Source organism: Python bivittatus, unplaced genomic scaffold, assembly GCF_059951505.1.
Source record: "Python bivittatus isolate LINGU-HERP-01145 unplaced genomic scaffold, Pbiv_v1 ctg000200_np1212, whole genome shotgun sequence".
NCBI lineage: Eukaryota > Metazoa > Chordata > Lepidosauria > Squamata > Pythonidae > Python > Python bivittatus.
The window spans coordinates 10,901,988-10,974,076 of NW_028277040.1; the positions used below are offsets into that span (position 1 = coordinate 10,901,988).

Genomic DNA, 72,089 nt, shown 5'->3' on the forward strand with positions numbered 1-72,089 from the left:
TACCTGTGAAAATAGCACAAAATAATCAAAGATCTCTCCTGAAAACTAGCAAGAAGGATGACTATACTCTGGAGGAATAAATTATTACCACAGCTTTGGCCTTTAATTTGCCTGTAACTAGTCTTACCTTGTAAGGGGCAGAATTGTTGATCAGAAGAGCAAAGCTGGTTTTTTGGGGGGGAGAGGTTGATGTAGATATAGGCATTTTTTAATATGGAAATAAAACTCTCATTTTAAGTATTTAATAATATCTTCAGGCAATAAGGAAGGATTGCACGATAATGGCAATAGTTACCTGACCTGCAAGGACAGCATATTGCAGAATTTTAAGAGGTCTTAACATGGTGACTGTAACATGTAAATTAGCCCAAAGAGGAACATTTACCAAATAGTAAAAAATGTTACCAGCTGCTCTCCAGCCTGGGAGGACTTCCTTGCTCTTCTATGTTCCAAATATGACAAAAACAATCCAAACTCAGTTATGATAAACTCCATTCAGACAGAAAAGGTTCCACTCCTGCTGTCAGTAGCACGATGAGACTCGGCATTACAGTGACTCCCTGATGTTTGGGTTGTAAGCGTCTCTAAGGTTTAAAAATCCTATTCTTGTGTTTGCAGTGTTTGAAAGCAGTCCAGTTCTGATCAGAAGCCAAAGAGACTAGGCCTCGCATCCAACTTATATTTTAACCTGGCAAATAAAACATTTCCCTTCATTTTATACAATTCTTTTTGTCTTTTCTTTGAGCTCAAATCAGCCATCTCACAATGGCAGGGATGGGATCTTAATGCAACACTTGAGGATAATTTATTCTACTATCCTTTCCAATGAGTGAGCTTCATGGTCAACCATAGCATAGCTTTCCCAGATTTTCTCTGTTTTGATATTCATGAGGTTAGATAGCATTCTCATCCTGCTGGGACAAATGGATCCATGACATCTTCTTGGGATACATTCAAGGCTAGCTGCATATCTTTCCAGTTATTATTATCTTGCATCTCAAAGGGGCAAAGTTTTTTGCAATGCAGTACATTCCAGGTGACCTTGTTTGTCTCCACAAAGCAGTAACCATAATTTCTTTTGCACATAAGCTGCAGTAAAGAGACAGACTTAGAATGGTGGTGGTTTATTTATTAAAATATAGCCCTCAGTATTTGTCCCAGCAGCAACTTAATGCTGTCTGAGTCTCATAAATATCAACAGGAATTGTGGGGTCCAATTATTATCTAGGAGGCACCAGATAGCAACCACTAGTATAGAATATGTGAATTCTAAGATAATAAAATCAATAGCTTTAGATATTTCATAACAGGAGAAACGATATGACAATTCAACAGTTTGTTTATTGTGTTTAAAATCTAAAATAATTCAGAGATGAAGTAACTTGGGTTTTTCCAGAGAAAACTTTTGTTTGTCTTTGGAATAATCTTCACAATATTCTAGCTGCAGCACAAGGATGCCCAGGAATAATTTTCAAATGGCATGTCCTGATGACACTGTCTTCATCTCATTGCCAGGCCGCAGTAGATACAGTTTAAAGTCATCTCTAGCTGTTCTGGTTTTAAAGTAGTGTTTTCCCTTTCCTCCCCATTTCCCCCCCCCTGTGGAAACAGTGTAGGATACTTCATCAATTTTGTGTTTGAGGATGCAGTCAGGTCTTCCCACTTCAGTTGGGCACAAGGCTGTGGTGGGCATATACCCTCAACCATCTGATTGCTGGGCACTGCCCTCCATAGTCATTTTGGGTTGGGTTGCAGTCGAGACTGGACTGTGGCTTCTGCAGATGCACTTGCCCATGTAAAGATTCACCTGTGCTTTGTCAAGCGTTAGCAGTGCTCTTTCAAAAGAGTGCTGGGTGTGTTTTCTGAACCTGGGCCTAACACTCTCCTGAGAGAAAGCTAGTTCTGTGCTGTGCCAAAGATTGACCTGGAAAAGAGTCCACACTTCTCCAGCTGTACATTCCTAGCTCGGTCCCCAGTGAATGAGTTACACATTTTCTGACAAGTTTTTACTGGGGGCTGGGGTGGAGTTCTGGCCTATGCCATGGGCTACCTTCAGGCGCTGCCCATCACCGCTCACTGGCAACACTGGCCAGTGGCCACTGGCAACTACCTTGCAGCAGTAGTTGACATTGAGCTTGCTGACTATTGCTCCCTCTTGCTTGACCTTGAACCCCTGCTCCACACCTGTACGCCTGGCAGGTTGCAGGTACGGAGGAGGGCTGGAGAGGGAGACAGGCAGGAGTGCCCCCAGGCTCCTCACAACCCATCGTCTATGCCTCAGTCTATTTCTAAACAAGGGTCTAGCACTAAAGAGCTAGCACTAAACTTATATCCAACAATTGCCTGGATGGCTGGGAGGCCAGAACTCTTCCATGCCTGCAACCTGTTATTTGAGCAACTTCACAGATTCCTAAATCTGCATCTCAAAGCGCCCACCTACACCAGTCCAGCTGTGCCCCACAACACATTAAAGAGGGTGATTGGGGTTATCTTTCTCACCAGCAAGTGATGCTCAGAGAGGGAGGAAATTAAGCCAGGAGAATACATCAAACACTTTGCTTAACTTGTCCCACACTAGAACTGTAAAGGCAGTTACTGAGGGCTTGTCTATCAGGGCAGGGTGCTGTAGGCTGAAGATATTGCCAGCTCAGGAATTGGAAGAATGCACATTAATGTGGCCGTGAGTCTCTAAGTCATACAGGGCTATGTTAAAAATGACATTAGCTGAAATAAGATCCTGAAATAAATACTCAAAATGTTAGCTGATTGCAGGGAGATAAAATTTGAAGCGGGGTTTATAATGGCTGTTGCTATGGGAAACCACATCACAGCCATATTTTCAGAGTAATTCTCTTCTGTTCTCTTGGGGGAAAGTTCTTGTGATAGAAATAGGAGAATAAAATAAGAAGTAGTCAAAGTTGCCCTGGCGGGGAGTGGGGAGGGAGGTTGCAAAACAGTAGTCAAAATCTGTGTAGTTTCTGAATAATAAATCTGTGTTGAGTCCAGTTTTCTTGAAGGGGCTTCAGAGACCTCCATTTCTGATTTTCTTAGAAGATGGCAAAGAAGTTTCCTGTGCCTGAACTATGTGTTTATAGCTCCCAGCACAGCCTAGAGATGCAAAGGGAAGCTTCTGTGTTAATCTATGCCAGTCTTGTGGGCCTTCATCCATAAATCTATTCTTTCCCATCTCAACATTAAACTACAATTAGATTGTAGATTAGAGCCCAGAGTCACCTGTTGGTGGAAGATCGGCGGCATACAAATTCAATAATAAGTGAATGAATGAATGAATAAAATTAGAAAAAAACTGGCCCCAAAGTATATTTATAGTCACGAACCATTTATTATTGTTGTGATTTCAAACTTGCAACAGTTGTTGAAAAGGCTGAAAATACTGGGAGCAAAAAGCAAGAGTTGGGTATAGATATCATGAGCCTTGCTTCCTTTACATGTTTAGCTTTTCTTTTAAATGCTGAGCAAAACAAAGAAACAATCCAAAGTACGCCCAGAAGAAATCTTGGGAAAACATTCCTTGGGGTTATGGCTGAAAATATTGTTCCGAACCCGTTCAAACTATAAACCCTGAAAGAAATACAGAACTGCAAATTCAGGGGCTTAATCCATGGGTCTGTTCATAGTTCTTAACCATGATTAAGTGACTATCAGGAAGAAAGCCCAGATTTGATATTGGGAAGTATTAATATTCATGTTGGTTCGTCCTCTGATTCTTCATATCCTCTAGGGTTTTTTTCCCCCTCTTTTTTCTGTTTTTTTCCTCTCCTTTTCTTTCTATCGACTTAGAGATCCATGTTTATCATCATAACAAAACACCAAACCATAATTAAAGTGGTACAAACCCAAGGATGTAAACAATAACATATTTTAGCCTGTTAGCATAATTCTTAGGGAAGAAAGAGGAATCTGCTGCAGCTTCTAATTTGCTATTGTACTATTGTTTTAAGAGCTTTGGCTAACCAGCCCTTTCTGTTTACATAAGTGCTGTTGTGGCCTTTTTAAAAAAATAACATTAAAAAATGCTAGTCAGACTGAAGTCATTTCTAAACTGCTGCTCATATTTTCACCTTCATTCTTAAATTCATCTGACTGTGCCACAGCAGGAGTGTATATAAGTAGTAATTCAGTGCTAAACCAACAATAAATTGTGCTCCAAATACCCACAAATATGAAAAGAGGTTCCTGCTTCTGGCATAAATTAGCTCCCAGAAAACTGAGTAAAATATAGGTAGGAAGGTAAGTAGGTAGATATTACAAGATAGGACATAATTCAGATTTAGATTCCCTATTTTCTTATGTATCAATCATTTATCCAAGTTAGTTCATTGTTCTGATCCACATTTCTTCTAATATTTAAATATTTCTTCTCAAGGAAGATTTTTCTCCATCATCAATGCCTAAATGTTATCTATCCAGTCAGATCCTTCCAGCTCTGTCTCTTTTCCATTTTTCTTCTTGTCTCTCCTAACTCCTTTTCATTTCGTTTTCCCTTTCTCATTTAATATCTATCTTTATTACCACTATTTAATTCCTCCACATATCTCCATAATCCTATTTCTTGCCAACTTTTACTCATCTCCATTGGCTCTATCCCTTTTCTCCATCACTGTCTCCTTCCTTTGGCTCCTTTCAAATATTCAAATATGTTACAATCCCCTTATTCTCAAAGCACCATCTTTGACCCTCTTCTCCTCTCCAAATGCTGTCTAATGTATTTTCTTCCCTTGCTGCTATTTGGTTCTGGTATCATTTTTCTCTCCTCTCATTCTGTTTTTCATCCTCCCTCCAATCTGTCTTTTACCTGATGGCTCTTCACTAAAATTAGACTCATGACAATTATCTTTGAATTCTATTCAGTCTAAGGAATGTTCTCTGCCTTGATCTTTCTGTCACTTTTGATATAGTTGATCATTCTGTTCTGCTTGGTTTCTTTTAGTTGCCATTTTCTGTGATTTTGCTATCAGTTAATTCTTCTTACGAGTGTGCAGAGACTACATAATCCATTTGCTTCACAAATGACTTGATCAATGCCCAGATGCACAGCAAGATAGGAAAAGAAGAAACTTCATGATCCTCTACAAGAACACAGAAATTGTAGTACCTTTTGTTTGCTTTGTGGAAAAATGGGATTAAAACCTGCAGCTTTAATAGAGATTAAGGAGGAAATGAAGTACCCCTTGCTTCATAGGAAGTGATGTAGAAACTGAAACAATGGACCTTCACAACTGAAGTAGTTTTTTTTTAAAGAAACTTAGTGGTTTGGGATACAGTGTGATGAAATTTACAGTGCTTGGAGCCAATAAGCTAGAGAACAATCATGTCAGATTTCCAACAGTTATGTTGAGATGTGGGTTTATGGAAAGTGAAGAGATATATGTAAAAAAGGAAGTGACCTCTTCTTGAATGTAATGGAACTCACCAATCTCCTCCTTTTTCATTACCTACTGCTGTTGAATGTGGTACTGTGAAAACAATGGAGGCTGTCTACGTACAGCAATATATATATATATATAAAAATAAAAATAAATAAATTGTTGGGTCATTTGGCTAATTCAGCTAAAAAAAAAAACACTTTCACACAACTGCTCAGGATAAGAGACAGGTGACAATGAAAGAGACACATGAAGCAATTAAAAAAAAAAAAACCTTAAGGAGTTCTCAAACTATAAGATCTTCTTACTTTCCAAGGCATTGTAAATGGTTCCCTAACTGCTAAAAATTATTCTAATCGGAGGGCAGATCTGTGGGTAACTGAAATCCAGTACTTCTGCTTCCTTTCCTCAACATAATGTTTTACAAATTTTCCCCATGATGCTACTTTTTCAAATACCTAAAACCTCTGCCAAAACAGGTTATGTCTGGAGACTCATTGAATCTTAGAAATGGAAAAGAACAGGTTCAGATTTATCCACTCTGCCTTGGAGGAATTAAAATATGGTCTGAGTCATTCTACTTCATCTTGAGATCCAGAGTTGGTAGAATCCAATATGTAGCCTTTTCACCTCTCTAATCACTCTTTAGATGGTCCTGTAGCCATTTTTATTTTCATCCCTTTTCACTTACTTTACTGGTGGTCCCTCAGGGCTCTGTAATAGCCCAACAACATTATTTCTATATATATTATCCCTTGTAGCCTTATCCATTATCATTATGGATTTCAGAATTTACTCTGTACTGGTGAGACCTAACTCTGCATCTCTACCTAAGACCTATCTTTTTCTTCACAATATCAACTAGCCTCTGATATTTCTTCTTGATACTTCACCATGACCTACAACTCAGTATGTACAAGAATGAGCCTCTTTTTGTTAAAACACTGATTTCTTGTTCACTCTCTTCATCCATTGTCATCACCAGGCACCAAGCTGTGGTTTTATTTTTAGCTCCCCCCTTCTTTCTCCTTAAATTCAGTTAATTACCAAATCTTAAGGCCCCAAAGGGGGTACCCATGGATGTTTTAAGCTGTCCAGCAGACTTTCTGCTTCATCTGATTTTTTTTACATTCAAAAGTATTTTTATTTTAAGTAAACAGGAAGTTTGGATGCTGGAAAGAAAGGTGCCTGCCTCCAGCATTATCAGTATTCCAAGAATAACAAATGATCCCCCCATTTAAATATATAGGTAGTGTTTCAGGTTCAACGCTGTTGTGCAGATCATCTGTGGGCATGCAGGTGGCTCTGTAGTCCCAGTCTAGATGTGCAGAATCTAGCACAAGGGGGGCACTGGAAGTCCATTGTTGTAAAAACTGTGGGTATTATTCTGTTATGCCACTCATGGTTTTCTATCAATTTTGGCAGTTCCTGTCATTAAAGCCAGTGGAGGCATCATAACACAGGGCTCCTTAGTGGGTTCTGTCAGCAGCCACAACTTCTAGTTCCCTTGGCTGGATGTCACAGTGGTGTAGGGTTTCCTTCACAGCATCTTGCGTGGACAACCTTGAAGTTTCTTCTCACTCTCCAGTACATCAAAGAGCAACTGGTAAGGTGTACAGTGGTTGTCCATTCTGATGACGTGTCCCACCCACTGCATCTGGTCTCTGATAATCAGGGACTTAATGCTGGTGGAGTCCATGTGATCCAAGACCTTCAGGTTGGAGACACGGTCTTGCCAATGAATGCCAAAGATAGAGCAGAGAGCATGTATGTGAAATTTCTCTAGTTATTTGATGTGTCGTCAGTACAGAGTCCAGGACTTACATCCATATAGGAGAGAAGGGATAACCACAGCTCTGTAGACTTTCAGCTTTGTGGTGATACAGGCATTGTGTTTTTTGAGCACTCTATTACCCAGCCGCCACACAGCTTGTCTGGCCTTGCTGATCCTGGAGTCAGTTTCTTTGCCCAAAGACCCATCGCTCAAGATGATGCTTCCCAAGCATTTGAAGCTGTTTACCTTTGTCAGCTGGGTGTCATCAACAGTGATTTTTGGTTCTATGCAGTTGGCATTTGGCATGGCTGGTAAAGTACTTCAGTCTTGTTCAGGATGATAGTCAGGCCAAAGACCTTAGCAGCATCTAAGAATTTGTTCAGCATCAGTGTCTTTGTGTGCCAAGAGTGCACAGTCATCAGCAAAGAGGTTTCCTTGAATGACTGTATGGAGGTACTTCATCCCAGCATTCAAGTGGCAGAGGTCAAAGAGAGAGCCATCCAATCAGTACCTGATGTATACTCCCTTCTTCAGACCCTGGACAGCATGTGACAACATGCAAGCAAAAAATAGTTTGAACAGGACTGGGGCTAGCACACAACCCTGCTTCACCCCATTGGAAATGGCAAATGCAGCTGACATATCACCATTGTAAGGGACCTGTCCTGTCATTCCACCATGGAGTAGCTGAATTAACTTCACAAATTTCCTCAGGCATCCATAATGTCTCAGAATGATTCAGAGAACCTCCCTGTTTACAATGTCAAATGGCTTTGACAGGTCAATGAAGACAGAGTAGAGAGGCTTGTTCTGCTTGATGCACTTCTGGACTTGCCTCACGGCAAATATCATGTCTGCTATACTCCCTTCTGGCCAAAAGCCACACTGTGCCTCTTGGAGATTCCTTTCTGAGACAGTGACAAGTCTGTTCAGGAGAATAAGGGCAAAGATCTTGCCTGCAACGAACAGCAGTGAGATACCCCTGTAGTTTCTGCAGTCTGATTTGCTTCTCTTATTTTTATAGAGAGCTATGATGAGGGCATCACGGAAGTCATCAGGCATCTCCTCTGTGAACCATATGTCTTCTAAGATATCTTGGAATGCCTGTAAGGCATTTGGGTCTAGTGCTGTGATGGAATGGTGTTATGAAGCCCATGCTCAGGGAGATAAGCGTGTTCTTAGCCCCCAACAGGAGCGTGGGAAGTTCAAGAAGATGAGGCTGGCACCTCCCTAAGGAATTCACGGTGTTGTGGCTGGCTGGCTTGGGAACATGGGTTCAGGTTGGTGAGATTCTGTCTTGAGGTGGAAGCTAATAAACGCAACAGAACTGTATTTGCATTGTCTAGTGGAGTCCTTTGGGCTGAACCTGACAAGTGGTTTGTAAATCTCAGCAGGAATGCCATCCTGCCCTGTTGCTTTATTTGAGTTCATCTGTGAGATTGCTTTCTTGATTTCATCAGTAGAGGGAGGCAGGTCTAGGGTATCCAAGACTGACAGCTGAGGAATCTGCTATAAGATATCTGAATCAACCGTGGATAGCCTATTGAGTAGGTTGGAAAAGTGTTCAACCCAGCGGTTTTTCAGTCCTTCCTGATCTTTGATCAGGCTCGAGCCATCAGGTGACAGCAAGGGGGAGCATTCTGATTTAGAAGGACCATAAACTGACTTTATGGTGCTGAAGAACTCTCTGGTGGCATGCATGTCTGCATAGCGTTCCACCGCTCAGCCTTTCTCTGCTGCCATTCGTTCTGCATTTCTTGCAGTTCCACCTGTACTTTGGACTGGATGTGTTTAAACTTGCCTTTCTTTGAGACAGATGATGGATCGTTCTGCCAGTCTGCATAGGCCTTGTTCTTGGCCTGGAGGGCTGCTGAAATGGTCTCATGGTTTTCATCAAACTTTCAGTCTCAGTACAGTTGTTGCAGTCTGCATGATGACATTCTTAAGCTGTGCCTACTTTTCAAAACAGGTTCCTACAAGTGGTAAATTGCCAGAGAGATTTTCATTAAGTACAGTCTGCTGATGTTGAATGACATTCTGACAGTTCTTGGTTGCTTATGATGTAAAGGGGGTATGTGCAGGTTGAGGACTGACTGGACCAGCTTGTGATCTATCCAGCACTCAGCAACTTGCATGGTCTGGATGATGGTGATGTTTTTAAGGTTGCACTGATGTACTATGACATAGTCAAGTAGGTGCCAGTGTTTGGACCAGGGATGTATCCCAGTTGTTTTGTACTTGTTTGCACATCTGAACATCATGTTAGTGATGTATAGGTTGTATTTGGCACACTTGCTCAGAAGCAGCAGGCCATTACTGTTGACTTTTCCCACCCCATGCCTCCCAAGGACTCTGTCCCAGTTGTCGCTGTCTGTCCCCACCCGAGCATTGAAGTTGCACAGAATGATGAGTTTGTCCCTGGTGGGGGTTCTTGAAATAATCTGGTCCAGGTCCTTATAGAAAGCTTCCTTGTCTTTGTCTGGACTTGTGAGAGTTGATGCGTAGATGCTGACAATAGTGATGTACCAGGACTTGCTGAGAAGAAAGTGGAACTGTATAATACATTCATTTATTCTAGTGAGTAGAGTAGAGATGTTCTTCAGCAGAGCAGTTTTGATTGCCAAACCTACTCTGTGAGTCCTATTGTCAGTCTGTGGTTTCCCTTTCCAAAAGAACATATATCCACTCACTGCTTCCTGTAATGAACCCTCATCTGTAAGCCTGATCTCACTGAGTGCAGTGATATCAAAGCTATAACTGTGAAGTTCGGCTGCTATGAGTGCTGTTCGTCTTTCAGGTCTTGACACCCTTTCTCTATCCTGCAAGGTGTGGACATCCCAGGCTCCAAAAACGAGTTTTCTTTGATTTGTTTTTCTTGATACTCGACTGCTTAGGAGATGATCTGCCAGCCAGGGTTAGCTAGCCAGATGTTGTGGGGCAGGCAATGTTTAGGGTACCTTTTCTAACCCCCTCCCTCATGTGAGGGTGGGCAGTGCTATCCTAGAAAGGACTGCCCAGTTGCTGTGGATGCTGCCAGACTTCTCTGCTGCCCTGGGTACTGAGATGAACAACCACGGGTCCAAGGGCTGGCCACGTGCAGGTTTGTGACTCCAACTTCCGGTGGTGATCTCAACCCATTGTTTCACCCCTCGTCCATCGCCAGGTGAATTGTAGGTGCATTGTAGATGAAGATGAATTGTACAACAGAAACCTGTGTGTGATGGAGTTTTAAGTGGAGCAGCTGTTGCACAGGGGCAGTCCCACTCTCTTGGCAGAAGAGGCCTTAAATTCAGTGGCATGGAGAACCATTATGACCGGAGTCCTCTCCTACTGCAGTGGATGACCAGGACATCTAAGTGTCTTGTTGTACTCTTAGCACTCCACAGCACCTGCTGGGTCTGCCTTTTGGACCATTGGACCATTGATCAGTCTCCTCTGCAAAATCTACCAAGGCCAGACTTCACATACTGTGATAGATAAATCTCCTATCTCACCAAGGGTCGAAGACCCATTGGCTGCCCCACCTGGTTTGCCTTGTCTGCTGAGACAGTTTATCAGGGTATGGCCACTGCGCGTGTTACAGGTACTTGGAGCCACAGATGAGAGCTGAGTGCCAGGTGGGGACCAAAAGTGAATGAGCAACCCTAAAAAAGCACCGCAGGCCCCTCCACCAGAGGTGCTACACCTCCTGGGCACCCCATACATCCCTCCCCACTATTTACCTCACAACGTAATCACTGGGCTTTGTGATTGTGTTATATCTTTGCACCAGTATGGTTTTACAGTTCAGCAAGGAAATATTGTTTCAGTCTAATGAATGTTGTTTCAGAAATGGCAACAAGATCTTCAAAGGACAGTCTGTGCTCCCATTACAAGCAATTCTTGCCTTTCCCTACCTCTCAGGTTCCCATCAGGGGATTGGACTGGAATGTTGGTTTATTGTCTTACACATGGGAAACTGTGGAGGATTTTTAATACATTTGATCATTCATTCATTCATTTTTAACAATTAAAGTCCACTCATATGGCTTTATTTTCCATGCTCATAATATCTCAATACCTTAATAGCCTGAACAGCCCAGGTCACTAAGGCACGGGCTAAGAAGGATTGGGAGATGAGAAAGTTGGCCATTGGAGAGTCTCCAAACTGAACTGAAGGAGTGGAAGAAATAAGACTGAGCAGGGGTATCTTCCCACGGAGGAACTTTATCTAGATTAACAGCAATCTAGTTCTGCTTGTAGAAAGCTAGCAAATATAAGGCTTCGAAAGAGAACATTCTGAAAGAAGAAGATTGTGATACAGCCAGCTATGGCTGTAATGGATCCAAAGCTCATCATTACTCAGTGAGATTCTCGGATTCAACATCTCAGTAAATTCTCTCATTGCTTTTAACTGGAAAACTGAAGTATTCGCTACTTTGAAAAGACCAGAGATGCCCCTTGGACATATACTTCTTCTGCTAGGGCTAGCAGATTTTGAAATGAAAAGAGAGGTCCATCACTTTTCTTGTATCTGGCCCCATTTCAGATTGTGCTATAAAATGGAATATATAATTAGGAACTTCAGTTACAAAACATACAGAATCAGTATATCTCAAACATTTGCTCTTTTGATAACATATATAATAATATTCCAGCCTTGGAAAATGAAGTCAAATGTGAATTTAAATATAATGTATTGTGCACATAACATGAATAACTTTCCTGTACTATTCTCAAGGAGCTGTCAAAGTAAATTCCTCTGCTTATTAAAAAATACATAAAGTCATTAATATCTGCAAGTGATTTTGCTTGACCTATTATCGGTATGTATGTATGTATGTAGCTAGGTGTGTCTCAAGAAACAGGCTCATTTGATCTGTTTTCAAATGAGTCCTGATGGACTACTCTAACAATCTGGCTGCAAAGCAAAAGAATATGAACCTCTGAAGAAATATGTGTTTCCTTCCACGTAACTGGGACGTTTCCAGTAGAGGTTGTTTATTTTGACCATGAACAAAATGTTTAATATACAGGTTTCAATCTTTTATTTTCTCAGTTTACACTTTGGGGACAAATTCAGCTTTCCTAAACCAAAACAGAATTATGGTAACAAGGAGGATGGAGATCTGCCCTGGTCTCTTGGAGGAAATCATGCTTGTTGCTTAATTTTGAAGGCCATTTCTGTGTGCTTAAATGACCAGACCAGATGGAGCTCCTGCTAAGAGGCAGCCTTTCTGTTGCTATGCTCAGTCATGCTGCATGGCTGAGGCTCACGGGCACAGTTTTCAGCCACCAAGAATAGCCTACATTCCTGGCAGTAAAGGCAGTACCAGCAGCCACTGCCAGGAAGAATTCCTGAGGAGCTGATCAGATGCTATTCCTGCTACAAGTTCCAGGGGGTCAAGATCAAATATAAATGGAATGGACAGAACTTGGCTGTAATGCAGAAAATGCTTTCTCTCCCCTGCGCCTGATGTGCCATATAAACCACCCCAGGTCCGTAGTTTCATGCTGGAATGAACTGCCTGACTTTCCATATTTAAACAAGAGCTTTCCTCCTGTTAGTGGCCTTACATTTTCCCCTCACGTTGCAGTTACTTGCAGGAAGTCTCATTCCCCCATCAGTGGCTGTGTAAGAGAGTAGGATCCTGCTCAGCTCATTTCTGAGCCAAAGCTGTATTCAGCCTCAAGTCATCTAGGTAGTCTTTGGGTGATGACAGCAGTTGGGACCGGGATTGTCATTGCTAAGCGATGCAGTTGTAAAGTGTGACACCACATGACTGCATCGTTTAGCACTGACAAATCCTGCAGTCATGGTTGCCGTCAAAACCCCAAGACACGTGGGTCATTAAGTGGGAGATGGTGGGAATCCCAGGTAAGGAGCATGGAAGCACAGGAAGGTTGGGGGATGGATGGCATGGCACGGTGTGAGCACAGGAAGGCTAGAGGGATTTACCAGAGTGACTTGTGACCTTCCCTGCCAGCTTCCTTATTAACTTTACTTGTGGGAAGCTGGCAGGGAAAGTTGAAAATGGTGATCCCATGACCATGGGACGCTGCAACCGTCGTAAGTGTGAGCTGGTTGCCAAGCACCTGAATCATGGTCACATGACCACAGGGGCGCTGTAATGGCCAGAACTGTTGTAACTTCAAATGGTTGCTGAATGAGTGGTCTGTAAGCTAGGACTACCTATATAACTAAAGAAGGCAATGCTGTGTTGTAAAAGTTTTCTGAGTTGGATTTTGGAGATATAAACATTTCATTACCATACTAGATAAAGTGGTGAAGTTCTCCTCCTCCTCCTCCTCCTCACCATTATCATAATTAAAGAAGGCAATGCTAGGATTGTTTTTCCTCAATGTTATTAGAAGAAACCTGCCCTTTATTGGACAGTTTTTGGTGTACCACTGTATCTCAGTTTATCAGAAGAGGAGAAATTCTATTAAATACAAGATGGAAATATCAACTCCATCCCTAACATTAATTTGTGGGATGGCATAGCAGATAGTGAAAAAGGAAGGTGAAATGCCAGTTCTCTTTTGGTGGGCCTACTGTGAATGAATTTGAATTTTTCCCTGTTAAATGATACGCAGTAGTCTGCCCCCAAAAAACAGAAGTAAAAAAAGAATTGAATGACACTGTTGCTGTAAGGGGGATCAAATAAGTGGAACTCTAGGGAAGAATTTGACAGAGATCATTTCATAAGCATTTCATAACATCATTTCTCCTAAGCACAGAGAAATGTGTGTGTGTGTGTGTGTGTGTCGGTATGTGTATAATTATTAACTGGGTGCAATTCATTATTTGATTTTGTATAGCAAATACACACACACACACAGAGTCAAATAATGAATTGCACCCAGTTAATAATTACATTGTACAATAATTACTGAATCCAGGAAACTGGAATGTACATAATGATTAAAAAGAAATTTTAACCCTAGTTGCTAAGTTTGGTTTTGCTATTCTTTGGGGAGGATTGAAAGAGTTTTGTTTAATGTTTACCAGCTACCCTCCACAAAAGTGGAACACACCTGCCTTGTATAAAAATAGTTATTGTACTTAAGACTTGGTATAGAGATTCTGGAATCGTTGGTGCAATCTGCTTCAGATGTCTGCTAGAGTTGTTGAGTCTGGCTTAATTTTTTGTTAATGTGACTATGTTGCAAAATAAAGGGAAAACAATCATCTGATTTGAAATACTCAGCTTAGAAATATGAAGGCTTAATGCAATCTGAATACTAAATTGACTAGATATATTCACGGTTATTAGTCCCACTGAGGGTCTAACATATGCTAACATATACAATCAAACATTGTAACAGAGGCATATTGTATAGTTAAGAGTATACGTTCAGCATAGCAGCTATGGGTCAGAGAGGACGTTATTTTAAATGTATGGCTGCTGCTAAAAATACCAATTGAAAACATACGATCCTGCTTACTATCGTTTGATATAACATACCAATATCCCAGTATGAAAATGTTTTGCATTTCCCCTCCCACCTCCATTCCATAAAACTGGCTGCAGCTAGTAGGTGAGAAGGAAAGGAGACTTTGAATACGTGTTAAGTCAATGCAGTGGCTTGGATCTTCACTTCTAGGCAAAAGCTCCTCTTCTGGAATGGGGGATTCTCACCTCCTGCTTCTTCTTGCATTCCCACATACCCTCCTGTCAGCCCCATTAGATAGACCAGACCCAGAATCAACTCCATAGGAAGGCTAATACTACTTTTAATTGAGAGTGGCTATAATAACAGAATCTCGCAAGTCTGATTGTGCCGTGCCACCTCTGATATCCATGTGAATTAGGGAGGTGTTTGAGCCACTTGCACACACCTTCTGCTTGTTTTGAACTTAAGACATGATTTTTTCCTCATTGCTTTGGCAATGTATCTGGCCTGTCTCTGTCAAGGTCATCTTCATTACTCTTTACATCTCTTCCAAAATCTTTAGAATGTTCAAGTACCATCTGGAATGATATTGACTGGAGAGCTGTAGAAGGTAGCAAAGGTTGGATGAGGGCAACTCCCTTTCTTTTTCAATCTGAGCCAGCCAGTAGGTTGTTTCAGGAATGGGGAGAGGAGAAAGACAATGGAGACAAGCATATCTGGCTTATCATAGCCCTACCTATCAACCATCATTGTTTCCAGTTTAAAATCAGGGAGACTTCAGGTAATGCACAGTTCAGTTCCACTAATTTAGCATGCATTCAAGGTTTACAACAATTGCCCCTAAGGTACCAGCAAGGAAACAGCTCCAGAAAGAATTGGTTTTCATTGCCAACAAAAAGCAGACTTTAGTCAATCACTGCTAGCAATGTTGGTGTTGAGTTAGCCTTGTTTACTCAGGCCTGGACTCGGGCTTACAGCCAACCCACTTGTCGGCCAGTTGCAAATCGAGCAGCTTGGCATCAGGTTTGCACCTCAGGAAGTTTATTCTACCTAATTTAGCAGCTGATCTTTTAATGTGCCACATTTTTACAATAAAACCCAAGCCGAGAGTTCCAGCCGAGAGGGGCTTGCATTTCATTTCCAAATCCCTGCTGGGCAATCTTAGTATCTTGTTCCTTTTTTGATTAACAGGGGGTAGATAGCTCTTGGGAATACCTGAACCTAAAATGAACTGAAAAATGTATTAACATCTTTTCCACTTGCCAAGCTATAGAGGAGGAATTCACACCAATCCCATCTTTCTCAACAGCTGTTGCTACAAGGTGATGTTGCAAAGGCATCTCAAAATAGAATAAGGCATATACTTGCTCTGCATGGTTCTCAGGGTGTTTTGGTGATCTCCAGCTGGAATCTAATTGTGTTTTAAATGGAACGTTAGAAGGATAGAAATGTTTTTGCTAGCATCCTCTTTTTCGTTGTTTTTTAATGGAGCGTGCTTAAATTAAATAATAAAACATGATGTACGGAATCTGGATCTCATGCAAGGAAATCCTTATGTTAATTTGTCAATCCAATTTTGGTCGAAGTTAGATCCTAATTGAAATCATATGGATTAAATAAGTAATGACTAACTGGTCCCATGCAATTAAATTTAATTGGTTTAGAACCTCAAAAAAGTTTTTCAATAAGAGATTAAAGAGGAGTGAATTCAGTTGTCCTTGGGACTTGGGGATTTTTTCTTTCAAACTAGAGGAGACCTTGCTAATGTTGACTTCATTAGCAGAAGTCCTAGACCTGTACTAAATAATGAGTGTGCTGGTGTCCATTCACATTCCAAGGCTGTCACCAAACTTCTAGAAATCACTGCCCAATCAATCTAGTAATTTTAACAGAGAACTGTTAAAATGCCTTTTAGGGAATTTTCTTTTCTTTTCGCTTAATTAGCGTAGACCATAGAAGCAGGTCAAAAATGTAAACAACAACAACAACAACAACAATAATATATAATTATTATTATAATTATATAAAATATAATAATAATTATTATTATAATGCCCCCAAAAAGGGAAGGCTGTGGATTTTATCATTTTATACATAGAACCCGCTTCAGCCTAACTTAATATAATCTGTACCATTGATTTTAATAGGCAAATAAGGCCATTTTGCACATTACATAGAGGCACACCTAGGTTTGCCACTGGGTGACAGCCTATCATTGCTTATTGTCAGGCATATTTGTTTGATGTATATGGATACATACTTCTGACTGTATATTTAAGCTTTGCATTTTGAAGTATACTTTTTTACATACTTAAAATTATAATGTGATCTTTAAGCAAGTGATTTGCTGTCTTCACTGATAAGCCATAAAGAAGTTATAACAGGCTGGTTTATATATATATTAGCCTGGTTTGAATGTAATATTAAGCTATAATAGGTGGGATCATCCTTCATGTTAAACCACAAATAAACTGCATTATGACATAGCATAGTGTGTGAACTCAGTCATACTTGGCTCCAGCTATAATACATCTGCCCTGAGAATTATGACTGTAGCTATTTACTTACTTATTTATTTACTTACTATTGATATTTCTATGCCAGTCCACTCCAGGTGGCTCTGAGTGATGTTAAACAAACTGGAGGGTGTATATCTTTTGGTAGCATCTCATCAAGATCTCATACAGGAACTTTTCCAAACCCTGCATTTGGAAATTATTTTAAATGAATTTTAAATGCAAAAATAGATATTATTTAAATGCAAAATAGATATTCTTTCATTGGGTGCAACTCCTGATCATGAATAAATGACTATTATTATTATTATTATTATTATTATTATTATTATTATTATTATTATATTTCTATCCCAACTTTTTTCTTTCTTTCTTTTTTTATATTTGGTCAACTCAAGGCAGCAAACACACCTAATACTCCTGCCTCCTATTTTTCCAACAACAATAACCTGTGAGGTGGGCTGGGCTGAGAGAGAGAGACTGGCCCAAAGTCACCCAGCTGGCTTTCATACCCGAGGGAGGCCTAGAACTTACAGTCTCCTGGTTTCTAGGTCAGCACTTCACCACTACACCGAACTGGCTCACCTGGTCTCCTGGTACTTTACATTCCACAAACTTCTTTCTGGGCTTCTTGAATACTAGCATGGAGAGAGGAAAACAGCAGAACATGGTGACTCCATGTTGCAAGTAAGTTGAACTGGAGAGCACTCAGTTCCCTTTTTCAACCGCAGCCAGTCCTAGAACATAATATCTCATTTGGCCCTTTGTTAGCACAGTCATTGAATGATGACTCATCCCATCCAACTTTGTTATTCTATGATATGACCGATGAAGGTAAAGATGTAGAAGATAAGGAAGAACCATTCATATCCATTCTAAGACCTTGTGTGTGTGTGTGTATGTGTGCGTCTGTGTGTCATTGCTTCAAGTCATTGTTGACTCCTGGCAACTGCCTGAAGTAGTCCCTGCAGTTTTCTCGGCAAGATTTTGGAAGTGGCTTGCCATTGCTTGCTTCCTAGGGCTGAGAGGGTGTGACTGGCCCAGGGTCACCCAGCTGGCTTCGTGCCTCAGGTGGGACTAGAACTCATGGTCTCCTGGTTTCTAGCCCAGTGCCTTAACCACTATACCAAACTGGCTCTCTCTTGGGCATATTAGTGCCTTTTAATGCCCCATTGTACTTCATATTTCACAGGGATAGCCAATCATGGATGTCTGTGGGCCTGGCAAGGGGAGTCAAATAACAAAATGTCTGTCATGCTCTTGAAACAAAAATGTTCCTTTTGCATTTGCAGATACAAGTACATAAATGGTGCAGCTTACATTGTGATATCAAGATCCACCTTTCATCATTTTGACAAAATCTCGGCTTGCTGCTGACATACCTCTATCCAAGATAGTTATGTTAAGTGCAAAACTGATTTAGGTTTGTTTGGCAGCCACCCATGATTTTCCTCATAGCAGTGTTATTTTGTCAGCTTGAGGATGTATGTTGACATCAACAGAAGGAGAAAGACAGAAATGAGAAAGGATGTTTCTTTTCCCTAAAAGCTTTTTACTCTTTCTCAAACCTCATTACAACAGGCAGATCTTTTCACTGCTCATAAGGTTGTTGAAACTGAAGATGCTAGCCTCTAGGTGGAACAGCTTTATACTTAGCTAATAGACTAATGGAGTGTTTTCTTGTTTGGCATTCATAGAACTTGGTAGACAATCGCACAGCTATCTAAAGTTAGAGTTAGCTCTGCAAATGCAAAGGCTTATCTGAAAGTTTTGTAGCACTGAGGCAAAGTAGGCTGGCTTTATTCCTGAGCATCCTTTCTTCCCCAGTGATGTTATGCTCAGAGAAGGAAGCCTAGATAACAGTATTCCAAAATATTAGACTATTAAATATAAATATAAAATCTCTTTGCTTTTGATTTCTGATGGTTTCAGTTTGCTGAGTTGTCTTCTATATGCGATGGGTTAGTCCATTAAGCATATTACAATGAGCATTTGATTCTTAGTCTTCCAGCTTGTCATAAAGAGGGCATCTTAGAAGACTGTGTGCCATAGATTCTCCTCTTTCTCCACATGGGCAGACTTTCAGAATAAGGGATCTTGTGGTATTTGCCCTCTGTTACTGCCGAAGGAAACAAATTAGTGTGTGCCCTAGAGAAAGCCCATCTGTATTTGTAGAAGATTAAATTATATAGGTATTTAACAGAAGCTTGGGATGGTGGGGTGGTGGTGGTTCTTTTAACAGGCAATTTGGGGATTTTGACAGATCTTTCTGGATTTTTATATCAGCTATCTTTGATTTAACTATATTCACAGCAACCTCAGAGTCCATATGATTTAGGATTTTGAGTAAGAGTTCATATAAATTATTTTTTTTTTTCCTCACAGGTTAATTGCCAAATGTCTTTGTACTTGTCCAGTAGTAGTAGTAGTAGTAGTAAATCACTGGGGTTTAATAAGACAGGTTAGCAGTACTCTGGACCAGGCTCACAGCTTGATGCTTGACATTCCTGTTTCTGGCCTCAGGGTTGTATTGGCCATGCATTTTAGGGCATCTATAACGGCCCCAAGGAAATTTGACTGGACTGTCCATAGATTGCAAAATCAGAGGGTGGACCTGAATCCCATACATCAATTATACTGTTGCTTTGTCTTGAAAAAGCTTAACTGCAGCCGGGGCAAATATACCTCCTCATATTCTGTGGAAACTTAAGATGGCCTTGGCACCCTTTTGTACTTTTGAAGTAACTAGTTTGGGCTGTAATTTTCCTATTATTTTGAAAGACAACCCCTAGATATTTCTTTTAGTTAATTGTGATATTATTAATTGACCATGTATATTTCTGTCTCTTATTTGACAGAAACAAACAAACAAACAACCCCCCCCAAGGTTTTAGTTTTGTCCTAATAAACAGTGAAGAACTCATCTTTACAATACTTCGCCAGACTTTTCAGTGTATGCCTCATGCTAACTTGTGTTTGGGAAAAGATTATTGCATCACCTACATACATCAGAATTGGGATTTCTCTATCAGCTAGTTGAGTGGCATGAATATCTGTTGGATGAAGTGCTTTAATTAAGGAATTTAAATAAATTGGATAGCAATGGGACTAATATACAGCCCGGCTTCACACCTCTGAATGTCTTGATATAATTAGAAAGCTCCCTCTGCTGACTGCATCTTATTCTTAGGCCTGTCTTCTCATATAGTTGATAGATCAGGAGCAGGAGTTGTTTATCTATTTAGGATTGCCCGTAGCCTGTGTCTTGAGACCAAATCAAAAGCAGCTCCGAAATCAACAAACACCACATAGAGTTTTGTTTGTAGAGACTTGGTTATTTATCAACAAGAAATTGTAGCTCCAGGCAGTGGTCTGTTGTTGATCTGCCTACCTGAAAACCTGCTTGTTCAGGATCAATGATGTTCTCTTCTGTGACCCACATAGTTAATTTAATAAATAGTTATTTTGCTTATAGGGAAACCTACAGAATCCTAATCTCCATTTTCTACTGAAGGATAGTTCTGATGTTACAGCTCAGGTGGCAAGATTTTGCTCAGAGGTTATCCAAAAGTATAAGAACTTTATAGACAATAAATAGTAGTAGGTTTAGATAGCTAAAATGTTTGTATTTACTGTTCTTAAGTGGAATTGCTTATTTTAACTCTGTTAATTAATTAATTAATTAATTAATTCATTATTAAACTTGTATGCTGCCCATCTCCCCCAATGGGTGACTCTGGGCAGCTCACAATAACAAAAAAGAAAAAAAAACCACACCAATCCCTCCAACAGTGGCTAAAATCCATAAATAATTAAAATACAAACATACATTAAAATACAAACATACATACATTTTAGATTAGCTCTAGGTTTTATATCCAATCCCTCCAACAGTGGCTAAAATCCATAAATAATTAAAATACAAACATACATTAAAATACAAACATACATACATTTTAGATTAGCTCTAGGTTTTATATTAACTTTATAACTTTATATGTTATATGCTACCTATGTTGGTTCTAGCGTTTTATAATATTTTATGATATTTATGTATTGTACTGGTCAATGACCAAAATAACAACAACAATAATTTGATTCTATTTTTATTTAATGCTTCACACATCCTCTTACTCTTCAATGTCCTGATTGGTGTAGCTTCAGTGTCTGTAGCTTCAGTAACATCAGCGCTACATATTCATTATTCATTGATTTTTACAATGTGTTCTATTTTTAGTAAATTGAATTGTACCCTCCCACCTACCCATTGTAGGTTTTCAGCCACATGTAAATATAATTATGTCACCATCCACATCTGTGGTGAAGTTGCCCTCTGTATGATGCAGAACAGGTTACCCAGCCATAGTATTGCAAAAATTATCAACAGGCAAAATGAATAACAGAGTAAAAAGATTGGGCTCCACAAGATTCAGTGACAGAAAAGGGAGGTAAGACTTTATCATGGGTAGTGATGATTGATTGATTGATTGATTGACTGACTGATTGATTGCATGCCATTAAGTTGTTGTCAACACTTAGTGACCACATAGATAGATTTTCTCCATGACAATATATCCCTAACCTGGTCTTTCAGGACTTCTAATGGCGCCCCCATCACCACTGTAACTGAGTCCATCCATCTTGCTGCTGGTCATCCTCTTCTCTTTCCTTCCACCTTTCCCAGCATTATAGACTTCTCCAGAGAGCTAGGTCTTTGCATAATGGATGAAACTTCATAAAGGACAGGGGGATGGAATTTCGTGCATCAGTTTTATATTTAAATTTGCTTCTGGTACTCAGAAGAAGAGGACAAGTCAGTTATGCCACTATTACCACAAATAAATTATGCTGAATTTTTGAAAACCAGTAGCAATTAATTAATTAATTCTTTTTAAGAGAAGGCAATGTGCCACTGCAGCAGCAATATGCTTCAGGGTTTAGATGCATAGTCACAACAACTGCCTATAGCTATGTGCTGAAATTGGCACAACTTGAGTTTTGTGATTCAGTAAAAATGAACTAAACAACTATGTCTGTGACTAAGTGTTAAAATCATATGTGGATTGACTCAAAGGCATGGAACTGGGGTTCAGATGATTGATTCTGCACAAGGTGATAATGATTTGAGTAAGTTGTGTATACAAACATCAGAATAAGTAAAGAGCTCCTCAGCCTTTTCTATACCAAATATTTGAGTCACTAATAACATACTGGATTCTTTATATGTGACTTGAGGAATTATAGATATAGATAGACAGAAAGTCAATCAGAAACAGATGTCTCTGTGCATGTATATATCTATGTTTGAAAGTCTAGATGAAGATTCAGGTATAGTTTCAGATATAGATTACGTGCATATGCATACATGTCTTCTTCAATTAGCAATCTTTGTAGCTCTTCCAACTAGGGATGGATGGGGGAAAATTAACTTTGGGTCCTTTCACTGGTGGTGTTTATATCATTCTGGCAAGAATAGAAGGAAAATGCTGAAGGTAGGTGACAATAATATAGGCTTCATTTCATACTGTCTGGGAGATGGCAAACCATTCCTCTATTTACCAAGAAAGTGATAGAAGAATAATAATTAAAGTTCTATAAAATTTTGCCAGCAAATCTGGAGAATGACACAGTAGCCAAGATGGGAAGAGGATAATTTATGTGCCCAAAAAAAAAAAAGAAGCAAACTTTAGGATGTGCAAACTATCTATTCTTAATTTTGCATGCTAACAAAATATTGCTTAGGATCATCCAATGTAGGTTGGACCCTTATATAGAAAGGGAACTACCAGAAGTTCAAGCAGGTTTTAGAAAAGTCTGAGGAACAAGGAACATTGCTGAAGCAAGTTAGCTAATTGAGGAAGCCAAAGAATATCAGAAATAAGTCAATATATGTTTCATTGATTATAGAAAGGCCTCCAATTTTGTTAACCAATGTGCTTAGAAAAATGGGATTCCCAGAACATTTCATTGTCATAATCCAAAAAGTATACACAAGATAGGAAACCACTGTCCAGATAGAACATGGCAAAACAGACTGGCTCCAGATTGGCAAAGGAGTGAGACAAGCTCCATACTTATTCAACCTATATGCTGAATGTATACTGAATGTATGTTGGAAGAAGATGAGTGTGATTTTAAACTTAGAGCAAGAAACATCAATAACCTGCACTATTGCTGATGATGCTGCTCTGATAGCTGAAAATGAAAATGATCTGGAAGTTCTAAGAATGAAAATCAAGGAGCACAGTAAAAAATGGATTGAGATTAAATATAAAGAAGACCAAACTCATGAGAACAGGTGTACCAATCAGCCTTAGAACTGGCAATGAAGTTAGTGAAGTGGTGCATAGCTTCTGCTTTTTAGGATCAACTATCAGCAGTAAAAGAACTAGAAGTCAAGAAATGCATTCCAAACTAGACTTGGTAGCAATGAAGGCCTTGGAAAGCTGTGATGTGTCCATTTCTATGAAGATCTGAATCATGCAGGCAAAGGGTTTCCCTGTGACACTCTATGAAATCAAAATTTGAACTTTGTAGAAGCAGGATAGAAAGAGTGTTGAGGATTTGAACTTTGGCATTAGAGAAGACTCCTGAAAGTATCATGGATAGCCAGGAAAATAAACAGATGGATGATAGAACAAATCTATCCTGAGTTCTCAGTGGAGGAACAAAGGACTCTATCATATTTTGGATACATTGCAACAGTTATGGATATACTATTGGAAGACATGAAGAGGCAGATTGGGGATGGATCATCCTAGAGAAAGTCTATCTGTGTGGTACTAAGAGCATAATCAATCAATCAATCAATCAGTCAATTGGATGAAGGGAGCATTGACTGGCTTGCTGTGTCCCATTGCCTGTTTTTTGCATTCCATAGCTTGGGAAGAGCAAAGACAAGAGTACAGATGACTTTAAAACACTTTGGAGGAATTATATGTATTGTCATTGTTATTAATTTTATTATCAGAAAATAGAAAAGGTAAGAAGTAGAGTGCCCTGGTCTTTCCTCCCCCCCAACCTTTTTTTTGGGGGGTGGGGAATGGCAACTTACCAAAATTTGCCATTTTCTTCAGAAATATGATAGAAGGATCATCCCAGCAGAAGATTTCAGGTATTAATTGCCTGGGTTGAATCCCTGTATATTTAGCCACATATGGGATGTGAAAATAAATAAATTTTCTGAAGGATGGCCCCTCATAGTGTCATAGAGGGTTAAGAAGCCTCTCTGTTATTTTTGGAATATGCCCATTTCTGGGGTGAGATCTGTGTATGGTAAATTATTTAGACTTAACTAGGAGGTATATCCAAGTAATTAAGTCTATAACCCAGTCTGTCAGACTGTTTTTGAGGTTCATTTCATGTCAGGGGAGTTCAGTATATATATACAGATCTCCTGTTTATGGAATTATTTCACTGCTGACTTCATCCTTGTCTATGCGCACTTTGGTAGAGAAACCAGTTTAAATGAATGCTGTTTGAATGAATGCTTTATTAGCTATTTATAGTAATCTATGCTAGTAAACATTGGTCATCCTAAACAGAGGTTAAATTGTCAATATACTCTCTTATAATTCGTGTGTTTAATTATTCACGTTTTATATGTGATAATGATGCAACATAGCACAGAATTCCACCAGCACTATTCTTTTTTTTTTTTTTTTTTGCATACATGAGAACCTGGACCCAATCATAATGCTTTAAAATGAAATCAATGCAGGTATTCAGCTCTATAGAAAACATTATGAAGTGGACATCTTGGGTTAGAATTATTTATTAGCTGCTAGAGAGAAAAAGTAGTTGTGGATAGAGATCTTAGATCAAATGATGTGTGAGGCACTAAAAAGTTTTCATCTGAGCATTTTCATCAAATGTAAAGAGTAAAAGGCAGCTGAAAATTGGAGAGGTGGCATCTGGAACAATCATCCAACATTTTATGTTGTTCTATGGCAATTTTTAATCATGGAATCACTAAAAGTACAAAAAATGACCACAGTTTGAATATGTATGTTCAGGGATAGGCAAAACTGATATATATATTTTTTTACACTATTGTGTGGCAATGGGATGAGATCAGGTGGTACAACAAGCTTGAATTTTATTGTGGAAGCCATTTGTTGACTGATGCTGTGTGTTAACAGATTTCTGCTCGGCTGCTAAATATTCACACCCTCCATCCAAGTTAGTGCCCATTCTGTAAAGAGGGATGTCAAAGGGCTGACACAAGCCCCATAACTTGTCTCTGCTTGTCATTACAATTTATGTAGCAACTTTGGCTACTAGACAAGGCAACCCTTTTGAGTGGTTCTGTGTTTATTAACAGCAGCTGATGCCTCCCATGATAGAAGGCCATTTTATAGCTGTTATCACATGCGCTTCATTCCACATGTCCATGTAGCATCCTGACACCTCCTGGAATCCCATACCTATCAGCTAGAAGAGATATAGAGTGACATCTCTCAAAGGGAAGTAGGCCACAGAAAGTGAATGATGGTCCTCTAAGGCATGACTGTAAATGGACATTCACATATATTACACAGGTGATGATGAAAGAACAAAATGGGGAGGCTTGCTCAAAGGTGGTTTGTGTGTGTGTGTGCATGTGTGCGTGCATGTACAGTGTGTGCGCGTGTATGCTTATGTGTGTATATATCAAAAATTGCTTTGAAAGTTAAAAAAAAACTATTGTTCATAATTGATTTTTTAAAAATCCATATAAATGCTCAAGTTCATAAAATAGTAATCCTGGGGTAACAAATCCAGCACCACATCTAAAAGATCTCTTTTGCCAGTACCACCATACAGTTCACTAGTAAAGTCCATCTGTATATATTATTTTTACCTGAAAATTGTGTTGCAAAATTGGAAAAGTGTGAAATCTAAATGATGGTTGTACTCCCATCTGTATTTGCCTCTGGAGGTTGATTCAGGACAGGTAGAATCATTCTGAGATGCAGAACAAATTAAAGTTAACAAATTTGTTGTGCTTGTAAGAAAAGTTGTTTCAAAACCTGTAGGAGATGGTACCATCCAATACTTTTATGTTAGCTCACTCATTAGATCTTATATATTGAGACGGAGTTGGGTTGAAAAAGAAGACAAAAGTTGGAAGACAGGAAGGAAGGAAGGAAGGAAGGAAGGAAGGAAGGAAGGAAGGAAGGAAGGAAGGAAGGAAGGAAGGAAGGAAGGAAGGAAGGAAGGAAGGAAAATGCTATTAGAGTGATGAGGGGCTAAGTTTGAGAAACAAGATCTTTTTCAGGCCATGGAACACTGTGCACAGATTGGATTCAACCATAACACTACCCAAGAATAGCCAGCAAGGAAGCAATATATGTGAGATGTTGAAAGAACTGGGGGGACTAAGGATGAATGAAGTAGCTTGCTAAATTATGGGGCTGGAATTTCTCTGCTGCAGCTTAAACTATTAAAGTGAATGCCAGATTGGAAGAAAGCAGCGTCAATTGAAGCATTCTACTTATAACTAGTTAGAGGTTTACAGGCTTCGTTACAGTTGATTGCAGAGACCAGCCAAATTAGCAAGCCTCAAGCTGACAAAAAGCAGAGCAATCAAGGCCTTTTGTGAATTCCATTATGAAATTTAAGATTCCAGTATTCAAATGAAAATCAGTGGTTTTATTTGGGGGTGATTTTTCATTTGTCTCATTCTAGGCTGTTTTGGGGGGTGTTGTCTCAGTATGAGCATCTGTGTGTTCTAACAAGGAGAATGGAAATACTTGGAATGGTTTATACAGTATTAATGGGCTGTATCTGCTTAGGATTGGTGACTGTATTATTGCCGATATACTAAGGGAGTGAGCAAGTGTCAGTGTTGCATTTGAACACCCGCCCCTTCAGTTTTGTTTGAACATTGACTATGCTTTTTTCATGAGAGAATAGGCAGTATTATAACCACAATCTGCTTGCTAATGACTTATTTTATATGTTCTTCTGTAATGAGAAATGATTGCAGGAGAATCTAAGAACTGACTGCCAATTATAAATCATTCCAAACAGGGGGTGTCAATGAGAGAATTGCATCTGTCAGAATCAAACAAATTTTGATTAACAGTTAAGATTGATTACTTGGCATGCATAATGATGGCTCAATAAATAAATAAATAAACCAAAGGGTAAAATATTTTGTGCAATGAAAACCATCGAGTGTGAAATTAAAGAAGAATGGCCCAGTGCCCTTAGTATTTGTTCTTTGTTCAGTTTCCAAGCTGCATTTCCTTTCATTTCTCATTTTCCACAGCAGGTACATTTAAGAACCCCAAATAAGCCAATTAATTTCATCAAAACACAAAGGAGAAGTTTGAATTGGAGGAATCGGGCCTTGCTGGCTTCCATCTTTTAGAGCTTTTTATGAATTTGAGCAGAGAAATGTAAAAACTGCAAATATTATCAGAAGGACATGCCTGGGAAGTGAGAAAAAGGCACCAGTGGCTGACAGGTGCTTTTCAGAAAATGCCTCTGGTGACAGATGTGGCTAAATGTGAAGTCAGCCATAAAAGTACACGGATGAGAAAAAGGCTGGGGATGACACTGGAACAGAACGGAGCTTGTCCCTCAAGGTGCCATCAAACACACATCTGCCTTCTCGCCTCTCCCCCTGCCCTCTTGTCAGGACTCTTGTCAGGCTGGAAGAAGCGATGTGAGTCTCACTGAAGTCTCACATAGATATTCAGTAAGAATGGGTACCAGCAGACCATGCAATGTGATAGCCTTCTAGGAAAATTGGCAGGAAACAAAGAGGAGGATGTGTGCTGGATGAACCAGGACCACCAGTTTTATTTAATTGTAAATCTACTATCCACAGCATCAGCCCTGTGGAACTCAGTTGAGTCAGGAAAGGGGCATTGCTCCATTTAAGTCTGCCTGGTTCATGGTGTTTGTGGTGGATCTCATCTTTTAAATTAAATAAAATTTGTAGCTTGAGCATATCCTGCCCTGGGCAATAATACCAATTTAGGCAACCTTCCCAGTCCTCTAAATATTGCACCCCAATATTGTGTTTGACTTTATGGGCCATAGTTGGCTCATCATTCTTGATTTCACTATTTTCCATCAGCAACTTCCAATTCAGTTGTAATCACAGATCTGTGATTTATTTCTCAGTGGGGATGCAGATTTTAATCTTTTGGCTATTGTTCAAACAGTGCTAATATCCTTTGCCAAGACATTAAACCTTTATTGGCCCTTTAAAGGAAAACGTGCCTATCATTTCCACCTGACCTGGAACACCCTTAGGTTTATAACTGGGTTACAATGGGCTGATTTATAGCCAGTGATTGTCACGTAAGGGAAATGTTGGTGCTTGACCCCACCCCTTGTTAACAGTTCTTGGGTAATGAACTCTAAAAAATGGAGCATCGCTAATAAAGCCATCGTAGTCAGAGATTTCAGTTCAAATGACAGCAGAGCAAGCTTTGCTTGACCCTGGGGAACAGCTTGCAAGATAATTACACAGCAGATCTGTGAAGTAGTGAGAGCAACTCATTGCAGTGCCTTGAAAGTCAATAAGGCAATTTCATATATGATTTAATGGGCAACTGTCCGGCAATGCTAAATTCGGTGTGAGTGACATACTGTGAAATCTCTGCCTGCAATTCCTGAGAGACAAATCTGGGGATCTGCCTTTCTACAGTCGCTTGGGGGCAGTGGTGGTGGTGATGGTGGTGGGGAAACAGAACTTAAAAATTGTGGTAAACTATTTGTTACTGGCCAACTCTGTTTGTGTAGAGCAGTGTTTCTCAACCTTGGCAACTTAAAGATTTGTGGACTTCAATTCCCAGAATTCCCCAGCCAGCATGCAGTTGGGGAAGTTCTAGGAGTTGAAGTCCACACATCTTCAAATTGCCAAAGTTGAAAAACACTGATCTAGATTAGCTTCTGGCCCACTACAGGAATTCACCACTACAGCATCCCTGACAGATGGCCATCAAACCTCACAATTTAGCCTGGAATATCCCAAGCATCAAGCCTCTGTTTAAATACTTCCATCAAAAAGAGTCACCAATTCCTGTGGCTGTTCATTGCATTGTTTTAGAGCTGTTACCATTAGGAAGTTTTCCTGATGTCCAGCAGAAATCTGCTTCCTTGTAAATTAAACCCCTTGTTTCTTGTCTTGCTTTCTGGATTAATTAGTGATAGGACATCCTTTCAGATACTAAAGACAGCTATCATGTCTCCCCAAAGTCTTCCCTTCTCTGGGCAAAATATATTCAATATCTTCACTATACCTCATGTCTTTCCTTCCAGGCCCCTTATCATCATGGTTGCTGTCCTCTGGGTGCACTCCAGTTTGTCAATGTCCTTCCTAAAATGTGATGCCCAGAACGGGATGCAGTATTGTAGGTGTAGTCTAACCAGTACAGAACAGAGAAGAACAATGACTCCTTTTGATCTTGATCCTATGCATTTTCTCCCCTTCTAGAAAACAAAAACAAAAATCACCATCATTTATACATTTATCTACATATATCTGTATGCTCCTTAGTCTACAGACCCCCCTTCATTTTATCTTGACCCATACACACCTATTGCTCTATAAATTAGAGCAACATTGAAATAACCAAAAGGGTGTTCTTGTCACTATTGTGTTTTCCTTATACATTTATCTACTGGCAAAACAAACCAAATAAATACTCAAGAGATCAATCTATTGTTTCACCAATGTCAGAAACAAAGCCAGCCACAGAGGCTGATGAAATGGCAGAAAGGAGAATCGGATCTATCTATCTATCTATCTATCTATCTATCTATCTATCTATCTATCTATCTATCTTTCTTTCTTTCTTTCTTTCTTTCTTTCTTTCTTTCTTTCTTTCTTTCTTTCTTTCTTTCTTTCTTTCTTTCTTTTTCTTTTTCTTTTTCTTTTTCTTTTTCTTTTTCTTTTTCTTTTTCTTTTTCTTTTTCTTTTTCTTTTTCTTTTTCTTTTTCTTTTTCTTTGTGGGGCAAACTCTCCCTCCTACTTGAGAGGAAGAAATTCTATGGGGCATGTACACAAAATGACATGTCCCTAGGTTTATGTAAGACTCTGGAGTTCATAAGGCTATGTAGATGTCCTTTATCATGTCCTCCTTTCAGGTTATATCAAAAGCATATCTGGGTAGCAATAAACTTCCCATTAATCACTGAAATCTTCTCTCTCCGTGCATACGCGCACACATACCTTCATTGCAAATTGCACTGAAGAAGCTGGATTTGACAGTTTCATAGTTACATTCTAATAGACTGAAATTAACAGGGAGGGGAAGCCCATGTAAACTCATGTAAAATTTTGACGCAGTGTAAAATATCCCCCTTAACTGCAGTTGCTGGCTTTATCAGGTTTAGAAAAAAAAGGAATAAAAAGTACTTTATGGGGCTAATGAATGCTTAACATCATTGCTTTGAAGACCCACAAGACTTAAGTCATCATCCTAAAGTCATTGAAAGGATAGGAAATTATTCCTAAGAGGAAGATACTTCTCAGTGTTTCATGACAGCTGATGTTCTGGATAATTTTGTTTGGGCCACATCTTTAAGCAAACAGATCTAAGTCCTGTTTCCCAGACTGATATACCAATCAGAGTAGTTTTCCATCAAATTGCTCATGACTCTGAATTTTGCAATGCAGATCATAACACAAAACTTGCCCACAAAATGTGATTACTTGGAAAAGTTGTTTACAACAATGTGTGCTTTCAAGAAAAATACGAACACAATGTGTATGCTGATAAGCTAGGTTTCATTGGACTGGATCTGTGACAGCATGGGCAAATGCTCATCATCTTAACCTGCCTCCAGCAATAAGTTGTAGCTTTTCTGGAGACATTCCTCTAATCTTCTTGATATCATCCATACCTACAATTACCTGTCTCTTCTTTCTCCTGGTCCCCCCAATCATGTCAAACAGTCATTTTTTTAGTCCACTATCTGCTTGCATCACATGCCCCAAATGCACATGTTTCCATGTGCTGATTGTTGCTTTGAGGCAGCCAGCAGACTGTGTTTGATCCAAAATTGATTGAGACCATGGCAGTCCATGGCCCTCTTAATAATGGTCTTTGCATCCATAATTCAAAGACGACTGTAATTGTCTTGCTGTTTTTCACTGCCCATTTCTCACGTCATACCACTGATTTGTGTACGAAAATACAGAGGTCCTTTTGATTTCAAAAGATATGGACTTTGGATGGCCTGGAGTTTGAAGAGAATACAGGTGATAAAGGCCAGATTTAAATGAGAAAAATTTGGCATCATAATGGGGCATAACAAGCATGCAACAAATGGGATAATTTCTCCATCCTAACAATCTCTCTGGAATGCCATGTTAGGGAATTTGGAATAGTATAGTATAGTTTTTAAAAGTAAATTATAAGAGTTTTACATCAACGTAAATCAAAACAGATTATACTGAAGTGTCTACGTGGGAGAACTCATTGACTATTTTCATATGTGGTAGGCATGTGCAAAAATTCAATTACACTGCAAAGATTTAGAAATTACTTTTAAAGAAAAAAACCCTGCCCACATATTACCCATATTATTAAGAATACTGAACTATTTATTTATTTATTTATTTATTATTTTGGTCTATTATTTCAAGTTATGTGACCACATCAACTCTTACCTCCAACCTTTTCTTATTTAATAATTCAATTATTATAACAAAATAACCAAAATAGAATCTATTCCATCACAAATAAGCATATAATCCAAGAAATCCACTGGGACCTAGCACAAAAACTATAGAAAAGCAAATATTTTGGAAAAGTTATATACAAAATTATATATATTAAGGAGAGCTGCATGCATTCTCATGGCTTTGTGGTATAACTTAAAATGTTCCTTACTTTTCTATGAATATGGATCTGCCCTAATATTATTATACTGACTATACTGACTACGTTGAGTAAATAACATGGGAAATATTACATTTGTTAGTTGTATCAATAATAATGTATTGAAGACCAACATAGTTATGTTTGACAGGGAAAATAGAATGAACAATTGCAAGTTACACATACACAATGAAGAAAAAAACCAGTTGAATTTGTCTGTCATGATGAAATGTTTGTTAAAGGTAGAAAAATGGTTGAAAATAAGACTGCTTCTGTCCACCTTGTTATATGGAAGTGACAGTTGTGTGGAGCAGAAAAACAGAAAAGCAAGTTGAATTCAATGAGATCGGACTCTTAACAGGATTACCAGAGGACCATGAGATGGCAGGAAAAAGTTACAAAAATTCTGTCTCTTTGCTGTTCTTGGTCATCTGCATTTTTGCAGCCTACAGCTCTAAATACAATATCTCAGTGGATGGCATCTGGATTTTTCAGCCCCTAATTTAAGAAACATGTGTAATGTATATAATAAAACAAGAAGAGAAGGGGCAAAAAATGAACGGGTGCTGAATTAATGTGGACTGAATGCAAAAGTGAGTGACTAGTATAAAAGATGTTAAAGTGGTTTGGTCATAGAAATAAAATGAGGACAGAATGGCGAAACAAATATTTGAAGAAAGAGCGATTGGATTAGGAGGAAAGGGAAGACAAAAGAAATCATGATTAAATGGAAAGCAGCCCATCCTATTGGAATACAAACAGTGAAGGAAAAAGAAGTAAAAAAAAAAAAAGGGGGCTGAACAGTATTCTGGATTTACAAGAATAGACAGTGACAACCAATGTGATGTAATAGTAGAAAAATACAAATCCATCTGAATGTTCAAATCAGTTGGGAAAAATCTATCCAATGTAAATGTTTGAATTGATTCAGAAAATCAATTAGATTCAATTTTAACATTTATGCTGATTGGGACTGAATGGAACCCAATTTAATTTGAATAGATTTAGACTCTTAAAAGAATACAGAACTCCATGAATCAAGATGTAAACAGTGTTATTGGCTAGTGGTCATTATTACCTCTCCAGGGCATCTGATGTTTCCACACTGTATGGGGACTGTCTGTGTGACAAAAAACTGAAACAACACAAACAAGATGGAGTTGTTACTAATTCTGGGACTGGACTTCAGGATTTGGGAGAAATATCTATTTTGGATGGGCTGCACCCCATCCCACCCCCACCCCACCCCCACCCCATTAAGCATGGGATTTCACTCTGGGAGGCTTCCTGGATCCAACATTGAAGATGACAGCCACATATCATTAGTAGCAAGAATGGTTTTTCATTATTTTTGGCTGGAAAACCAACCGCATCCCTGCCTGGAAAGAATAACCTGACTTCAGTGACTCATGTACTGTTAACCTCAAGGTTGGATTATTGTTATGTTATAGCCCAGATATTGCAGCTGGCTTAGAATGTGGGAGCTCATATGGTACATGTATTTTTGCTGTTCCATATGTGCTGTTTGCTACCATTAAGGTAACAGGTATTGTAGAAATACTCTAAATAAATAAGTATATGCTTTAAAAAAATATGACCTCAATGGATTGTTTTCAATATATATATATTAGCTCCATATTGTATCATTTGAAGACATATGGGGTTTTGTGCAGATTTTACCCTGCAGGATGATGGGTAGATTTTTCTTCAATGTTTCCATCCATATTACCCTAAAATCCACTTCAATAGATTTTGTAAATAAGCTTCCAGAGAAATCCATTACAGTTTTATTTTATATCTGTAGAGTACAGGAAAAAGATGTTGGTGAAAAGGATGATGTCTGCACTGCAAACAGCGCCCAGATACACTCATGGAAAGGTCCACCAGCATAGATGTTCTGTTGTGTTGTTCTACCACAGCTGATGGCAAAACAAGCATGGAGGATCAGATTGGTCAGTGTACCCATGAATGCATAGATTCCAATACCACCTTCTGCTCTTGACATGGCCACAAAATTGGCCCAAAATTATTGCAATCTTAAAGCTGATATAGTCATTGTAGAAGGAAAAGAAGAACAGGAATATCAGCAGCAAGACGGATGGACTCAGTTAGGTGGTGATGGGGGCACAGTTGGAAGGGCCAGGTTAGGGACAGATATTCATGAAGAAAATCTATCTATGTGGTTGCTAAGAGTTGACATCAACATGATGGCACATAATCAATCAAAATCAAAAGTCAACATTCTGTCTCTCACACACACACCCCACCTCTGCCTGCAGCAAAACAACATTTCTATGGGCATTTATCCTGTTTATTTGGCACTGTTCAGCCTCAACAACTGTGTCACAATAGGACTTATCACTGCTGTAATACAGCAGCCATTTAATTACTCAAAATCACTCTTTAGCTGGTTTTGAAAGCAAAAATACTACAAAATAAGAAAATCCATCTTATTGCCGTACTCATAGCAATTCTTCCAAATTGATGCCATGCTGGAAGATGGAAATCCACTATCAAGATTCAGATCAAAGGAATCGGCTTCCCTTAGAACCCTTAAAGCATCATTTTCATATCTGATGCTCTAGGTTTGATGCTTCTGATTCTGTTCATAATTTTCATTGTAACTACGTTTTTTTTAACAAGTGACTTGAATCCCTGTGATTAGGCGCTCTTATCTCTGTTTAGCCGCTCATCATCTTTATGTGTTGAGAATTCAATCTAATTCTTCACCAATGGTTCACAGATGTAAAATCCTCAGGGACCTTTGAGATGGCAGTAGCACATACCTGTTTAAAATGCAAATAAAATTCTATAGTTGCTTAATGGATATTGTGAGTAATACTGGATGTTGCAATAACAATATTTGGGATGGGTTATCAAAAAAAGTGGGTTAGCCCACTTTTGCATGCATGTTTACTCAAAGATCAATCACACGGAGTACATGGAATCTTCCACCATGCAAATGTGTATGAGTTTGCAATTTGACTTGGATTTTAAAGCAGCAATGGAATTGTAAAATTGGGAGTTGCCATTTAGATCAGCAGGTCTAATTCAGTGCAGAATCCAAATTAAGATAACCATTTAGCATCTGCTTGGACTCATCCCAAAAAGAGTGGCTCACCACCTCACTTGGCAATTGGTTTCACTGCTGAACTGTTTTTACTATTAGGATTTTTTCCCCCTAGCGTTCCACCAGGATCTGTCTTCCAGAAACAAGACTAATATTTTATGTCCTATGCATTAGAACAATACCTGGCATTCTTGCTTGCAAATAAATGCATATATGTCTTCCAAGGAAAGATGCAGAGATTTGGACTGCTTGTGTGGGTATACAGGTAGATGTCTTAAGGTAGATAAATTCAATGTGTGAACATTGCCTGACCATATATATCAATCTCTATGCAAGAGAATTTGTCCAAAAGGATGCTATTATACAGGCAATCCAAATGTTTTTTTAAGGTCAGGCTGCACAAAATTGCAGAATCTTTTTCTCAGGGAATCCTGAAAGAAAAATACATGAGCAAAGTGTGTGTATGTGTGTGTGTGTGTGTGTTTCATCATTATCACTTTTATTGCTTGATCAGGAAATGCATGTATCAATAAGCAACTTAATTTTTGAAGCTTGCCATATCTTATCATGCACAGTTTCCCCTATGCTCTTGGAAGCAGTCATTTCTAAAACCTAATGAAGAAAAATGTTTAAAACCTTCTCTAAACCATTTACTTTATCGAATCCCTTATTCTGGAATGCCCTATGACTGTTACTGAGAGAAAGCAATATATGGACACATACACACTTAACAATTAAGCAGCTTCTGTCTAGTGCTTAAACTGTCTTAAGAACATCCTGCCCTGGCTGAGATACTTTGGCAGCAGCTTGTAAGGTATTCAGTCCGCTCTCCAGATTATCACGTCCTCCCATTGGACAACTTCACTGTTGGTGTTCCTTTCCAAATGGTGGCCCAAGTTCCTTCAAACTTATTACATTTCCAGTATAGGAACAATGAGAGCTAACCCTTTAAAGCATTCTCTGAAATGTCTAATATACTCTAAAGAGAATCTTTTTGCTTAACTACTCAGGTTTCTTTAAGTCATGAGAAACAGATCTAGTATTCCTTAAAACGTGAAGCCATTTATTGGGTAATACAGAATACTTCAATTCTCAATTACTTGTACATTGTACAAAATGATAGCTGATGTTTTTAAAATTTGGAGGTATTAATAAATTGTCAGTTTAGTTCAGTAAAGAACTTCTCTAACAAATTCAGCATCTTTGGTGTTTCAGAGGCCACAAGGGTATTAGAGCCAAACAGGTTTTTTAACTGTATGTACTGCCATTCATTTGGGCACATTATGTGAAAATCTGACTCTCTGAAGAAGGCTTTAATGCTGGAAAAGGGACGAAGAGGAAGACCAGCCGTCAGGTGGAGGGACTCAGTTATAGAGCAATGGCTGCACCATTGGAAGACCTGAAAGGTCAGGTTAAAATCTATCTCTATAGCCACTTGGAGTGAAAAACAACTTGATGGCACATATCCAATTAAAAAAAAAATTGCCACTCAACCATTCTAAGTAAGTCAGATTCATTTTGTAGAATTTCAAAAGTTTTATAAGTACTTAATAGTTTATTAGGAAGAATGATTCTATGATGAGCTCATGTTGTTGTTTTTTTTAAAAAAACTCCTCTAAACCAGCTAATTTTAAATAAAAATTATGCCAAAGTGTTAATTCCTCACAAGAAGAAAAATCAAATTTAAATTTACTACTGAATAAGGCCCAGAAATACCTAAAAACGTTCAGTGTTGGACAATAGCTATCCAAAGTCCTACTACAATGAGTAACAAAAAATTGCCCAGATTGTAAGGATACTAGATAATAACCCTCAAGCCACAGTGGAACACATTCAATATTATTTCCATTCCAATATAAGACTGAAACGAACAAATACGCCCAAACAACTTTATTTAAAATCAGGAAAATTAAAACCACTATCATCAAAAGAAAGACATAGCTTTAACAAAGAGATTATGGATATTTGTTCCTTCCATAAAAAAATAATCATTGACTTAAGGATAAGGGATATCCTTGAGATCCAGGTTGCATTTAGTGAACTAATGTTCTTTGTAATTACACAAGCAGAAGAATTAAAATAATAAATACAATTATCCAAGAAATAAATTCTATAGCAATCTAAACTTCTGCAACATATGAAGCAGATAAGTTTGCAGTGATTCCTGTAAGGATCTAGTCATCAGTTTAAATCTAGTCTCTACCTGTTGTGCTGGCAGTTTTGTATTATTTTCTTCTGTAATGTTTTCTGTTAGAAAACTATTAGGCAAATAGTAGTAGAATTGACAGTGAATCTGCACCTGTGATCCCGGACAACTTCTGTAACAAACTCAGTGTTATATACATTTTACACTGTTATATATCCTTGTTTCAATGTACCTGCTAGGACTGCACAAGGATGCAAATGGATGAAGTTTTTCAGTAAAATAAATCTGTCAATCTGAATCTTGGATTAAAATATTCCTTTTATTTGTAGACAGTGCTGATGGGTTGTGACATGAGTAGGCAACCAATGAGTTTTATTACTTCTGTAAATCCTGCCTTTTAGAAGACTTTGGGGAATGTTGCTCTGTGGTTTCAATCTCTCATTCTTCTGCAAGAAATGTTTAGGCACGTTTATTGGCAGAAGAGAGAGAGTGAAATGGAGATATAGATTTTCTTCCTAACTGATTTAATTTGCTCCAGGGGAGTCTGCAGCAATAGTCACTGGCTTAAAAATGATGGGCGCAACTGGACAATTGAAATTCTGCCCCCATTTTATCATGCATTACATGCTTTGCATGCACATAAACAGGAATGGGGTTTCAATCACTCAGCTGCTTCTACCATTTTGAATCCAGTAACTATCACTGTGAACACTCCTAACTTGCTCTTTCATGTGTGAATCTCAGCCTATTTCCAAATAATTTTAACTTTCCTTAACTCTCAAGCTATTTGTCTTGCCTACAGTATATCTGACTCCAATTTGTCTGCAGTTGTTTAGTTTTTTCAGTTGCTACCTTTCACAGCCTTTTATGCACCCCTCCCCCTGACTCTTCTGGTTCCATTTGGTTACTTCTCTGCCTCTGTCTTGACTCACAGTGTGTGAGTTTTCCATGGCAGCACTAATAGTAGTAACAAACAAACTTCTCCAACTTTTTTTTAATTGTTGCACAACTACATGTAAAACTTCATTCCCAGAAGAGGCTAAACTTGCCAATGAGCCATACTAAAAAGTCTGTCTACTCAGCAAAGCAAATAGTCAGAGGCTGATGGACTTTTTGATTTTTAGCAAGATTTTTATTGTGTGAAAGGATTTTTTTTTTTGGTGAATTGGACACTTTCTGCACTGTTCACCACAACATATTTTTCTGCAGCATTTGAAGGCCACTATCTTTTTCTTACCACTGTTATCTTTGCCTCAAAAAAAGGTGCAGGATAAAATTAAAAAAAAAGATGCAGGGTATTTTTTTTTTTAAAAAAAATGTTTCCATGAAATACTTGATGTTACATGGCTGAAACTTGGCACAGTTAATGTTCTCTAAAAAGTCAACCATCTGTGATATTTCCATCCTGTTTTCTCAAAAACTGAAGCATCTGTAGATATTTTGATTCTTTCCCTTTATAGCCTCTGTCAAATATTTTATTAAACTGAATTTCAGGTCTCAGATCAGTTCAGATAGAATGTTCTTGCTGCTGAATCTTCGATAAAATATTCAAGAATCATATATCCTTAGTAATTAACTTGCTTTATATTGTTTTCTATGCAGCTTTTTCAAAGATAAGCTTTTTGTCTAGAGTTTTGGAGGCCCAAATGATGGACAATTATGAGCATCTATGCACTGTTGATATCCATGCCACATGGAGTCATAATAATAGATACTGAAGTTTCACTCTAAAATTACTCTTTAAATCCATAGATTCATGCTTTACCAAAAATGATTATAATAATTATAGTTTCAACTACAACTTGGTATTAATGTAACAATTCTTTACAAGCAGATTCAGGTTCAGACAGTTACTTTAAAAAATATCTGTATCTGTGTGTTTCATATTGCAAAATAAAATAGTGTACAAGCTTTGACATTCAGACCAAATTAATGAAATAATATCCCCTGTACTGGTTTTATACTTCAGTAAGAGACAACCCAGAAAGCTAAAGCTATTATCATCTGAGGAATGAGTTTGCCCTCGATGCAGATACTTCTTGTCAGCATAGACTTGCTCCCTTTTTGTGCCCACCATTCCTTTCAATGCATGTCTTCCTCCCCAAGAGGTTATTTGTTAACAGTTATGTTTTAGGGATCAAAGCAGCATCTCTCTTACACTCTCACTTTAACATCCTGTGCAACTGAGTCCAGCTATTTCATTAGGCAGAAGGAAAAGATTGGAAGTCAGGCACAGGATGGGACTGAAGAGGCAAAAAGGAAAATTGAGGATCAGAGTCTAAGGAATCACATGGCAAGAGACCCTTTTTGCATATAATTTAAATTAGAAAGGTTGATGTCATCATATACTCAAGTCTTTCCTGTATGGAGACACCACCACCACCACCCATTTATGAAGCAGTACGTTGGTTCTTCTAAATGTATGGCTTGATACCACACCAAGTGATTGGCCAAAAATGTTTGGTACAAAGAAGGACCATAAAGACATCCTAATGTCTTGCTATTTTGTGGGTGGAGAGATGATAGATAAACATCTGTACAACACCCCTTTGGTCTACTGCTCTAGTGTTCCCCCCCCCCTTTGATAATTGTTTAAACTGTTAACTACACAATTCAGTCAGAGAACATGGGACAAATCTGTATTAGGTCACAGAGGGTGGTGTATCTATTGCAAGCAAAGAAAGCTTCTATCTTTATCAATCTCTAGCCCAACGCCTTAACTATTATTACAGTCCTAAGGCAACTGAGCATATATTCCTGGCTTTGCTGGCATGTGTTGGCAGCTTTATTGCTAGCAAAGCATGGTGAAATCATAACGTCAATCAGACTGCTTTGGAAATGCATTTATGTGTCCCTTCCAATCAAACTCAGGGCAGTGAGAAGAGTTTCCTTGCCCTCTGTGACATTGAATCTGACTCTGATTGGCTGTGCAATGATGCTCCTGAATTACAAAGTAATTTCATTGTCCTCTCTGTTTGAATGGAGAGAGACGTGATGTCTTCTTTCCCATATTTTCTTGAAAAGAAAAAGTCCTGAAGGAACAGCTTGCTGCCCTTTCGCTTATCTCTTTCAGTAATGTCTTTTATTCACAATTAAATCTAAGATCTCTTAAAAATAATCATATCGACAGTGTTAAATAATAATCATATTGATTGTGTTCATTTGGTCTGAATATTTAAAACTTCTCCCCATCTCTGTTCCATCTCCACTGCAGGGCAGGATGTATGCAGGCAAGCAGAGGATGAATGTAATGCCTGTAGATCAGCAAAGGATATAAGTATAGAAACCAAAGAAGAATGGTACTTCACGAATTATAAGCCACCAGACTTAATAATATGAGCCTGGTGCCTGAACCAGAAGGTTTTCCCCATCCCAGACAACTTTTGATCATTGGCCAAGTTTGAATCTATGAAGTTCCATATTATATTCTACAACTATGACCTTCTGTGCACTGACAGCAAGAAAGAACCATAATATCCATTTTCTTCCATCATTTCAGACTGATTTCAAAAGTTTTTTTCTGCTCCTTATTTCTCAATTTCTTGTATTCCTATTATCTGTGGCTGCCATTCATTCAGGAGGCTTTATAGTTTCTATTCAGGGCTGCCTCAACTGACCATTTCTTTATGTCAGGTGAGATACAATTATTGTTCCTTTATTCCAATATTTGGCTTCTCCTTCCATCTACTATTTTAGCTGGCTGAAACTGACAGGTTTGACTCGCTTATCAGTATTGTATGTCTGCCCTTGGGGGCCAGACTTTCAGACCCTTCATTGGCACAGAAGTTTTATTTTCCTTCTTTCTCCTAACTCATTTTTTTGTGCCAGTGTGTGCCTTATCTGTCCTTCCACAGGTTCTGCACTGGTGTCTCTGGATACAATTAGAAGTCCAGGATTTTACTAAGAAAGACCCAGAGAGCTGGAGCTATTGTCTCTTGGAGTTACCTTATCTCTTCTTTGCTATCCTGATCACTTAGGCAGATGGAAAGAACCGTTTTCATCATACCATACAAATTATAATAGAGGTGTAAATCAAAACACTATGATTTGACAGCAACTACTACGGAATGGATAGCAGCAAGGAAAGGAGTCCACTGTTACCCATCACTCTAGAAAAGTCTGTAAGGAGCTGGAAAAAGCTCATATGCATACACTTTGTATATATGCACAGTGTTCATATGTAATCTGTGTGGTGGTTAAGAAGCTAGCCTGGCACTAGGGAGACCTAGGTTCAAGTCCATCCTCAGTATTGGAAGCCCAATGGGTGACTTGAGTCCAGTCACTGTATCTTAGCCAAAGCTGACTCACAAGGTGGTTGCTGTGGGGAAAAATGGGAGAAAGGAGGAATATATATACTGTTATCTCCATCTCCATTTCTCTCTCCCTCTCTCCCTCTCTCCCTCTCTCTCATCTATCATAATCAGCCATCAATAGACACATAGAGATAAACCACATCTACACACCATTCAAAAGAGACAATAAAAAAGCTGAGAAGGAAACAAAAAGACCAGAACACATCCACTCCAGCAGCCAACACTCAGATAAGCACACCTCCACCAAAACTGGTAGGGCAAGCCACTATATATAATAGGCAGCAAACCCCACACTCACTCACACTGAAAATGTTGGGTGATGAGAAATCGGCAAGCAAACCATCAAGCTCAGAAAGCACCAAGAACTTCATACTATATACACTGTCTTGAACTCATGAATAAAGAAGGTGGGATATAAATCTAACAAAGTATATCCAAGAAAGGTACAATATGCACAGCATATTCAGTTTGCTTAGTTTTAACCTTGATTTGAGGGTGTGGATATGTAGCATAGATGTTTAACCTAGCTCATATGGTTAGTTTATGGCTTGTGAATTATGCAAAAGTGGAAAGTGAGTTAATTTAGTAATCAGGACAAGAGTGTTGAATAAACATGGTCACACAATCATTTTTAGATGCAGACCACTTCCCTGAAAATAACCTCCTCCCCCCCCCCCCCCCCGTGTTTCATTAATAATTTTAATCTAATTCCCAAATGTTCTACCACCACAACCTCTGGAAAAGGGTTGTCTACACATCTTCACAAAATGTTCTTGTGATTCTCACATATATAGATAAAAATATATTCTTTAGGTTTATCATCTTTTTATTTGCTAATTGCTAAAATAAGAGGCCACAACATTAACAGTTTTATGATCTCTTTTTCTTATATAAAAAAAAAATCTATGATCATAAATATGCCCAGACATTTTTTATCTCGATTCCATGTCTGAGTCTACACATGGTTGAACAGGAAGAAAAAAGAGAGACAGTTATGCAAGAGTTATCCCAGTTCATTCAGTTCTGCAGATCTCTGAATCAAAACAGCCCTTCTTTTTCATTTACTAACTAGAAGATGCATCCTCCTCCATATCTCTGGAAATGCATCCATTCTGTGAAGTGCTATTAATGCTTCATTCCTCTTGTACACCGGTTGACACAAAAGGGAAAAAAAAATGGATGATCCAAATTTGCAGGACTGTGGCTGTTGTCACAGAAACCATGCAGACCTGTATATTAAAAACATGTTGTAGACAAGGATGGTATAACAGTCTATTTCTAGTGCACATTACACTTATATATTATTATATCTACCCCCTCCTTTAGGGTCACAAGACAACACACATAGAGATTTCCACATGCATATTTTTTTTTAATAATTACAACACTGTAAGAAATGTTCAACTGGTTATAAAGGTTGGCCTGAAGTAAATAGTGATTTCTATTTTGGAGTGGGGATTTGAACCCTGGTCTCCCCTGACCCAGTTTAATGACTTAACTTCTACAATCCAAGTGGCATAGCACAGGCTTGCATTTTACAAAAAATCTTCAGGAAAGTGGACAATATTTCACTATATTTGCTCTCAATGTTCACATTCCTAAAACTTTTTCAGAATAAGCGATTGGGAAATTATTTCATTGATTTCAATCCATTGACTGTCATTTACCTAGAACTGTATCAGAACATTTGGACATATGGATAAAAAGTTTTCAGGGCTATATTAGAGTCCAAATATATGAATCAGTTCATTTAACATAGGGGCTGCAGGTTTACATTGGGTTTGGGATAATAAAATAAGCTATTCCTATAGAGTTTTAAGTCACATTCAGCCATATACTGTATATATAAAAGGATACATATAGATATATATTCTATCTGTCTGTCTGTCTGTCTGTCTGTCTAGCTATCATCTCTCTCTCTTTCTCTCTACAAAATATTTCCCCCCCCCCACTATCATTCAAGCAATCTTCCATATTAAGGAATTCAAACATATTTATGGTGATAGGGCTGAAGATTAGTGCATATGGTTTGCAAGGCAGACATGCAACGTCACACAAGTCAAATGAATAAACCTGGGAGGAAGGCACAAATGTTAAAAATAATTTGATGCAGGCCAGCTGCTTGTACATTTAGTTAGGAAGGAAGAGACACACTACTTAAATACAGCCATATGGCTTGTGTAGTCATTTATACTGAGTGCTACACAGACTATACTGAGTACTCCACAGACTATGCAGGCTATGAATTTAGAAGGGTGGGTGCTTTCAAGTTTGAGCTAAGCATGTTCAAATATGTTCTGCTTGACCTGAGTACTTTCCAAACAACCAATCAATGAAATAAGGGAGCAATTAGAAACATTTGACTACTGTATCTGCACTGAACCTACACATTTGTACTCCAGAACCAATGCCTGAATAACCCCTGATCTTTGTGTCTGCAATATTATAAAAAATGCTTCTGACTTAAAACATGGAAGCAGTGGATGATGGGACAGAGAGAGGTTGAGATATCCTTCCCTCTCCTTCAACACACTTTAAGAAAATGGCTTCCTTTTTTCTTTTCTGAGACAAAGCTGGGGTCATTATGCTGAAGGCCCAATTTTTTCCAGGTCTATACGATAGGAAATCTGTGCTCTTCCAGATGTCACTGAACTACAGTTCTAGCAACCTTCACAGTTAGTGATCTTGACAGGAGATGTTGGGAAGAGTAATTCAGCAACTTCTGAAGGCCACTGGCTTCCCACTCTTGTGGTTTCAGCAAGTTGGTAAGGGCAAAAAGGGTCTTGATTAGAGCTCCTCTCGACATAGAAAATAGGCATGAAGGTGCTTCTTGGAGGTTTCTTTTTTTGAGGTGCCAACTCTAAATCCCCCACTTCCTGTTTTCTGGTAGGTTTTGTTGGAATAAACCAAGCCCTTAGAAACTGCAAAGCATTAAGCAGTCTGAATCTAGGCAAGCTGACGTGGAATTCAACTTCACAGAGAAGTCAGAGGAAAAGCATCTTATTTCTGGAGTGTGCTTCATGTGAAGCTTCTATTGCAGTGTTGTCCAAACTTGGCCACTTTAAGATGAGTGGACTTCAACTCCCAGAATTTCCCTTCCACCATGGCTGGCTGGGGAATTCTGGAAGTTGAAGTCCACTCATCTTAAAGTGGCCAAGTTTGGACAACACTGCCCTAGAACTATAAATGTAAATGAGCCTTGCTAATGTGTAATATTAGACAACATTCTTGTATATCTCCTAGGTGAGTGTTGCTTCTTTCCCTCGCCCAACACAGCATGTTTGCGAGTCTTACCATGCTTTGAAGATTTGGTACTAATGTATCATCTGTTCCTTCATCTTTCAGGGCAAATGAATAATTTGGAGCATTGGGAACACAGTGTACATTACCTAGCATGATATTGATTTGATGCTCCCAAGTCCAAATGTTTTTAACTATTCTACAGAAATTCTATAGAAGGTGGAAACAACATGTGGTGTGTTTGTGTGTGTGCCTTTGAGTCAGTTTTTTACTCCTGGTGGCTACCTGGACAAGTCCCTGCAGTTTTCATGGCAAGGTTTTTTGGAAGTGGTTTGGCCTTGCCTGCTTCTTCCCAGGGCTGAGAGACAGGACTGGCCTAGGGTCACCCAGCTGGCTTTGTGCTAATGTGGGATTAGAACTCATGGTCCCCGGTTTTCTAGCCCAGTGCCTTAACCACTACACCAAACTGGACCTCCACTACACCAAACATGTGGCATCACTTGATATTTGGAGAGGGCAACACCAATGCAAAGTGGGCAAAGTATACAGTAGCATAAGCAGAACTCTCTGGATCCCAAGTCAAACCTCTCAGATGGACTGGACAATGGTGAGAATGCTTAGGTGTTAAGCCTCCCTGTGTTGCAGAAAATGAGGTAGAAGAAAGGGAGGAGGAGGGTCACACAGCCATTTGTTCCCCACCATGGTCACCATGACAGGTGGCCTGAATCCAGCAAGAGTCTTCCATCACCTCCTCATCACGGAAAAAAAAATCTTTTTCAGCTGAAGAGAGGAGGAAGAAGAGGCTGGCAGTAATGGCAGTGGTGGTGCAGCTGACTGTGCTGATGGTTGACTTGGAATCGCCAGCAGATAAGGAGGTTTTGTAATAACAGCAACAGCACTGATGACTCCTTCCCCCTCTCTGTTGCTTCTCTGCTAGCCCCATCTAACCAGGTTTGGATTTTGTTGTGGTGGTTTGAAGATGGAGCAAGAACAGCCTGTGGGTAGATGTGTCATGCATGTGGGTATGGCCCTTATTTTCAGTATTTTTCTGGATTTTGCTGGAATTTGGGGAGGCTGTTGTGCCTTGATAAAGATTTGTACTACAATTCTTTTATTTTCAGATTTAAAATAATAGGAAGCAGCAAACCCAATTTTTGGCAAAGGGGTTCAAAGATCAAAAGATTGTCTATGCCTGTTCTCCAGGAACTTGGGAAGGATTAGGAAAGCAGAAGATCACTGCATTAACTAGCTGTCTATGGATATGACAACAGGACATACATGGAAGTAGCATCATTGTATGGCTTGGGAAAAGAAAATGGTTGAAAAGAAAGTGCAGGTGGGTCCTCATCACCTACCAAATTTCACTTTAGAAAGCATAAGGGGGAAAGGGAATTCTCACAAAATGAAAGGACTATAAGATGGGGCAGTACAAATTGGCAAATTAGCACAAATCTGTCCTTATTGTTGGCCAAAGTTGTTATCATGCATACAGTAGATAGACTACTAACTTTCACCCCCACCCCAACAAATAGCAAATGCAACTTTACCACTCCCACTCCATGCTCCAGATACTGTTTGGGTTTTTTTTTCTTTCTTTCTTTCTTTCTTTCTTTCTTTCTTTCTTTCTTTCTTTCTTTCTTTCTTTCTTTCTTTCTTTTCTTTTCTTTTCTTTTCTTTTCTTTTCTTTTTTTTTTTGACCAGGTCTTCAGCTCTTAACAATGGTGCCCTTGCTAGAAAAGAAGGGAGGCAACCTTAATATGCATTTTCCCTCCAGCAGCCTTGTAAAAAATAATATTTCTTCCCTAGATTGCATCCTTGGCAGCTGATCTGCCATATATGAGACTTTAAAGTCCCTGGCTGTATTTGTTCTTAAGTATGATTGATTGATTATTTTTTATTTTTGGATGCCATTCTATTTCTCCTTCTGACTGAAATTTCTGTTCTGTTTCTTTCCTTTTGCAGTATAAATGGACATTATGCCGTAGGCCCTTTGCTATCATTTCCCCCCTCTTTCTTCCCTTTTGCTTTTGTCTTAAGCCTCTGCATTTTCAAGAGGTTCTTTTTTCCTAAACAAAAATATAAAGGATGGTTCTCTCACTCACTTGCTTACTTCTCCATCATTGGGTGCCAATATGATATTTTGCTGTCATTTTCTTGCTCTTGAATGTTCTGTCTTCTTGAAAGAGTTTGTTCCATGAAATAAATCTTAACTGAGTCACAGAAGCCTTAGATCTTGCAAACATTGCTGATTTCTGCAGACTAAAGGAACCAAACAGCAATCAAGACCTAAGGCTATGTAGAGGGAGGGAGGGAGGGAGGGAGGGAGGGAGGGAGGGAGGAAGGAAGGAAGGAAGGAAGGAAGGAAGGAAGGAAGGAAGGAAGGAAGGAAGGAAGGAAGGAAGGAAGGAAGGAAGGAAGGAGGAAGCCTGGATGCATTTTTCATCTGTCTTAAAATTGCCATAAATTCTTGATCTGAAATAAACCGTCCTCCACATAAAAAGGTTTGATTTGTTTGTGGAAATCAACAATGCAAATATATCTCTAGTTAAATTGTTGCCTAATGTCATTTAAGCAAAGGTCTCAGTGGCCTCCCAACTCTTCTTTCTTGGCAGTTAAGTTATGCATATTTGTACCAGACTGAAAATGCAGAATTATTTGATTTCATAAAATATCTTACACCTATTTTCCACACATGTATTTATAAAATATATGTATTTATTATATTAATTTTATTTAACAACCCTCTCCATTGTAGATCTCTGAATATATCAGTTCTTAACCTGCCCCCTCCTCTCCATTCTTTGTGTTTCTACATGAATAGAAATGGAACTTTTCTAATAACAGAGGGCAAGTTGTACAAAACAAGTCATACATTCATGGTGACTTTTCTTACTGAACGAGGCTTCCAAATGTTTTTTTCCTACTGAAACTCACTTTTGATTTTATTTCTTGATACTAGCTAGGGACAGCAACTTGAAAATCTCACCATCTACGCAAGAATGTGCAGAATAACCGACAGCAAACATCTGAATAGGTGAAACTCATGAAGCGGAACAAAATAAATAGAGCCACTCCATCTCCCTTGGCGTCCAGTCACATGGAGAAAACCTCAGCACAGAAGCGTGTGTTTGGATTGATTTTGGGCTTATGCCTTTTGTTTTGACACAAAATATGTACATTCTTTGGTTCAGAAAATGGAGTTCTTACTATACTTTTTCTGCCTGATAGCATCCAATCATCAAAATGAGAGAGGGAGAATCTTCTGTTGTATGCTTTCTTTGTGATGTGGGCTTTCATTCTGAGCTACCTAATAAGAGCTTTGTAAAGCCTGGGCTTGGTTGTCACAAATCGGGGCTAAAGTGATCCTCGTTGACCAGACAGGGAAGATGAAGCCTTCCTATTTGTTCCCCAGGCAATCACAATTGTTGGCATTTAGGAGTAGAGATGGAAGCACGTGTCAGTTTTGCTTGGTTCCACATTTGTGTGTTTGTAATCTCATATTCTTTCCATCCCCTTTATGAATGGTAAAATTTGGGCAAAATCTTATTTTAAAAAGATGCACTTGATGAAATTCTCCCCCATGTGCACTAGTGAAATTCAACACTACTTCTCTCAGCATTAACATATTGAACTTGTCTCTTGTGAAATTGTTACAGATTAGGACTTTTTTTTCTAACAAGAAAGATAAAAAGTGGCTGCCACAGATAGGTTAAATATGCAAGGAAGAAACATTCAAAAAGGTCAGCTGAACAGCCAGTGAGATATAATAGTTATAGCACTGGCCTGGCCAGGGGAGACCCTCAGCCATAGACTGGTTGACTTTGGCTAGCTATTTTTTATCCATCCAAGCTATCTCACAAGAGTGAGATAAAATGAGAAGTGATCCAGTCTATGCCACACTAAATTGCTTAGAGGAAAGATTATACATATACATGAATGAATGAATGAATGAGAGGAAGGGGAGGGAGGGAGGGAAACAAAGCTGTCACATTTGCTTTTGTCCACATTAGATTTTTTTTTTTAAAAAATGCCTCTTCTCCCCTTCATGTTTGGAACAACATTGTACAAAAGCAGACAGATGCTTTCTGTGTAATCCTGTTTTTTTAGAGTCTGAGATCTGACCTGCATCATGACTACAGTGACCCCACTGAAAAACGCAAGCCAGCTTTAACCATGTTTTATATGTTCATAAAAATGTTTTCTTTGTTTTTCTTTGATTATATTTGGTAAGACACCTAGAGTTGCTACTGTAGTGGTGGTGTGTTTGTGTGTGTGTGTGTGTGTTTGTGTGTGTGTGTGTGTTGAATGAATGGATGGATGGGTGAATGTATGAATGAAAAAAAAGTAAATAAATAGGGATTAGATTTAGGCTTATTTACATTCTGATTAGGATGGAGGTGGTCCTCCTTGACTTCTCAGAAGCTTTTGATACCATTGATCATGGTATTCTTCTGGATGGTTTCAGAGGGCTAGGAGTCGGGGGCATGGGTTGTGGTAGTTCTACTCTTTTCTGGGTCAGTTCCACTCAACGTTGAGGGGGAGGGATTGGTCAAGCCCCAAGCCCCTGATTTGCTGTATTCCACAGAGGTCTACTCTCTCTCTCTACTTCTATTTAACATCTATATGAAGCTAATATGTGAGATCCTCTAACAACATAGGGTCAAGTATCATCAATCATCAATACACTGGCTGACCAACCCCTGGCTAACCAGATGATAGCAACAAGTTCTTTCTTGGTGTCTGGAGCTGTGGGGGCCTGGATGGACAGAAAGAGGCTTAGGCTCAATCCTAGCAATACTAGGATTGAGCCTGAGTGGGTTTTGGGCCCCAGATCTGGTGATTTTCTATCATTGGTTCTGGATGGGGTTATATTGTTCCTCTCAGCCCCCACCCCTGGCATTGTAGGGAAAAATGGAAACCATAAATAGCATGGTTATTCATGTGGCTAGGAGGGCCTTTGCACAAATACATCTTTGGTGTCAATTACACCTATTCCTGAATCAGGAGATTGTGCTCAGTGTCTTGCCTTGATGGCCCCCCCCCCCAAAAAAAATTTGGATTATTACAATGTGTTCTACATAGAGCTGTCCTTGAAGATCCCTTGGAAACTGCAGTTGGCCCCAATTACAGCAGCACAGGTAGGTTTCTGAGTGTGATTCAAGGTGCTGGTCATCACCGATAAAGCCCTTCATGGTGCAGGGTTGGATTATTTGCAGGACCAGCTGTTTCTTTTTTATAATTTTTATTAAAGAAATGTTTTACCAAGTCAAAGGATAAATGTGAAACAATATAGGAAAAAAGTAAGAAAGAAAGATAAAGGTGTTGAAAACAATAGATAGAAAAGTAAAAAATACTTAAAGAAACAACTTCCAATCTTCTTTACAGCAGATATACTGTACTTGAAACCATTTCTCCTCTTCTAAATTGCATAACATGGTTCCCTACTCCCCATATTCAACCCTTATTAATCGGTAAATCCAGAAAGCACCAGTTCATTTTTATCCAATTTCAGCAAAAAGTCCATAAAAGGTTTCCAGTCTTTTATAAAAGTAGGACCACCTGTTTCCAGTTATGTCTGCCAACCTGTTTGGCATGCTCTGGTTCCTTCTGATTAAACAATGCTACCAGATGGGACCCAGGAAGCATGTCTTCTCTGTCACTGCACCTGGCTTGTAGAACAAGATACCCTCACAGATTCAGATGGCCCTGACCTTAATGGCCTTCCATTAGATGAATCTGTCTTTAGGCTTGTTGATGTGGATGTGTGTGCTGCCCCAAGTGCAATGGTGTCAGGTAGGTGGCCATATAAATTGAATAAACAAATAATATATACCTAGAATAGCAACTTCCCAAAGAACAGAAAAATCATGCCATATGTCAACTCCCAGACTTGATTCTCTTGCCTTTTCCTCCTTTCCTTTTGAGTCAGAAGAATTTTGGCTATTCCTTTCCCAGGCTTGAGATTAGTATCCACCTGCTCCATGTTTAAAATGGGTTTGTCTGGTCTGGTCTGAGAAGTATCAGTTCCTACCTTGCCAGCTTTAGCCTCCAGCACTGTTAGTTTTGGACACAATTATGTAACACATTCAGGCATAGCCTTCCATACTGCAGTGATCAGTCTGATTAATTTCCAACAGATATGTGCAAAAAGTTTTTGCATGATTTTTTTTTAACATATTGTGAAGAGAAATGTGATTTCTTTATCTTTTTCCTGTTTGATGGCCCTAAGTGGTGCCACTCAGTAAGAAATCTGTCCCAACTACAGAAGGATCAATGCAGACATTTTGTAGTTAAGTTCCTTTAAAATGTGCATTCTTTTTCTAAAAAAAGAAAAAAAATGGAAAGGGGCTATGGCTCTTTTACTTTTAGACAGAATAATTCATTTGCAAAATATTGTTTTCCTCTCACATCATTGTGACTGGACAGCTCTTGTTAAATGATTCCTTGTGATTAGAAGGTAGACCTATCAATTGCTCCTCACCAATCTCCCCCCCCCAGCCCCCCCCCGGCATTGTAGGGAAAAATGGAAACCATGAATAACAAGCCTTTAAAAAAAAATTTGTATGCAATGTCTTTTCACTAGGCTTCAAAGTGTTAAATCTCATAAAAAAAGTTTTGTGGCAATTTTAATTCACTTCCAGTTACTTCAGATGAAAGCATTTCAGTGAGTCAAAGAATTGGTCCAAAGTATTCTGAATTGATTTTGGATTTTAGATTTGACCTATCTGATCTCTATTTTAATCTATAACATCTGAAGCCAATAGGAGAAATTTCCTATTTACTTCAGTAGAATGTTTGATTGTTTTAAATGTTTGATTGTATTAAGAGCCAATTAATATACTGTCTTTCTATAATGCTGTGTTATATAACATAAGATACATAATGCAAAATGAAAATGGAGCAGTGAGAAAAAGAAATAAAAATAGAAAATTAAAATACCAGCTCTTTCTTGTTAGGCTTCAGAATGTTGAATTGTATAAAAAATCTTGTACCATTTTAATTCACTTCTAGCTGAGGTGGAATCTGGAGGAAGCCATGCTTGGAGTGGAGAAGCCAACAGGAAGTTGGTCCCAACTGATGAAGAGATTCTCCTTATCTCACCTCTTCTGAAGTAGCTAGTTGCCTACTCTCAAATAGAAGTTCAATGCCATTTCGTCCCAGCCAGATTTGTGGAGGAAGAGACCATGCTATCTCACTTATGAGGCCCAGTGAAGTAAAATAAGGGTGGATATCATTCTAAGTGGGGAGAAGCTAAATGACCATTGGCTTTGGTGTTCCATTTATATCTCATTTGTTTCTTTGCTCTTCCATAGTTTAGTGGCTTCAGTGGGAAAGTGGAACAGAGAATTATAAAGGGAGAGAGACTGGAGAAAAATCCCCCAACTCAAAAGCCTTTTTTTTTTTTTGCAGCCTTTCCTTCTCTCCCCTTGTCTCCCACATCACCCATGTCTTTGTAGCCCCAGGAATGGTAGTCTTGGCCTTTAATTGCTAACATTACATCATGACCTTGTCAGTCAGCTAAGTCCCGAGAATCTGAGATGACCTCAAACGAAGCAATTCTTAAAATAAGTCATGTGTGACATTTGATCATCGTTATTATGGTGTCTAATTTTAAAAAGAGGGAAAGTTCTCAGGATACCTTGGGCTAGCTAATTGATAACTCTATAGCATTTTTTTCCCCTCCTCCCTCATGCCCTTTCCACATACATACCTAAAATGTGGTATTTAAAGATATCATCTTCTTCTTTTCTCCATTAGATTTTCTGTCTAAGGGCAAGCAAGTAATACCTTGCTGGTAACATCCCATGAATTTGATCTTGAAGTCTTGAAAATATATGGCTCTGGCAAGTATAGCCACCCCCAGGGGATGACGTTGGCATCCTTCTCTGTTAGAGCACCTGACTTTGTAAGTGCTATGATGGCTTCTCTATTTGTATCTTTTTGTGTCTTCTCTATAGAATGCATTTGATGAGCAATTGATACAAATTGGTGGTGGACTTCTATAGGTTCATTCTTATTTACAAGGCATCCCATGTTCACTGTGCATTTAGAAAACAAAACATCAAAAGAGGAGTGTGGATTTGGTGGGTCAGTAGAAATGTACTGAGCATAAGTAGATTTTTAAAACTTTATTTAAACATTTACTGTTTACCGTGAAAACAACTTGCAGATGTGCAAACACTGCTTTGGAAATTTTCTGAAATTAGAGGGGAGCTAAAAAAAGGGCTTCAGAATTTAGGGGAAACTTCTTTGTATCTTCTTATGTGGTAGCCCTGTCCTAGCCCTGATCATTTAATCCCTGATTTTTGTTGGGATTCTTCCCTGCTCATTTAGTTGGCCAAATACTATAGTGATGTTCTTGGAAAACTGATTAAATTTTGAAAGCATTGCTGATCTGCTTAATGTTCTCCTTTGATTCTGATACAAAATACAGATTTCTGTGGCAAAGAATTTGAGTGACCCATGTGCCTGGTTGATTGGAACCTATTCTGGCTCTAACACTTATAATGTATATTTTCAAAACTTGGGAGGGGGGTATCCCACGCGATGTTCTCTTTTTTCTTTACAGCAAGTTTTGGGAGGATTCTTATTGCAGTCATCCTCTGTACCTGAAAGGTCTCAATGCGCACATCCGGCAACTCAGCAACTCCATTTAAGATTGCTGCTTGGGTCAGTATGGGTTGAAAAGAAGCCACACATTCCGATGAGAACACTTCCGATGAGGCTGTCGAAGTGATTCCTTGCGCTCTGCAGGAGATATCCCTGCCAAAAGGTAGCTGGGTGCAGGATCCAGACTGCTGCTAATTCCCTCCGATAAAAAGAGGGATCTTGAGATTACCCTCATGCATTCTGGACAGCTGGTTTTTTGGGTGAGTCGACAGCAGAAACTGATATTTTTGAAGCCACTTGTGATCAGCTGGGAGTCACAGGTTTCATCATGCTCTGAGCCATTAATCTAGCCTTTTAAGGATTTAAAGTTCATCCAAACCTCATATTTTTAATCACCTTGGAGTTTAATTTTTTGGTTTCCTTACTGTTTCTTAAAGATCGAAAAACCTTCGGAACACCAAGTTGGGCATTCGCTGGGTGAGTCTCTCATGGAAAAAGAAAGAAAATTACATGTTTCCAGCTTTGTAAGATATTTTTTGCAATATTTAACAAAAAGCAGACTATAGTGTTGTTTTCTGGAAAGTTTTAAATGCTAAGGATTTGAATGAAATTGATTTAAAGAAAGACTTTGAAGTTAATTAAAAAGATCCTCTTGTGTGGGAAAAAAAAATAATGTATATATTTTGACCTAATAACAAAGCTTTGAAGGTTAATCACTAGAGAGTACCAGATGGCTACTTTAAAGGAAATGTTTTATAAGCTGGCTCAAGAAATGTTTGGACTCTTTAACCCTATAATGGAACCAAAAGTTGTTATTGAAGAGAATCAAAGCCCTTGGAAGATAACTGAAATGGATTTTAAAGGGGACTTGAGAATTATAACCTATAAGAAAGAAATGGAAATATTGGATTTACAGATGGAATTGGATGATCATTTAAAAATTATGTATACACATACATACACATACAAATAATGTATCAAAAGAGGGATGTGGATTTAAATTTAAATTGGAAGAAGAGACTTACTGGAGTGGCTACATTGAAATTACATATGGACTTTGATAAAGAACTTTATCTATGGGATTCAAGGATTAATGGGAGGAAGAAGAAAAATACAAAACTGGTTTATTTGATTATGGTTAAGTAATGGGTTGTTATTTTTGGTGATGTTTAATGGTTTCTTTGACTGAATAGCTCTTTTTTGGAAATGTTCAACTGGGTGTAATGGATTAGTTTGTAATATCTATGTTACTATTTTTGGTATACAAATAAGGGATTATTATTTCTGGTAATGTTTAGCAGTTTTTATTTTTCTGTAATGTATAATTGTTATTTGGAATTAATAGTGGGTTGCTATCTCTGGTGATGATTAATGGTTATTTTTTATCTTTTTGTAGTGTTTAATTGTTAAGTGAGATTAGATTTTGATTATTAATAGAGGGATTAGGGGGATTATGTTTAAAGGGAAAGGGAGACTAAATGCTTATATAGTTAGTTATGTCTGTTAATTTTTACATCTTTTGTTGATTAATAAGGAGAGCTGAGGATTTAGAGATGGGTTTATAGAAAATGGGGTGAAGTATGGAATGAAGATGTAGTTGGTAGTATTTTAAGAGACAATGATAAATTGTTAATGTTGTATGTATTTGCTGGGGATGAAGGAGGAAGTTTCTTATTATTTTGGGGGGGGGGTTTCTTTCCTCTGCACGTTCTTAATATTATTTTTTAAAATGTATTTTTCCATTATGTTTCTATATTAGTTTTATCTGTTTTATATAATCTTTAATAAAATTATTGGGGGGAAAAAAGAAAAGAAGCTACCCATCCCTTTGCTTCTCTGGAAGTTTAATAGAAAAATTTTTAGTAACATGAAAACTTGCAATTATTTCTATATCTTCAGTTGGCCTAATGACATGATTCTCCAGTATGAATTTTAGCTCTTCTGGGACTGTGCAAAGACTTTAATGGAAGGTCTTTCTATAATACGAAGAGCAAAAATAATTTAGAGTTGTTTGGTTCTCCACCATCGTTATTGCAATGCTTTCCTTTTATAAAATGTTCACAGTATATTGTGCTGTTCCTCCACTAAAGAATTCCATTTTGAATGTGATATAATTCACCATCCTCTCGTCTAGTGAAAGGCAAAAACCTTTCTTTTAAAAGAAGCCATTGGACTTTACTCTTTTGTTGTACATCCCCTTTCCAGTGAGGGATTCCAGTGAATTATTTTAGTCTGTGAATCATTTTAATGTACCAGATCTCTTACTGATGGGTTTTCACAATATAAAGAGAGCATCTGAAGTCACTTTTACATTTGTTTTATTTATTACTTTCATGGCTGTGTTTTATGATCTGTGCTATCCTCTTGAATGGGTAGGAGAGTCTGGGTAGAAATGTGTTAAATACAATTACTGTACAGTAAGCTAAATTATCATCTGCTCCCAACCCCTATGATTCCTAGTTAGTTCCTGGCAATCATTCTGATCCACCTAAGTATAGAGCTATTGCTGAATGATTTTATAACAACTCTTGGGCTGCAATTATTGTATCCAAGGCTGAAATTCTAACAATTAACTTTTAAGGAATACTGGTGCCGGTCCTGCTTCCCAGATGTTTTCTGGAGCTTCTTCACCTTTTAAAAGAAATGTTCTATATGCACTGCCCTGATTTCACTTGAACATTTCTGGTACCTTAGAGAAATATTATTGCTGAACTCCCTATACCCTTCCCTTCTTGCCCCTTCCCTTCCTCCTTTATTACAAAGAACTAGATTGGTGGGATTCGCTTACATTTATAAATGATAAATGTAATTTATAATAAATTTATAATAAATAAACAATGAAAACAGCAACAGCATAACATTCCTTGGGCAAATCTAAATTTAATTCTGAAACTCATCTAAAAGTATATTCCAGAAGATAGCAATTACCAGAACAGAAGAAAGAATGCCACAAGTTTCAGCATATCATTAGTACTTGCAATTAGCAGGTGAAATTAACTCACCATTTCAAAGACCTACTAGTCATATCTTTCAAAGTAGTTTAGAAAGGACTTAATAGTTGACATTTAGCCCAATATTTCCTCTGAGTGGGCACATTAGAAAACACTGAAAGTATATTGACTTAAACATAGTGTTTAATTCAAGAAGTATGAACATTTCTCTTTTCCATCATTTTAGAATATACTTTGCAGGTCTGTCAATATTTCACCCTGCTCTGCTCTTTTACTTTGCATTGCCCTATATCCCGTCCCAACAAAGATATTTTTTGTGTCTTCTGTCTCATGATCTATGCCTTTTAGTTACAGAGATATTTATACAAGCACAGATCATGATCCGTGGTGCCATGACAACTTGGGTCATCTTGGCTCAAAGATTTTTTAAAAAATAATTTGAGAGTCTATGTGGTCTAGAACTCCTTTAAGAGTTTTCCATATTTAATATGTATTATTCAGTCTGGTTTAGTTCAGTTTCACAAGCCTATTCTATTAAACTTTCACATTATTCTACGATTTCAAAAAATAAGAAAATTTATTTTAGTAACAAGAGATGCACTGTAAAATTATGAGAAATGTGCCATCTGAAGTATAACTGTGTTCTGATCTGCATACTATCAAAGAAGTATGACTTAGGCCAGTGCAGACCAAACAAATTTTTCTAGCATCTGTATTCCCAAAGCAAAATTTTGGGCTATTCTTCTCTATACCTATCCTCTCTATAAAGAGGATGGTATAGAATATAAAATATATATAACAGTACCGTGAGAAAGACACTATTTGAAATCAGGGGGATCTTTGGGATACATATAGCAACATCTCACTAGCATCAAAAATTGCATATATAAGTCAATGCCCGATCTAATTGTTAAGTTCTACTATTTTATTATTGCACTGATTTGGTCTAGAAAACAGAACACTTTGATTTATACATGCAAGGCAGAGAGGAAAGAGAAAAATTTGCCTTAGAATAAGTTTCCTCTTTAATTTAAAAAGAGAATGGATTAACATTAGTGGTATTTATGTAGGATTCTCACAAGTTTTGATGATATCTGGCTACAAAACATATTGTAGAAAAAACCAACCCTCCAGTGGGACCAGTTTTACTGTTAGGTTTCCTATCTTTTTCAATGTTGATTTATCCTAAAACATGCTCCAGTGTACTTTGAAATACAATTGGTATTTCTTCTTTCAGGTTGGGATATAATTGCATGAAAGTAATTTGAATTCATCCATACTAGAAACATGGAAATTAGATAAAAACCATTTCAAGTTAAGCATTTGCTACTGTGCTTTATAGGAAGATTCAACCTTTAATTCATCTAAAATTCTGGATGAGTTCCTGTAACAAAATCTACTCAAATCTTCCCTCTGATAACGTCTGCCTTTGTTTCCAGAGCAGCTGACAATGTTGCTAGGTTTTCTGTTGATCAAACAAGCATTTGCTTGGCCTTGCGGGTGTTTCCAGCTCCAATTCAGAGAATGTGTGTGAAGAGATAGCAACAGTTCTTTTTCCTGTTGCAGGGCAAAATATATTATATTATCTGATAAAGGGAAATGGATGGGAGGATAAGAACTTTGATCGGCCCAGTTGATCAAAGACCCCATAAATTACAAAGCTCCATACAAATATTCCCACAGGGATGGGAAAAGAATCAAATGGCTTTTCATCTTGGGTCTTCGTCTATACCGGTTTTATTTTTTAGTTCCAGAAGCTTCGTTCATCATTGATGATTAGGATACGTGAGAGCAAAGAAAATGCTGTGTGCCAGTTCTTATAAATGGTTTTTAAAAGGTCATCATGTCATTCCCACCTTCTTTTTTAAAACACATACCTCACACTCACCCTATGATTTACAGATGAGTGGAAAGAGAAATAAACCTGTATAGTGAAGTTAACATGTTGGGTAGATGTGGGGAATTTGATTAAAATTCCCACATATATCAAGCTTTTGGGGGAAGAAGCTGAATCCTATTTACAGAGTTACAGTAAGGAAGAAACGAGACAATGCTACAGGCATCTCCCTGAGTTATTTGACCAAAGAAGAGGAATATATGTAATATATTGATGATGATGATGATGATGATGATGATGATGATGATGATGATGATGATATACAAAATCAAAAGTTGGAATCCACTGAGAGTTACCAATTCCCACGGTTTGAGAGATAAATAGCTATCTGGAAATAAATTGGCTGGATTACTGAACATCAGTGGGTTTGACCTTCAAGCAGTGTCTTCAAGAAGGATTAAGTAGAATGATTCTTACGTCATTCACCATCAGAGGATGGTCACAGCAAAGGTTTCAGAACAGAAAACATTTATTTCCAAAGACTGTCCACTTATGCCTCTCTTCATCAAGACAGAGGTAATAGATTTTTATCCATTGTTTGGATCTGATGTGGATATATCTAGGGTATAAGCTCCATTGAACTCATCTCCAAGCAGGCCAGCATTCGTTTGCTTCATCAATGAGCTTCACAGTACAAGAAAGAATAGGAATACACACACACACACACACACACACAATGTAAGTGATAGAAGATGGTTCATCAGCAACTATCAACTTATCTCTTGTCATTTCCTACCTGCAGTACAAATAAAACAGACATGACAACCAGCCACTTTCTTATTTTCACAAAAAGGTTTCAGGCTAGATGCAGGGATGATATATTTACAAAACTTCCATGAGTGAATCTAAGGTTTTAATAGTAAACAACAAGTTTTTAGCTCCATAGCACTTTAATAATGATTTGTCAAAAGGTTTAGGATGCTGTGTGGACAGATATTAGAAAACTTTTGTATCTTTGGGGAAATAATTTTTTTCCCCTCAAACCAACATGCACAATGCTGTGCTAGGGAAATCAGGTGGAAATTGGCATAGTTGGGGCTGCTGCTGCTGATGTCAGGCCTTTCTGAAATAATTGTCCTACATTTCAAAGTGTGGTTGGAAAGGAGAGAATGAGAAAATGGAGGGAGGAAGCATTAGAAAAGTTCCGATGATATTATTCTGAATGAAAAAGGAAGAACAAAATTAAATGGATTTGAGTATTGCTACAATGTGCATGTGTGTGTATGTTGGGGGGGGGATGTTTTTGTATCACAACAAATGTTTCCTTTCTCATAGGTATAAAGATCTTTAAGGACATTGATTCCACCCCCTTTTTTTCCTTTCTTTTAAACTTAGTTGTGGGAGGATAAAACTCATACCTCAGGAAGCCATTGGGTCACACGTATCCCAATCTGCCATCCCAATGTTTCATTCCTTATTCTTGCATATCTTTGCACATAGAAAGGGAGCATGTCAAGAAGAATGGTTGTTTTTCCCTGACCAATAGTATTCAGTGTGTATGTAGCCAGTGTTTTGTATACAGAGTTCGTTTCTGTTGATCTACTGCAGTGTTTCTCAGTCTTGGAAACTTTAAAATATGTGGACTTCAGTTCCCAGAATTCCCCAGCCAGCCATGGGGAATTCTGGGAGCTGAAGTCCACATATCTTAAAGTTGCTAAGATTGAGACACACTGATCTACAGTATGGCTTAATAGTAATTTGATGCTATGCATGTATAATCATTTAGAGGTATGTTCCACTTAATAAGGCGGTGCTTATTCCAGGGGCAATGTGCAAAGGGATGCTCAGATATTATTAAGTCATATTTTTCCAATGCTAAAATAGCCAGCTCTGGAGCTAATTTCTCCTATGCTTCTGGAATAGATGGTTTCATTTGTCAGAGGAATCATCTGGACTATCCCATTTCTTTCCCAGAAGCAAGAAGCCAGACTCCTGGGGCTCGAGGGCAAACATTTTGGAAATAAGACTGAAATTAGGTTAGGAATCTTTGACCTGTGTTTGCTTCAGGTAGATGGTGAATGTATAAAATTTAGCCTTTGTTGTGGTTGCCTGAGAACTGAGGCATAATGTAGCTATTCTTATGAAGATTCAAAGATGCTGCTCCATCTTGTTTGTCTACTTTTGAAACAAGGTTCTGGATCTGGATTTCTTGAGAACCTGTTTACCTGGCAGATTTGAGCAATGGAATTTGCTACCGTTGTGTAGAGATCCCAGTGTAGATGGTTTAAAAGAGGTCTAGACAACCTCACAGAGGACTGGGCTCTCTATGGCCGCTAGCCTTGGTCTCTAGACACTATGTCCTGAATTGGACTGATTATGTGCCATCAAGTAAGTATTGACTCTTAGTGACCACATAAATAGATATTCTCCAGGATGATCTTCTCCAACCTAGTCCTTCAGATCTTCCAACAGTGTACCCATCACCATTGGGCATCATTTGTCTCCCACAGAGATAAAAAGAGCCCTGATGGACCAAGCCTAGAACCCATTTGGTCCAGTGTTTCCTGTCACACCATAGCACAACAGGTACTTTCAGAAAGCACACAAGCCTGGGTCACCTGAGTCCATCCACCTTGCTCCTGGTTGTCCCTTTCTTCTCTTTCCTTTCATCTTCCCAGCTTGATAGACTTCTCCAGAGAACTAGAATTCCCTGAATTACAGGAAATGTATCTTTAATGCTATAGGCTGTTGCACAATAAAGTCAAAGGGCTTATTGTGACCCAGGCTTGTGTGCTTTCTGAAAGTACCTGTTGTGCTATGGTGTGACAGACAACACTGGACCAAATGGGTTCTAGGTTTGGTCCATCAGGGCTCTTTTTATCTCTGTGGGAGACAAATGATGCCCTCTCTGCATCAGCCCCCTTCTTCGAAAGATCTCAATTTCAGATGGAAGGGCAACAAAATAATGTTTCTTGGGTTGTGTACCTAGCCCAATGGCCAAAGGCAACTGTCAGGCATATGATCGAATAATACATCTAAGCTGTTTCTTCATAAGGACTTCTCTATTATTTTTAACCTGCCAGCTTGGGAAATGGGGCTTTCTGGATGTCATCTTCATTACAGACAATTAAAAACATAATTAAAACCAAACGGCAATTAGGAGATAGGTCAGAGTAGGAATGTTTTTTCAGAGTATCACATAGATGCTGCTGTTTTGGGTGTCTGAATTCAAAAGGATTTGGAAATGCCCCTGGGACCAAATCATAGCTTTTTCAGAAATGTAGTCTGGAGGAATCTGACAATACAAGAAACAGTGGGCACAGTGATGTACTGCCTTATCATGAGAGATCACAGCAGTAGCTGGAAGTATCACAACCGTTCTGAAGAGAATTGTAGCACTGTATTCAATCCTCTAATCTAGTGCCTTTCAGAAATATTGGAAAACAGTACCCAGCCCCAGGTCCAGCTCAGAGGTTTTAGGCATATTTGGGAATGCTGGGAATTGTACTCCAACATATTTGGAAGACAGGATGATTTCTGAATAGTGATTTGCAACCAGTTCCCCCAAGAATACTGCAGGGTAGGAATGGAGAACCTGTTGTTTAGCTAGGCATAATAATGGTGAATGTGCAGAGATGCAGATGTTCCTCAGAAGAGAAGTCACACTTTCACTACAGAAGTCATACTCGAAGCCACTCCATTAAGGAGAAAACAGGACATCTATTTTATTTACTAGATGTATATGCCACCCTCTCTCCAAGTGGTGTTCATAGTATTCTCACCTCCAGTTTTCCCCACAATAACCCTGAGAAAAAGTGACTGGCCCAAAGGTACTCAGCAAACTCCTGTGGTTGAGGATGGACTTGAAGCTGCATCTTTCTGTCCTTAAGTCCAATACCTTTACCACCTCACTACACTGGTTGTAAATAGGAAGAAATAGCTGGATCAGACTAAACTTCCAAGTAATTGGCATCTCATTTTTCAAGGTGGCCAGTTGAATTCTCCCAGGAGAGTCCCCCTCTCTCCTGCTGTGTAGTTTATAATATGAATTGTTCTCAGATTCACTGTAGGAGACACCTACACTGAGATATTTTCTTTTACTTTCTTTCTTCTTTGAATATACATAGCTTGTTTGCAGCATATTTATATATACAGATTGACTAACACGGTGTATTTTTCTCTTCCAAAGATGATTTGCAAATTGCATAATACATGGGGCTTTATATATAAATCAGTGCGAGCTTTTGTGGAACGTTAAGCTTCATAAATGCAGTCTTGGCCAGCCTTTCCCTTGTAAGGCTTATGCGCATTGGAGCAAGGGGTGGGGGTGGGATAGGTGGGGGAAGAGAAATTAAACATTACAGGTGATGATTTTACTTATGTTCCTCATCATATTCCTTGAGACACTGAATTATTGAGTTTCCAGAACAAGAAGAAATTGCATGTAGTCAATAAACATTAAGCATCCATCGCTTTTGCAAACATTAGGTTGTGTTTTGTTGAAACTGCTCATAATGGCAACATGTTCCACTGATGTTGAAATTACATTTCCTAACTGACTATATTAAACTGTTCTACTGGAACATGGTTGTACAAATGCAACATGATTAAAGTCTTGATGCAGATGAAAGAGAAGTTGAAGTGACAGAGAATATTTATGTGTAACTGTTAAACAGGGATGCATGTAGCAGAAGCGAGAATGTAATTATATTTACAACAGCAATTGCTGTTGCTCCTTGTTTCTCTGAGACCTATATTGTGTTGCTCTCTAAAAGAGTCAGGAATTTCAGAAGAAAATGGAGAAGCCAGTTGACTGCTGAGTTGGAACACCACTTGCTAATCAGTATTATCTCTCACCTTCCTCTGCATTGAATGGCTCCTATCTTGCCTACTTATATTTGAAACAGCTTAGATCCATTACATTAGGGCAGAACTTGACAGGGTCAAGAACAGGAGATGGGATTTCAGCCTATTGATCCTTTTTAATAGTGTGCAGGAGGAAGCAAGGGGCATCAAGTGTCACATTGCACAGTGACGTCTCCAGCTCTGACTTTTCCTTTCCAATTATGGTTTGAGGTCCACTTGTGGATCTCAAAGAATATGCTGTGGGGCATATTGGGAAAGGGAAAGGGGCTACTGAGGTATGGCCAGAGCAGAAGGTAAGTACATTCAAAGTAAAAACTACATTTTTTAAAAGCTGTTGTTTAAATATCTCTTAGTGGGTATATAGAGCTGTAGACTTGTATAGTTGGAAGAGACCATAGGATCACCTAGTTCACAAGAATCATTTCAACCATATTTAACCCATTGACCTTTTCCCATTATATGGTGCTCCCCCATTCATCCAGTTCCACATTATAAAAGTTTGATTTTAAACTACTGAAAATTGACAGCTGCTGAGAAAGGGTCCAGAGTCCAAATAAAATCCTTTGAGAGGATAGCATTAGGTCTTCTTGTTTTATTTTGTTCTGTTTTAAAGACACGAACTTGTCATGAATTTGACATTATCATCTGGTCGATGTCCATGGTTCAGGTGGACGATGCCATCACACTACTGAAGGAATTTTTCTGGCATCCATCATCCTAAGATAGAAAAAAAAAAGAAAAAAAAAGAGCATTTGCTTGGGAAAGTTGCCCTGCAAAGGATAGTAGGTCTATGTTGTTGTTGTTTAGTCGTTAAGTCGTGTCCGACTCTTCGTGACCCCATGAACCATATTGCGCCAGGCCTTCCTGTCCTTCACTGCCTCCCTGAGTTTGCTCAGTTTCATGCTCATTGCTTCAGTGATGCTATCTAACCATCTCATCCTCTGCCGTCCTCTTCTCCTTCTGCCTTCAATCTTTCCCAGCATCAGGGTCTTCTCCAAAGAGATCTCTCTTCGCATTAGGTGGCCAAAATATCTGAGCTTGAGCTTCATTATCGATCCTTCCAATGAGCAATCAGGGTTGATTTCCTTTAAGATTGACTGGTTTGACCTCCTAGCAGTCCAGGGGACTCTCAAGAGTCTTCTCCAGCACCACAGTTCAAAATAGTAGGTCTATGCAGGTATACAAATAAATTATATATTTGCATAGTTACATAGAAAATATTGTATTAGGGTATTCATGTAAGTAGAGAAGAAAAAAATATGTGGAATATTGTGGAAAATATATACAGAATCAGAAGGATAGCTACAATTATCCTAATTTTTAAATGATTCCCTGAAAAATCAGAACATAGAATATTATATAGATACAGCACTGATATGTATTAAATTTTCCTGTGATCCACATGTCCCAAATAGGAAGTTGCCAACAAATATTGCCTGTTGAATCAAGACAAATTCAAATGTGAAAGTTTAAGCTCTGGACAAATATCTCCTCTGTAACTGTCAACCTTGCAAGGTAGTTCAGACAAGAAGCACATCCAGAAGTACTAACTTTATTGTAAGGTTACATTAACAGAAACTTGCAAGTACATTTCTCCCCCCCCCCCCCTTTACAGTCCAAGAAACTAGAGAGGGTCCCTTCTGATATGTTTGCCATGCCCCTATGACTTCTACAGGCCCAGCTGCCTCTTATCTAACAATTACCTAGTCTGCAGCTGATCCTCCTATCCCCCAAGGTCATTCCCACATATCATTGCATCAACACAGAAAGTTGCCTGAGCCAAAGTGTTGCCTAGTAGTGTCTCCATTAAATCTAATGACCTCAAGCAAAAATCTTGCCCAATCCTTCCACTTCTTGTTCTTTTTACTAAATTTCATCTAGAACAGACTTCTCACCATACTTGGCAATGAAGGTTCCTTTGCAATCAGCAGCCTAGATTGTAAGAATTTTATTACTTTTTAATTGAAATAGTGTTTGACATCATTAGTGGATTGAAAGTTCCTTGAGGATAATAGAAACTTTGGAGGAAGGACAAATTTCCATCAGAACTTCAACCTCTTTCCTGTATTTTGTATTCCAGAGATATTTAGGTCCCCCAAGGATACTTGAAAACAAACTGTAAGAAACATAAGAACATAAGAACAGCCTTGCTGGATTCAGCTAAAGCCCATCCTATTTCAGCATTTTTTTCTGCAGCAGCCAGTAGATGCTTCTGAAGTGCTTACAAGAAGGAGAAAATCTAATGTGTACCATCCTAAACTCCAAAATAATGGGTAGGACATGATTATAATAATAAATAATGAAAACAAAACATTGTCTGAGGCAAGGAGGTCTTTGAATCTATCCAAAAATCTTTTTTTTCCCCCCACATTCATTCCCCAGGTAATCTGAATATTAGACTGGAAACATTGCTTGTTGATTATGAAGAGCTCAGGTAGCAACTGAATATCACACTGGTGGTTGCTCAGTAACGCAGCAGAGGCTGTATCCTTGAAACACCCAAAGAAAATGAAAGCCTACTCTAGTCATTGTTTTTTTATTTTATTTTATTTTTTCTTTTCTTCTCTGGCCCCAAAGAACTGATGACTCTGTAGATCAGCCGTTTGCAAAATTCATTTCACAGCTTGAGTCAGAGCTGGAAATTTATGGGGTATGCTGTGCAGACAAATTCTTAAAGTAAAAAATTCTTCTTCTTTTTCTTTTTTTAAAGAAATTACCTTGTAAAGTGCCAAACAATTTACACCAGTGCAAAATAAGTGCAAAATACCAAATGACCACAGCAGCAATTTATTTCTACTTTGAAACTCTTATTGCAGTAATGTAAGCAGCTACAGAAGCATTATGTTGGGAATCAGAGGCTGAGCTGACAATGTGAGATTCATCTAATGGGTATAATATAATTCATGACCTCAAGGCAATAAATCAAGTCAGGCTGGCAATTTCACATGCAACTATCACTCACTGGCATTTCTTTCCTAGCTCAGCTTATATAAGTTAAAATATTGCAAGACTAGGTAATACTGTGTAAAAAAGCATTCCCTGTATTTTTCTCTCTCCAGCTAAGTTCCATTTGGTGGAAGGCATACATCACTCTTGGGTAGCCATTGTCATCAAATATAATGCACAACTTTTAATTCATCATGGGCAGATCATCCAGTAAGAATTTCACATGTTTTCATTCCTAAATACATTGTATCCCAATCTTCTCTCTGTGTTTATATTCATGTAAGTGTGCGTGTTTGTGTGTGTATTCATACATACACAGATGCAGACATTTACATATAAAACACATCTAATAAATGAATATATGTATATATGTACAGTATGTATATATGTATATATAGATAACATATGCACCAAAATTCATTTACAAATGTGTTTGGGCATATTTTAGCACCAAATTCTGGGAGAAAATATTATTCACATTTCTCAATTTATTATTTAATTATTTAAATTGTGATGTGATTCTGACCCAAGGACTCCATCAAATCAATAGTAGGGATCAAGGACACCTGGGGCATTAAGACTACGCAACAGCAGTCACTGTCTGCAGAGAAGCCATAACTGTTTAGTTTTACTTGCACTACAGCAGTCTCTAATCCAGTGCCCTCCAGTTGTGTTAGGCTGATAACTTTCAGCATTCTGGCTGAGGATTTGGGGGGTTGTAGTCCAAACACAGTAGAAAGACAGCAAATTGAGAAAGTCCTTATCTAGGTAGGCTTGCCACCACCAACTTGCAAAATTCTCGGTAACTTGTAGCAGCAAGTTAAAATTTTCTGTTCCACTTTGCAATTTCATGGAGTTTTGCAGCCCAGATGGTACAACCTCCACTCTCCAAGAAGTGATGGAACAGAATACCTGGACAGTCTTGAGAAGGCTTGCTATGAGATGGTAAGAAAAGCTGCTTCTGTATGAAAAGCCATTTTTTAAAATAGTTATCTCACCAGCTTAGTAGCACCAGTTTTGACCCCAGAAAAATCAGTAGTGAAAAAAATGGTTCAGAAGAAGACAGCGTGGCATGCCATGGTATGTAGCTACTTGGGAGTAAAACCCTTGGAATACACCTGGAATTCAGCAGTTTGCAAATTAAACATGACAAGTAGTTATATTTACAAAAGCTTAGCCCATATATGTCTAGGACAAAAGACTTGTCAGTAGATGTACAAAGGAAGAATAACATATAAGGGAGCACTGTCTTTTACAGCAACACATTTTTTTTAACCACATGGTCCTTTATTCATAGGCATTGTCTATGTTTGCAGCAAAGAAGAAAGGCTAATTTCTGAACAGGAGCTAAAAGGTACCTAATGGTTTTTTTTTTAATGTGGAATCTCCTCCTCCTCCTCCTCCTCCTCCTCCTCCTCCTCCTCCTCCTCCTCCTCCTCCTCTTCTTCTTCTTCTTCTTCTTCTTCTTCTTCTTCTTCTTCTTCTTCTTCTTCTTCTTCTTCTTCTTCTTCTTCTTCTTCTTCTTCTTCTTCTTCTTCCCCAACTGCAACAGCTGTATGAGCCTGCCTTGTTTTGACATTCTTCCATTTAGCTAGTTAGTTTCTGACTGACAGGGCCCACTTAAGAATTGGTGCAAATGGGATAGATGCTAAATCATTCAGACACAGGGTATTCTGATCTCATCAACTAAATGCATGCATTACAGGGAACAATTTGGCAAGTGGGAGGGAGGGAACTGGCAGATGTGGTGATAGCTTCTTAGCTGGTGATGGCCATCTTTCCCGTTATAATTCTTCCATTTCATAGCATAAATGAGTTGCCTATTAGAAGACAAGGAGAAACAGTGGTAGGGGGACAATGTGGATTTATTATTATGTATATAAAAACCTTGAACAATTATAGATTCAGTTGGGTATACATATTGAACTAAAAGGAAGAAGAAAAAAGAAACATGATTTGCAGATTGACAAAATGTATTGCAGATTGACAAAATTTGCAGATTGTAATTTGCAGATTGACAAAAGTGGAATGGAAAATTCAGTTTAAGGTTACAATTTCAAGACATGTTTACCACCTCCTCCTCCTCCTCCTCCTCCTCCTCCTCTTCTTCTTCTTCTTCTTCTTCTTCTTCTTCTTCTTCTTCTTCTTCTTCTTCTTCTTCTTCTTCTTCTCCTCCTCCTCCTCCTCCTCCTCCTCCTCCTCCTCCTCCTCCTCCTCCTCCTCCTCCTCCAGTTTTTAATAATACAGGAATGTATCACACAAATTTGAAAATTTACATATTTGTAGATTTCTTATTATGCTGGAATATTTCATTATTTTTTTGCCAGAAGGAAGAAAAATCTCTGCAAGGATTCGAAGCATCAGATTCCTAGGCCACTTCTAAGGCAAAACAGGGAGTCTATAGCTTGCCCAATAACACTGAACTGCAAATTTCAGCAGCACAGACAGTGGTGAGAGACTGGGCATTGTACTTCAATAACTACTGCAAAATTATGTCCATCTTGCCCAGGATTGTCTGCTCTTAACCAGCAGGAACTATTTAGAAACTCACAGAAGTCCCCCCCCCCCTTTTAAACTAAACTATACTTCCCTAACAGCTAGTTTGGTGTAATAGTTAAGGCACCAGGCTAGAAACTGGGGAACTGTGAATTTTAGTCCTGCCTTAGGCACAAAGCCAGCTGGTTGACCTTGGACCAGTTACTCTCTCTCAGCCCTTAGGAAGAAGGAAATGGCAAGCCACTTCTGAAATTTTGTCAAGAAAACTTCAGGGCCTTGTTCAGGCAGTCGCCAGGAGTTAACAGTGACTTGGAGGCAGCTAAATAAATAAATAAATTAATATTTCCCTAAACAAATAACCTTAAGATTGGCCTGCAATTCTCAGGAACGCTCATTTGAGCTGGGGATACTAACAATTGCATTCCAACAGATTTCCCCAAGGGCTCCACCTGAATAAGAGATTCCAGAAATTAAACATGCATTTTGGAATGCACTGTCTGCAGAGGGAAGGGCCTAATAACTTTTTTAGCTCCTGAAAAGACCTTTCAGACACATCTTCTTTAATTGGCAGTTTTAACTAGGAATCTTAATGGTTAATTCTACTTAGGTTTTTTTATCTGTTTTCATTGTCATTTTAACTATTTTTCACATTTAAATTTTTACTGCAAACTGCTGAGAAACTTTGGTAATCAGCAGTATATCAAGTTAAATAAATTGATTCTTTTTTAAAAAATCAATCATTAAGCTATGGCCCTCCCCACATATAATTTATAGTTTTTCAATTCCCTGGCTGAAGAAATACCCTCATATCAGGAAGAGGACCAAGATGAGATAATCAGGGAGTCAGACACGGAGAGATCCATCTCTAATAACATGCTGAAGTGACATTAGGCCATCCTACTCACCCTGATGCTGACCCTTGTGATTAAGACTTGGAAGTGGAGGCTCATCCCCTGGTCTACTTAAATATTGTATGTGTGTGTGTGTGTGTGTGTGATTTTTTAAAAAAATCAATCATTAAGCTATGGCCCTCCCCATATCTAATTTATAGTATTTCAACTCCCTGGCTGAAGAAATACCCTCATATCAGGAAGAGGATCAAGATGAGATATTCAGGGAGTCAGACATGGAATAAACTGGTATCTTCAGATGTTTCAGACCATCACTATTACAATCCCTTGTCATTGCCCATGCTAACAAAGGCTGTTGGAAGTCTTTCCCTTCTTTTATAGTATTTAAAAAAGCAATTGAAGAGAATTGGAATCCCTAGGCCTTGTGGGAAGACTCTGTTAAACACTTGACCCACCATGTCATCAAATGCCTTCTCTTCAGCTTTCTCTTCTCGCAGATGGTAATTCCAAAAGTTTATGGAACTTTTGGTGAGCCATCAAACATGAGCGAAAGGTCAGAATTGATCTGAGGCTTGCAAGTTATACCAAAACCAACAAAATGGGATTACTTTAACATATTACAAACTAACCAAAGAGGGCATATGTCTGTTGGGAGGAGAAAGTGATGAATTAGCAATGGGTGACGGTGAGGCAGAACTTCTTTACTCCTATTACCATCTGTTTTCTCTGAGATGGAGAATGATGCCCTAGCTGATCATCATTATGCCGGTGGGAGAAGAAAAGAATTGGAGCTTAGAATAGATGAAGTGAAGATAAGAAAGAGATTTACTAATTTCAAGGGGCAAAATGATATTGCTGTTAGATGAACTCACAACTGGCCACATTCAAAAGGTGGTTGCTAATAGTTCCACTTCAGTTTGGGGGAGAAGCGTGGAATGTAATGGCTTTGTCTGAGACCCAATGTTGTTCAACATTTTTATCAGTGACTTGGATGAAGGTGTCTGGGGGATGCTTATCAACTTTGAAGATGATACAAAGGATGACACAAAACTGGAACAAGTGGCTAGTACTTTAGAGGAGAGACACATGATTAAAAAAGATCTAGACAGTCTTGAGAAGTGAAACAAAGAAGATGAAATACAGCAGGCTGAGATGTAAAGTTCTGTATCTGGGGAGAAACAGTAAAAAGCACAATTATGGGATGGAGGACACTAGGATAGGCAATAATTCATGTAAAAAAGATCTGGGTGTCTTTGTTGACTCCAAGTTAAACATGAACCAGGAATATAATGCAGCAGTAAGAAAGGCGAAAGCTAAATTGGGGTTCATTAATAGGAGCACAAAGTCCAGAGCTTGGGAAATTATTGATCCACTACTCTGCATTAGTCATATCCCATTTGAAGTACCATGTCAGGTTCCAGGCACCACAGTCCACAAAGGATAGTGACAAACTGGAGTGAGTTTAGAGGAGGGCTACCAAGTTGGTGTGGGGACTGTAAACTAAGCTATATGAGCAAAAGTTCAAGGAACAAGGTATACTTAGACTGCAGAAGAGAGGGCTGAGGGAAGGTGACCATCTAAAAGGTGGTCACACAGAAGAGGCCAGGACTAGAACCAGAAGATTAAAACAGCAGGAAAGCATAGGCTAGATGCAACTTCCTGACTGGACAAACTGTCAGCCAAGGAAGAGGCAACTACATGACTTCACTAGATGCCTTCAAAAGAGGCTGGATGAGCCAGAGATAATATAGTGGATCATGCATTGAACAGAATTGACTGATGGTCTTGAAAGTCCCTTCCAAATCTATGGTTCTAAGATTCCTGTGGAGTGTTGATTTGGGAATACAGGTTCCTAAGATCTGATCCAGGCAGATAGCTTTCTGCAACATTAAAAAAGAGAACTTTTCAAAACATTGATAATTATTCTGATCCTGTAAATATAGTTGCCAGGAAACTGAGCTACTGGATTATGTTGGAAAGCCCAAATGACCACTTTTTTTTTTCTTTTGCCTGAATTGTTTTAGTGATGACCTAGATGATACAGATCTGTTATGTGTTTGGTTCATACAAGCAATTCTTATTTTTAAGTGGGCAATACAGTAAATATAAATATTTCCTTGGAAGAGGATATGTATGAGAAAATGCGGTATTGATGAGTTTTCATAGAACTACTCATGTAAAGAAACTTTTACTGTACTTTGAGTTGTTATTAGCCCTATCTCCCTGTGCAATTAGAAGCAATAGAGAGCAGAAAAATATTAGATGTTAAAAATACATTTCACAAAAATCCAAGGGAATAATCTTGGTGGTATTATTGAGAGCATCTGGGTCAAAGTAAATGGAGGAAATAATAAAAAGCAAAGCTATTGGTGTCTGCTAGTAACCACTTAACCACAGAGAAATATAGATGATGTTTTCCAAAACCAAATTGCAGATAATTCAAAGTGGCAAAAAGTACAGTATATTGATAGGAAACTTTAATTACCCTGTGGAAACTGGGGAGAAATGACCATGTAATGCTAGAATTGTTGACATTAAGCAAAATTAAAGCTACTGTAAGGGTAGTCAAACGTACATCTTTAACCTCAAGAAAACATATTTAATAAACCAGAGCAATGGTAAGTAGAATTTCATGATAGGAGAAACTAATCTGAAAAGGAGTTTCTAAAAAAGAAGATACAGAAGGAACAAGTGCAAACTATTTCAATGTGAGAAAGGAAGGGAAGTCAACAGAAGAAGCCAATATTGCTGCAGAAAATGAGCAAGTTTTTGTCAAGTTTAATGCTGAGATTTAGGGAAAGCCTGCTGACCCTGAAGAAGCTTAAATCTCCAGAGCTGGATGGATTGCATTCTAAAATACTGAATGAAATTGTTAATGATC

The 72,089-nt window shown here is 38.5% G+C and overlaps 1 long non-coding RNA gene across 4 annotated transcripts; it reads left to right on the forward strand.

Annotated features, from left to right (window-relative positions):
- The first annotated feature begins 12,935 nt into the window (after positions 1–12,935).
- Positions 12,936–56,026, forward strand: LOC148216536 (uncharacterized). 4 transcript variants are annotated; one of them, XR_015795189.1, is made up of 6 exons: positions 12,936–13,018; positions 17,453–17,741; positions 45,432–45,602; positions 51,663–51,875; positions 52,410–52,557; positions 53,221–56,026. It is a non-coding gene; the product is annotated as an uncharacterized LOC148216536 (long non-coding RNA). The 4 variants fall into 4 exon arrangements; XR_015795190.1 differs by lacking the exon at positions 45,432–45,602; XR_015795191.1 differs by lacking the exon at positions 17,453–17,741 and having other exon boundaries at positions 12,953–13,018.
- Positions 56,027–72,089: the final 16,063 nt, after the last annotated feature.